This window comes from Ovis canadensis, chromosome 5 (genome assembly GCF_042477335.2).
Source record: "Ovis canadensis isolate MfBH-ARS-UI-01 breed Bighorn chromosome 5, ARS-UI_OviCan_v2, whole genome shotgun sequence".
Classification (NCBI taxonomy): Eukaryota; Metazoa; Chordata; class Mammalia; order Artiodactyla; family Bovidae; genus Ovis; species Ovis canadensis.
Window position 1 is genome coordinate 60,114,225 of NC_091249.1, and position 60,948 is coordinate 60,175,172.

At 50.2% G+C, this 60,948-nt stretch overlaps 1 protein-coding gene and 1 long non-coding RNA gene across 2 annotated transcripts; one reads left to right on the plus strand and one right to left on the minus strand.

The window, feature by feature from the left end:
• Positions 1–15,440: 15,440 nt before the first annotated feature.
• LOC138441319 (uncharacterized) lies at positions 15,441–25,102 on the minus strand. Its single transcript, XR_011257314.1, has 3 exons — positions 24,861–25,102; positions 16,865–16,937; positions 15,441–16,750 (listed from the first exon to the last, which is right to left on the minus strand). It is a non-coding gene; the product is annotated as an uncharacterized lncRNA (long non-coding RNA).
• Positions 25,103–25,108: 6 nt separating this feature from the next.
• TGFBI (transforming growth factor beta induced) lies at positions 25,109–58,295 on the plus strand. The gene is made up of 17 exons (XM_069592108.1): positions 25,109–25,410; positions 30,411–30,509; positions 40,155–40,219; positions 41,449–41,609; positions 41,923–42,087; positions 42,317–42,463; positions 44,507–44,648; positions 47,635–47,847; positions 48,685–48,822; positions 49,418–49,563; positions 50,390–50,526; positions 51,354–51,484; positions 53,875–53,999; positions 55,475–55,577; positions 56,157–56,236; positions 57,178–57,202; positions 57,660–58,295. Exons 1-17 carry the CDS (start codon positions 25,277–25,279, stop codon positions 57,698–57,700), a joined length of 2,052 nt encoding a protein of 683 aa, XP_069448209.1. The 5' UTR covers positions 25,109–25,276; the 3' UTR covers positions 57,701–58,295.
• Positions 58,296–60,948: the final 2,653 nt, after the last annotated feature.

Genomic DNA, 60,948 nt, shown 5'->3' on the forward strand with positions numbered 1-60,948 from the left:
TGAGCTCTGGTCCTCGTTTCTTCTGTTTAGGGTGCTCTTTGACTCCTTCATCTTATATGGGGGACACCACATGCTCTGAGAACATTCGGGACTCCCATCCATGGCATTATCCTGAGGGCACCTGGATGGGCCCCAGCTCTAGGAAATGGTTTGGGGAATAGATCACTGTCTTAGGGGAGCATGGTATTTCTTCCGTAGAATCTCACAGAATCGGGCCCCCAGAATGGTGCCAACATGCTAATTCAGGGTGACTTTTACTCCCATCTTGACATAGAATGAGTTCCGAGCTCTGGGCTATTCTGACCCCTGGGCTCTAGCTGGCTTTGAAGGCCTGAGTGTCAGTCTTTCCTGTTCAGGTTCTGGTTGTAGTCTGTAGTACCTGTGAGCAGCAGGTTGGTGGCAGGGGTCCTTCATCCTCTTTCCTGCTTTTGCACCCAGGTTGGCCACTCCAAACTACATCATGTGTCAGGGCCCTTGCAGTGTGGCCATGCCTGTCACCTCCACAAGTTTCTTTTCTTTTTTTTTTTTTTTTTAATATTTATTGATTTGACTGCATTAGGTCTTAGGGCTTCCAAGGTGGCACAGTAGTAAAGAATCTGCAGGTTCAATCCCTGGGTCGGGGAGAACCCCTGGAGTAGGAAATAGCACCAAGGAAAGATCCCCATGGGACTGTAGGTTGCAAAGAGTTGGACATGGCTGAGCATATCGGATTTTAATTGCGCCACAGTCGATCTTCAGCGCATTGGGGGAGCTTTCATTGTAGCGCACAGACTCTCTATTGTGGTGCGCAGGCTCAGTAGTTGTGGTGTGTGCAGGTTTAATTTGCCCTGAGGCATGTGAGATCTTAGTTCCCCGACCAGGGATCAAACCCAGGTCCCCTGTATTGAAAGGCAAATTCTTAACCACTAGACCATCAGGGAAGTACCTCCTTCAAGGGTTTTGAGCCCATTGCTCCTTAGCACCACTGGGCCACAACAATTGATACCTTCTTTTGCACCTACTTGATGTGTTAACTTCATGCCCTCCTGGGTCCTGGGTTGGTTGTGACCCATACCAGACAAGGGACAGGTATTGCTTGTTCAAACGTAGGTAATATACATATAGCTCGCCTCTGCCCACACCTGCCAGCATCTTTCCACCGTACATTTTCATTTACCTCTCCCCCATCCATGACTGGAGATGTATCCCTGGTAAATCCAGGACCTAGTGGTCCAATTTGAAGAAACACAGTCCATCTACCCACATTAATTTCAAAATAACTCAAATACTCTATTTTTACATTTTGAAGAATTTGAAAGGGATCTCAGTGTACAATCCACAGCTCTTCCCTACATTTCTCTGGCAGTGAACTCCTAAACCCACGGCTGCAGGGCTTTTCTTCCTCATTTCTCCTCCTCTTTCCCAGTCATTTCTTATCTTGATTTGTTCTGTCCAGTATGGTAATCATGAACCATGTGTGGCTAGTAACCACTTAAAATGAAAGCTACAATGAATTGAGATGTGCTTCAAGTGTAATATACATACAAGATTTTGAAGACTTGTTATATAAAAATATAAGTAAAATATCTGATTAGTAATTTTTATAGTGCATACACATTCAAACGATAGTTTTAAAATATTTTATAAAATATTATATTTGAAGAAGATTTTACCCGTTTCTTTTTGCTCTTTTGATATAGCTACTGTGTGTGTGTGTGTGTGCACACACGTATGCATGTGTGTGTTCATGCTCAGTCACATCCAACTCTTTGTGACCCCATGGACTGTAACCCACCAGGCTCCTCTGTGCATGGAATTTTCCAGGCAGGAGTACTGAGGCAGGTTGCCATTTCCTACTCCAGGGGATGTTCCCAACCCAGGGATCGAACCCACATCTCTTGCGTCTCGTGCATTGCAGGCAGATATTTATGTTGAGCCACCAGGAAAATTTAAATTACATGTTTATATACATTTATTACATATTTATAAATATTGTTGTTTAGTCGCTAAGCTGTGTCTGACTCTTTGCAACCCCGTGGACTGCAGCACACAAGGCTCCTCTGTCCTCCACTATCTCCCAGAGTTTGCTCAAATTTATGTCCACTGAGTTGGTGATGCTAACCATCCATCTCATCCTCTGCTGCCTGCTTCTCCATTTGCTTTCAATCTTTCCCAATATCAGGGCCTTTTCCAGTGAGTCGGCTCTTCCCACCAGGTGGCCAAAGTATTGGAGCTTTGGCTTCAGTATCAGCCCTTAATGAACATAGTTCCTGTTATATTTCTTTTGAACAATGCTGATTTAGATCAATGAAACCTTTATAGTTTTCTCCTTTTCCTCCTCTTCTCTGGTTCTTTTTCCCTTGCTCTGATGTTTTGTTTCAAAAGCACAAAACTTAATGGTCTGGCAGAAACGAAACTCTCCTCAGATGGAGATGTCAAAGGGCAGAGGCTCTAAGAAATACAAACACATTAATTATCTTTGTCCCACCACACATAGATTAAATAGTGTTTGGACCAAAATAGACATTTTAGGAAATAACAGACTTCACTGTTTATTGAAATGGCTGTCATAAAACTTTACAACATGGAAAACAAAGTTTGATGGAGGAAAGACACTACATCTTTCCCTCCTAGAACTCTTACCAGTCCACATTTCACTCTAGCGTTTAAATTCTTTCATTTACGAGAGAGCTGCTCTCCAACGTCTTCTCTCCAGGCTCTCCCACCATCCCATACTTCTTAGCTGACGCAACTCACAGAAGACAATTAGCTCTTTTGATTTAAAATCAGCAGGCAACATTTTCCTATGTCTTTTTTTCTTTCCTTGAGTAAATGTCTGGTTCCCAATCCATCATCACCAATAACTTAAGACTGCCGTTGATTCTTCGTTCCAAGGGGACTGTCCCAAACCATGAGCAATGCTGCCATGACTCACCCTTCACAGAAAATATGTCTGGGTGTTTGGGCAAACAGCCAAAAGGATTGTTTAATCTCACCTGGTGATAAGAGATACTAAGTACTTGGGAATACAATAAGAGGATTTGTTTTAAGCTTTGAAATAGTTTTTTGATAATCTTTTAAATCTCTTTTAAAAAATTGAAATGTAGTGCACAGTGACAGCTAATAGGAAACTTTTTCCAATGTCTAAGTGTTCACACATGTGAAAACTTGAATGTGGACTGAATAGATGCATTTGAAACAAAGCATGGCTGAGAAATAACAGAGCATCTTTACTTGATAATTATTCTTTCTAGGTTAAGAAACAATTTACTCTGGGGAGTTCGTTGTAGCCAAAGATATAAAAGCTAACTATTGTTATTAGGCTGTGGTCTTAAAAATCAGAAATAAACTTAGAAAATGGTCTGCTAGGTTCTCCAAGAAACTCGGAGAAAGTAAAGAATCTCTCCATGATCTAGTCTCTTCTTACTATAGGCTTTTCTTTGCCCATAAAGAGCACCTGTATATCATTTTAGGATTTCTTAGTTATTATAGGGTTTGTTATTATAGTTATTATAGGTCAGGAACGGCGGTGGTAAGGAGATACCCCTCATCCAAGGTAAGGAGCAACGGCTGTGCTTTGCTGTAGCAGCCGTGAAGAGATACACCCAAGGTAAGAGAAACCCAAGTAAGATGGTACGTGTTGCAAGAGGTCATCAGAGGGCAGACATACTGAAACCATACTCACAGAAAACTAGTCAATCTAATCACACTAGGACCACAGCCTTGTATAACTCAAGAAACCAAGCCATGCCTGCAGGGCAACCCAAGACGGGCGGGTCATGGTGGAGAGGTCTGACAGAATGTGGTCCACTGGAGAAGGGAATGGCAAGCCACTTCATTATTCTTGCCTTGAGAACCCCATGAACAGTATGAAAAGGCAAAATGATAGGATACCAAAAGAGAAACTCCCCAGGTCAGTAGGTGCCCAATATGCTACTGGAGATCAGTGGAGAAATAACTCCAGAAAGAATAAAAGGATGGAGCCAAAGCAAAAACAATACCCAGCTGTGGATGTAACTGGTGATAGAAGCAAGATTCGATGCTGTAAAGAGCAATATTGCATAGGAACCTGGAATGTCAGGTCGATGAATCAAGGCAAATTGGAAGTGGTCAAACAAGAGATGGCAAGGGTGAACATTGACATTCTAGGAATCAGCGAAATAAAATGGACTGGAATGGGTGAATTTAACTCAAATGACCATTATATCTACTACTGTGGGCAGGAATCCCTCAGAAGAAATGGAGTAGCCATCATGGTCAACAAAAGAGTCCAAAATGCAGTACTTAGATGCAGTCTCAAAAATGACAGAATGATCTCTGTTCGTCTCCAAGGCAAACCATTCAATATCACAGTTATCCAAGTCTATGCCCCAACCAGTAACGCTGAAGAAACTGAAGTTGAACGGTTTTTTGAAGACCTACAAGACCTTTTAGAACTAACACCCAAAAAAGATGTCCTTTTCATTATAGGGGACTGGAATGCAAAAGTAGGAAGTCAAGAAACATCTGGAGTAACAGGCAAATTTGGCCTTGGAATGTGGAATGAAGCAGGGCAAAGACTAATAGAGTTTTGCCAAGAAAATGCACTGGTCATAGCAAACACCGTCTTCCAACAACACAAGAGAAGACTCTACACATGGACATCACCAGATGGTCAACACTGAAATCAGATTGATTATATTCTCTGCAGCAAAAGATGGAGAAGCTCTATACAGTCGACAAAAACAAGACCAGGAGCTGACTGTGGCTCAGATCATGAACTCCTTATTACCAAATTCAGACTCAAATTGAAGAAAGTAGGGAAAACTGCTAGACCATTCAGGTATGACCTAAATCAAATCCCTTATGATTATACAGTGGAAGTGAGAAATAGATTTAACGGCCTAGATCTGATAGATAGAGTGCCTGATGAACTATGGAATGAGGTTCGTGACATTGTACAGGAGACAGGGATCAAGACCATCTCCATGGAAAAGAAATGCAAAAAAGCAAAATGGCTGTCTGGGGAGGCCTTACAAATAGCTATGAAAAGAAGAGAGGCAAAAAGCAAAGGAGAAAAGGAAAGATATAAGCATCTGAATGCAGAGTTCCAAAGGATAGCAAGAAGAGATGAGAAAGCCTTCTTCAGTGATCAATCAAAGAAATAGAGGAAAACAACAGAATGGGAAAGACTAGAGATCTCTTCAAGAAAATTAGAGATACCAAGGGAACATTTCATGCAAAGATGGGTACAATAAAGGACAGAAATGGTATGGACCTAACAGAAGCAGAAGATATTAAGAAGAGGTGGCAAGAATACATGGAAGAACTGTACAAAAAAGATCTTCACGACCCAGATAATCATGATTATGTGATCACTAATCTAGAGCCAGACATCTTGGAACGTGAAGTCAAGTGGGCTTTAGAAAGCATCACTACGAACAAAGCTAGTGGAGGTGATGGAATTCCAGTGGAGCTGTTTCAAATCCTTGAAGATGATGCTGTGAAAGTGCTGCACTCAATATGCCAGCAAATTTGGAAAACTCAGCAGTGGCCACAGGACAGGAAAAGGTCAGTTTTCATTCCAATGCTAAAGAAAGGCAATGCCAAAGAATGCTCAAACTACCACACAATTGTACTCATCTCACATGCTAGTAAAGTAATGCTCAAAATTCTCCAAGCCAGGCTTCAGCAATACATGAACCGTGACCTCCCTGATGTTCAAGCTGGTTTTAGAAAAGGCAGAGGAACCAGAGATCAAATTGCCAACATCCGCTGGATCATGGAAAAAGCAAGAGAGTTCCAGAAAAACATCTATTTCTGCTTTATTCACTATGCCAAAGCCTTTGACTATGTGGATCACAATAAACTGTGGAAAATTCTGAAAGAGATGGAAATACCAGACCACCTGCCCTGCCTCTTGAGAAATCTGTATGCAAGTCAGGAAGTAACAGTTAGAACTGGACATGGAACAACAGACTGGTTCCAAATAGGAAAAGAAGTACGTCAAGGCTGTATATTGTCACCGTGCTTATTTAACTTCTATGCAGAGTACATCATGGGAAACACTGGACTGGAAGAAACACAAGCTGGAATCAAGATTGCTGGGAGAAATGTCAATAACCTCAGATATGCAGATGACACCACCCTTATGGCAGAAAGTGAAGAGGAACTAAAAAGCCTCTTGATGAAAGTGAAAGAGGAGAGTGAAAAAGTTGGCTTAAAGCTCAACATTCAGAAAACAAAGATCATGGCATCTGGTCCCATCACTTCATGGGAAATAGATGGGGAAACAGTAGAAACAGTGTCAGACTTTATATGTTTGGGCTCCAAAATCACTGCAGGTGGTGATTGCAGCCATGAAATTAAAAGATGCTTACCTCTTGGAAGAAAAGTTATGACCAACCTAGATAGTATATTCAAAAGCAGAGACATTACTTTGCCAACAAAGGTCCATCTAGTCAAGGCTATGGTTTTTCCTGTGGTCATGTATGGATGTGAGAGTTGGACTGTGAAGAAAGCTGAGCGCCGAAGAATTGATGCTTTTGAACTGTGGTGTTGGAGAAGACTCTTGACAGTCCCTTGGACTACAAGGAGATCCAACCAGTCCATTCTGAAGGAGATCAATCCTGGGATTTCTTTGGAAGGAATGATGCTAAAGCTGAAGCTCCAGTACTTTGGCCACCTCATGCGAAGAGTTGACTCATTGGAAAAGACTGTGATGGTGGGAGGGGTTGGGGGCAGGAGGAGAAGGGGACAACAGAGGATGAGATGACTGGATGGCATCACTGACTTGGTGGAAGTGAGTCTAAGTGAACTCTGGGAGTTGGTGATGGACAGGGAGGCCTGGCGTGCTGCGATTCATGGGGTCGCAAAGAATCGGACACGACTGAGCGACTGAACTGAACTGATAGGGTTTGCTGTGATTTTGTATATTTAATATTTAGGACAACTGCTTGCTTACATTCGATGAAGAAGAGGAAGTGAAGTATTGAGTAATTAAACAGAATCTCAAGAATTACTCTGATATTTGGTAAGCCATTTCCTCTTCTCACTAGAAGTGTCTAATTCATGCTTATCCTGAAAAATAGCAAACTTGCATTCTCATCAGAAACGTTGAACTCAAACTATAAATTTCTGAGTGCCCAGAGATTTTGAGGTGGCATTTTCTTTTTTTTTAATAATCTTTAAAAAATTTATTAGTTTTGACTGTGGTGGGTCTTTGTTGCTTCAAGGACTTTATCTAGTTGTGGCGAACAGAAGCTACTCTTTAGTGGCGGTGCTGGCCTTATTGTGGCGACTTCTCCTTTTGCAGAGCACAGGCTTAGGGCATGTACGCTTCAGTAACTGGGCTCCTGGGCTCTGGAGCACAGCCTCAACAGTTGTGGCACGAAGGCTTAGTTGTCGCAAGGCATGTGGGATCTTCTTAGACCAGGGGCTGAACCCACGTCTCCTGCATTGGCAAGTGGGTTCTTTACCACTGAGCCGCGGGAACACGAGGTGGCATTTTCTTTAAAAGTTTTTGGAAACAAGGAGCAGTTCAGCATTTAGATCTTTGGTGATTGTGTTGTCCATGAAGAGCTGAATGTATAGGCACATGCAAACAAAGCTTTCTAGGTGTTTGGCCCAGGGGAACAAAGCTCAGTTTCTTTCCCCCTCTGGGCTGAAGTTTCTGTGTGGAGTAGAAATTATACAGCATGCTGGAAACTTTTGTTGAAATACAGGTACTTAAAGTTGGAGGACAGCTGCCTCACCTGGCTCTGAATGAGGCTGGTAGCACAGGTCACAAGTCCCAGGATAGAAGGAGTCTTCAGAGGTCCCTTCCCCAACCCCTCCGCTCTCTGTGCTTGTCCTCAGCCAAGGGTACAAGGTGGCTGTATGCTCCTAAAGACCTCAGGACATCTCCCAGCAGCTTTTGCAAGCTGTTCCAAGCCTAATACTCAAGAGATTCCTTTAAACACATGCTATCAATTTGCCCTGCTGTAACCTGGGGCCCTGCTGGGGTGCCTTATTACCACATGTCTAGGTAAGACTCAGGGAGAGACTGACTCATTTCAATTTTTGTCAAAATTCTTCCTCAGAAACAATACTTTTCTAAAACACCTCTTGAGACCTTTGATTTGGTGCTAAGCAGATAAAAATGCAAAAAAATTGCTAGCTCCTTTGTAAATCCTATCATACAGCCTTGTCAGTTCAAATTTGGATTTCAGAGAAAAGTGAATTTTGAATGTGACCTACACTGATATGTATCAGAACTCTTGTCTGAAAAATGGGCTGTTAGAGCCATAAGGAGAGTGGGGACCAAAGCACTAACTCAAAAATACGTCTGCACCCTCATGTTCACTACAGCATTTTTTACAGTAGCCAAGACATGGAAATAACTTCAATGTCCATGGATGGTTGAATGGACACAGAAAATGTGATATGTACATTTATGTAATGTGATGGATTATCATTCAACCATGGAAAGGAGGGAAATCCTGCTGTTTGGGAAAGCACGCGTGGACCTCAAGGGCCTTATGCTAAGTGAGATAAACACAGACAAATACTGTATGATCTTGTTTATATGTAGAATCTTAAAATAAGACCAAACCAACTTCTAGAAACAGACTAGATCAGTGGTTGCCAAACGTGGGGGCGGAGGTGAAAGGGGTCAAAAGGTACAAACTTCCAGTTATAAATAATAAGTCCTGGGGCTCCAACACCATTATGACCATAGTCAATGATACTATTTTGCATAGGATTACTAGTTCTTTACCAGATATGTGATTGCAAATATCTTCTCACATTCTGTGAGTTTTTTCACTTTCTTGATATATTTGAAAGTTGCTAAGAGAGTAGATCTGAAAAGTCCTTACCACAAGAAAAAAGGATGTAACTATGTGTGGTGATGGATGTTAACTAGACTTTACTGTGGTGATCATTTCACAGTATATATGTGTGTATATATATATGTATGTGTGTATATATATATCTCAAATCATTATGTTGTACACCTAAAGCTTATACATTGTCATATGTCAATTATAGTTAAAAAAAAAGAGTGGGTGCTTGGCAAAGGGTGGGAAATGAGGGGAAGAAGGCCAACAACGCTAAAGGAACAGAAGCTGGAACCCCAGTTCCCTGGGGAGGAAAGGCACGTGGTCAGCCCTGCTCAGAAGCACAGGGATGGCAGTGATGTGAGGTGGGGTCCCCCCGTATCCTGTTTCTAGACACTGAATATCTGGCCCTCTGCCTGAATTTTATAAGAGCAAATCGCTCAGTGATTCCCATAGCATGAAGGGAAAACAGAAGAGCAGTCCAAGCCCAAATGCTAATGCAAGTTTCTGCATTAAAAGAGCGTTTATTCGGGTCTTGAACCGAGGCCAGGCCCAGGCTGCCAGAGTGAGCTGGGCAGAAAGATGGAGGCTGTTTCTTTTGAAGTTTGGTGGTCAGCTTTCCGCTGGCTGTGGTAGTGAACGTATCTTATCCCACCAAAGTAAAGCTGTTATTTAGAAGGAAGGGAGCCCACATTTGAAGTTCTGTATTAACATTGCTACAAATGATAGAAAACTTTTTTGTTTCTAGGCAACTTTTATGTTGCAGAGACCAAAGCAGCTTGCCTAATATGGGTTTTGTCCACTATCTTTACAGTAGTAATTTTAAAGAGCTTGAATTAAATGGAACAAATTGGCTCACCAGATCATCCCCAGCTGTGATGGAGATGCCCCGCAATGCTAGAAAAGCTCTCAGGCCCAGTCTGAATTTTCCATGCTCCGGAGTTCTCCTGGGCTTGCCCTTTGCCTGGGAAAGGAGCAGGGCAGGGGGCGCAGTTGTGGACCAGAGGTTCTCATGCCGAGCCAAGAGCCAGGATAAACAAGTATGCGTGCGACCCCAATCTGCCCTTGAAGCCTTCAGCCTAAGGGGGCAGCTTGGAAAGGGGAAAGAAGATAGCTCAATGTGAATCCAAAGTAGAGAATAGTTCAGGCCATGTGAAAGCCATATAGAACATATTGGGGAGATGACCACCACACAGAGGGAGGCAAGTGGAGGAGGTCTATTTCAGATGTGCCTCAAAAGATGGGCAGGATTTGGGCGAGCAATAGTACAAAGGATAGATCAAAGTGGGTGAGCATGTGGGAAACTTTGAGGTATGCCTGGGAAAGAGCAAGTCCCCAGTTTTGTTGGTAGACGGGGGATCCTTTGGCGCAAAGGCTAGGTGGAAGAGCCAAGGCCAGGTTGGGAGAGTCTGGCTTAGGGAAAGGGCTGTGGCCACCACGGTAGCCCTGGGGAGAGGAGGTGAGTGTGCGGAAGTGAGGCCCACCAGTGCATCCACGACAGTGACTCAGCATCGGCTGTACCTGGGGTTACCCAGGGAGCTTCGAAGCTGTGCTGGGACCGCAGGACCAGAGCTCTGGCTTAACTGGCCCCAGGCAGTAGGATTTGTGAAAAGCACCCCCTGAGCAGTGATTCAGAGATGCTGCCAAGGTGAAGAACCCCTGGCTTGTGACAGATGGTGATTCAGTGAGGTGGGGCTGAATCCGAATCTTTGTGTAGCAAGGGTCTGTAGAACTTGGCCACACCACATCAGCAGAGCACCTGCCTGCAACTTACTCCTCCTGTGAGGAAAAAATGAGGAAACCTTTTGCCTCTTTCACCATTTTGCTCTGGGATGCTGGGTCCCTGCCGAGGAAGAATAGTTATGCTCACTGATTGATTGGTCATTGACCTTCAAGGGCAAATGAGGACTTTAAGCTGAAACATGTAGACCCGTGGGTCCCCAGGAAGCCCTTCAGGGGGTGTGTGGGCACATAGTGTGAGCACAATCAATTTACTCAGCTTCCATGTGTACACTATCTGCCTGAGCACCCTCCTACACAATACTGATTCTCCCATCTGCCTCCCCGCTCCCACTGCCTTGCACATACTCCAAATACAGTATTCTGCATCTTTGGCAGTTACTTAAATGTATGATAGAAAGAAACCTTTAAATATCAACTTTAAACTTTGGCTCTGTGACTCTGCGGTCTTGGCCCTGTCCCACCCTTTCTGAGGTTCCCTGCCTCCTCTGTAAAAATGGGGCCAACCAGCTCTGCTCTGCAGGGTGATTGAGAGATCAAATGAGGGAGCCCCAGAAGTGGCCTGGCCTGCAGCCAGCTCTGGGTGAATAGTGGATGTTATTTGCATGGTTGGCATCTGGAAAACCATCTTGGCATGTGGTCAGGGCTCCTTGACTGTGAGCGCCCTTCCCTCTTATTAATGGCTCCCAGATTTTATCCCCATGGAGCCCAGCTGTCTCATGGAGGTTGGGAGTGTGAGGCAGGAAGGTTCCAACCTCTCTGGTCTCCCCTTTTCCAACTTTCTCCAAGAAGACCTCACAGTGCATCTCTCCCAACAGGCCTCCCCTCTAGTAAGGAAGCCTCATGATGGACCTTTCTCCTCTTTGATCATCTGACAGGCTCACTCTAGGTACACCATAAATAAGTCAATGCATCAGTGAGTGAGTACTGGAAACAGGGGTGTGAATGAGGCAGGCATTTCCCCCGCCCTCACCAAACTCATGGTCTAAATGTCACCAGACAATTACAACGCCAATAGATGCCACAGTAGTAAAAAAAAAAATAATAATAATAATAGAGGCCATGCAAGCCCACAGAAAAGGCATGAAGGAAGGGAGGGCTTCTTGGAGGAAGTGTGGTGTAAACCAAAATCTAATGGCAAAGTGGAAGCCAGACAGCAGGCTTGTTTCTGAGCAGTGGGTTCATGGGCCCGGAGGCAAGAAAGAGCACGCCAAACTCAGAACAGAAAAGACTTCGTAAACTTGGCTGTGGAGACGAAGGCTGACCAGTGTTTTCTTCCCTTTTTTTGGTCCCCCCCATATGATGGAATGCTCTGGAAAACACAAAGAGTCTTCTACAACTTTTGTGTGTATCCCGTATTTGCTCCGCTCTGCAACACCACTGCTGACACTTGAATAAATGCTCACTGGGCGCAGACATGACTAGAACAGGAGGTTTCCTGGAGCTTCTTTGGAGGTCTCCTCATACCTCCTTGAGCCTGGGTAGCAGTGCATGGAACCCAATCTAACCAGGAAATGGGCTAAAAGAGCCCCATGCACTGGCCTCTAAGACTTGAACCCCTAGGAAGCCATGCTGTGAAATATCTTCTCATGCATTATTCCAAGATAGGGATGATATAGGTACATTTCATCTTCAGGGAGTATGCACCCCCAGTGGTCCTGGGACTCAGGCCAGCAGCCTGGGCGGTGGATGAAAAGTGTGGCTTGAGTCAACTTGCCATTCATGTCAGAGACAGGGAAGGGCAGAGAGACAGCAGCAGAGACGGGGGAGCAGGATCATCCATGTAGCCTCTGGCTCCTTCCCTGGCAGGTCCGAACCCATTACCAGCAGACAGTCGCAGCCTCTCCTGCTTCCTCACACTGGCCCTGGACACACACTTTCCCCCTGCTCCCTCACACGCTTCAGGGCTTTCTCTTCAAGTCCTCACAATTTACTTCTGCTGATGACTTAGGGAAACAAGTTCTAGGTCACTGACAAATCAAAGCCAACTGAGAACAGATTATCTTTTGAGGCATGGAAGCAAGGATTTTCTATGATCTTTCGGAGGATTCCCAGTCATGGCATTTTCCTGGAAATCCACAAATAAGTGCTACTTGCAGTTTAGAAAGCAACAAACTTCATTCTTACGGTTGTCTCCCAAGGTGGTCAACGACCACACAGTCCAGCTTACTCCCTATCTGCCTGTGGGAGAAGGCCAATGGGATGTCAAACCAATTTATATGCTTCCAGCTTAAAATATTCAGAGTTGACTTTCCCTGTGGTTGGATGAGCAAGGTTGGCAAGTAAAAATCAACAGAAGAAGGAGGCTTTCCCCCAAAAGTCGAAGAGGACAGATGGAAACAAGATGCGAGAAGCCTGGGCTCCACTGGCCTGGCCTCACTGCCTTGGGTCTCTTAGAGCCTGGCTGGTACCTTGACCATTATCTGAAGGTCCAAGGCGAAGTTCCCCATGTGTGGAGATTGGCCACGTGGACTACGCCAGAACCTGCCATTTCCTCAGAACACCTCTTTTTGCTGCTGAAAGAGGCCCAGCTGTCCAATATGAGTCCTTCCGTGAGCATGCTCTTTAGGATGTCCTCCCTGTTAAGTCTCAACTGGCCTAGTCACTTCTGACTTCATTTCATGGTGTATGCACGCTGCATGCTTTAGTCGTGTCCGAATCTTTGTGACCCCATAGACTGTAGCCCGTCAGGCTGCTCTGCCCGTGGGATTCTCCAGGCAAGAACACTGGAGTGGCTGGCCATGCCCTCCTCCAGGGGATCTTCCCAACCCAGAGATCAAACCTGCATCTCTTTACATTTCCTGCGCTGGCAGGTGGGTTCTTTGCCACTAGTGCCACCTGGGAAGCCCTCGCCTTAGACTGTAAGCACACTGAAATCAGAAGCAAGCCTGCTTCCTTCCCTCTCCTCTCAGTAGCCACCGAGGAAACATCTCAGCGATGGTGGGGAACGGTCCTGAGCTAACAGCTACACGTATGCCATTTCCCTAGTGATGAGACGTTAGTCCCAAATCCAGCTCCCATCGTTCTCCATCATTTAGGGTACTCTGATAAGGATGCAGTTCTTTCGAGAGATGCTTTGCCCTGAGGTTCTTGTGCCTGACAGGAATAAACTCCATGGTCTGTGCCCACTACACACCCTGCAAGGGCCATACTTCCAGCCCAGCAAGTCCTCTGAAAGGAATACACTAATAGGCCATTTTGCTGGGACCAGTAGCTGCCTGCTGAGAGCTGGGGAGGAAGGGCTTTCATTAGTTACTGTCACCGAGCTGACACTATGCCAGCCCCCACATCTGGAAACAGTTACAGGAAAGAAGAAGCACGAAAGCCCAGGCCTCATGACCCTGCAGGCTTCCTTTCTGCTGCTCTATTTATTAATTTACTGGTTTGGAATGATTAGCTTGGGTCCCCAGTATAAATTATAGGATCTGAAGTTAAAAAGAGGCCACGATTGTCTCCATACTCTATGAAAACAGGCCAAGGTCTTTTTATGGGGTCTTGGATGAACTTTGTATCTAAATAAAAATGTTTTGAAGTTGTGTGTTTTGTTGGACTTCAGTCATCAAGCCAAGCCTTTATAAACTCTGTCTTAAGCCTGGTGTCCCTCTCCCCAACTTGGCACAACTCGGCCACATCCGTCTCAAGGACTCCATAGGATTCATACCTCATGGGTCTGAACACACACAGCCCGCTGTTTGCACATCACAAAAACACACTTAGAGATTCACACTTCTTGCCCTGCCCTCCATTCCACCCCACTTCCTTTAAAATGTAAGCAAGTAGAAGGTTTGGAAGGAGCCTGAACATGTTTGCACATCACCAGTGCCATTCGCTGCTGATGGTGCCTTGGAGGCCCCAAAGGCCTAGGGGCCCACTCCTGTGTGTATCGGTTTTGAAATGTGAAAAGGCTCACAAAGAAGACCTGGTCTGTTTTTGAGAGGGACCAAACATTAAGTCTTAGGATAGTTAGTTGATTTCTCAGTAACGGAGGAAAAAAACCTCAGGATGAGCTTAAATGGAATAATCAAGATGGCATTTTTCTTGGCCACTAAGAATGGGCCCACAGGAAAGCAGTTCTTTCAGGCTCTTCTGTCTCGGGACCTGGAAAGCCCTAACGAGAACCAGAAACTCAGACCAGCAAGTATGTCTCTGGTACTAACACAGTCTCCGGTTTCTGGTTTGATGAGTTGCAGTCCACCTTGGTGACTTGGCCTCTGTTTCAACCAGATGATGAATCACCTCTTCTGGGAAGAATCTCCGATCCCCTGCCACCCCTCCCGCCCTCCGCTCCCCCCGCCCCTTCTGCTGTCTGCACCCCCTCCCCCCGCCGTGTGGTTGGGTACTTCCCTTTGAAGTTCCTTCCATATAGAGCCATGTATTAAGCACTTATTTCATTGTATATGCGCCTGGCTCCCCGACCAGACTGAGTGCCTCGTGTTTAGAGAATGAACGCCTGACTCATCCATGCCGAGCTCATAGCATGAGTTTAGGGAGTGTTCGTAGACTATGTCCAGAACTACTGTCTTAGAGCAATTTGGTTGTCCATACATTGTCAGAGGTATTTTTCTATATGATGTAAACCAGTAGGACTAACTCACACTGTAGTTCAACTGTGACTTTAGAAATGTGCTAATTAATGTAGGCAAATCTTTTCTACAGAGCCTGGGGGTCATTTTAATTCTTTTGTCATCCTGGGATTTTGTTGTATTAAATGTTATAATAATTAAAGCGATCATAGGGCTTCCCTGGTGGTGCAGAGGTTAAAGCATCTGCCTGCAATGTGGGAGACCTGGGTTCAATTCCTGGGTCAGGAAGATCCCCTGGAGAAGGAAATGGCAACCCACTCCAGTATTCTTGCCTGGAGAATCCCATGGATGGAGGAGCTTGGTGGGCTACAGTCCACGGGTCGCAAAGAGTCGGACACGACTGAGCAACTTCACTTCCACCATTTGTTTAAAGAATTCTTGGGTACAGATAATTAATATTTTATCAGTAATTTAAAAGGGAATAAAAGGAATATTTTTTTTTTTAATGTGCCCTGCCAAAGTGTTGTCACATGGAGTTGTGCCAAATTACCGGAAGAAAATTACCTTTCACTTCTTACTTTACACAATTTCAGGGTGTTTTAAGAGAAACAGTAACACCTTAGTCCACATTAGTCCACCACCAAAGTGAAATACATTAGGAAAGAAATTGACCCGTGGGCGCTTCCCTGGTTGTCCATTGCTTAAGAATCCACCTTCCATATGTATAGTTGAATCACTTCACTGTTCACCTGAAACTATCACAACATTGTTAATTGGCTGTACTCAATACAAAAGAAAAACAAAAAATGAATCTGCCTTCCAGTGCAAGGGACTTGGGTTCAATCCCTGGTCAGAGAACTAAGATCCCACGTGACTCAGGGCAACTAAGCCAGAGACAGAGCTACTGAGCCGATGTGCTCTGGAGTCTGCATGCTGCAACAAAAAGATCTAATAGTCAAAAAATGAAAAAATGAAGAAAATGACTCATCTTTCCCACCAGAGTCAGACAGGGGTCTCTGTGGAAGCATAGAAGGCTGTAAGAGAGGTCTGGATAGTTAAGGCAGAAGGGTGGGAACTTGCCAGCTCCTGCTGCAGTAGGTTTAAGACTCCCATGTGAGCTGAGAGCATAAATGAGCCCTTGGAGCCCAGAGGAGACCTGAATGGGGTGTGGCTGGGGGGACCAGGGTCAGTGCTGCAGGCTCCCTTGGGTATCTCTGGGATAAGACAGGGCTGCACTTCCCATACATTCAAGGAAAATTTTCCCCTGTTGCTGAGGCTAGCTGAGGAGCGTTTGTTATCTGTTTAACTCGAATCCTAGAGACTTCATCACAGGGAGACCCTGCAACTGGATGATTTGTAGGAGCTGAAAGTCAAGGCTGCCAGAACATCAGTAGCTGGGCTCCTCACCCCCTCCCTCCTCTGTGCCTGAGAAGCATTGGCCCCTCAGATACACTGAGCAGTAGATACAGGGTACTGTTTTTGCAGGCTGGGAGTGGCCGTGGCAAGATTGTTAAGGATTATTATAATAACTCTAGCTGATCTGTTCCAAGGAATACTGACTTGGTGAAAATAAGTCGCGGTTCCAGCAGCTCGGCTCCCCTGCCAGTCTCGGAGAGTGGGCAGTGTCTGTGCCCACTGCTTCCCTCACCAAGGCTGCCTCCTCCTCCAGAGTGGCTTCTGGGGACTTGCAGGGATTTGCTCAATGAACATCTGTGCAAGAGAGAGAAGGTTCCAGGGTTTTCCAAAAATGTGCATCTACCTGGAGAGGGGCATGATGCAGTGATGATCGGGGCAGGTGCTGGGAGCTAGGCGGTTCCCACTCACTCTGTCTTCTGCTTACTGTCTTCCTCACTGCTCTGGCAAGTTGCTTCACCTCTCCTGGCCTTGCCTTCCTCACCTGTAACAGGAAAAATAATGATACCCAACCCACAGGATTATTTTCAGGATGGAATGATTTAATGTACGAAAAGTACTTAGAAGAACACCTACCATTGGTAAGCTCTAGGCTCAGATTCTTTGTGCACCTGTAGGCACATGTCCACTCTCCTCTCTGATTGCTTCTCTGCATTACTGTCAAGCTCACAGACATTCCTAGACACAGTCTTACCTGGGGGGAGCTCAGAGCCAGAGATCTCTGCTTTCGCTGTCCTTAAAAACAGCCATCCAAACCCCTTAATGTGTCTCCTTTTAGCACACACCCCATTCATATTGGTGAAATATCAGGAGCCCTCTGAATATAAGAAGAAGGAGGAAAATGCTGAAAGAGGCTGGGGAAGAAGTGCTGGCACTTGCTAATGCTGAAAGGTGTGCCCTTGGGCCTGTCCTGTTAGAGGGCCTAGACCCTGCCTGCTGGGTGAGGGTGTACAGAGGGTGCAAAGGAGTTGAGGTCTGTATCATGGGACATATGTATGGGGTGTAATTTTGTCCTTTCATTCCAGGGTAAAGGAGAGTGAGTTTGTTCCAAAATGTTAAAACCAGCAGTCTCAATTGTGTGGCTGTCACCTCACAAGCTGCCCAGCCTGCACAGATTGCTTTCTGTACGGTGGATTCGAATGTCTGGGCCTTTTGGTGGGGGCCGGGTGGTGTCAGGTTAAGAGAAGTTTCTTAGGTACTTTCAGTGTGACTCTCAGAATGGCTGCTACAGAGCCAGCAGCTTCCTCTTTCTGCTCTCTGATGCTGGCGCAACTCTGCAGCTGAGGAAGCGGAGGCTTTCTTGTCAACTGACATGGGGGAATGTTCTGTGAACTGGGGTACACCAGCCCCAGAGACGCTGATGCCTTACTGCTAGGGAACTGAACACCTGGCTAGGAAGGTGGGGAGATGACTCGGGACCAATGTTCTTTAAGGCCCATCAGAGTCTCTGCCCGACCTAGAGGGCCACGCAAGTCAGTCTAGCCCAGGGTGTGGGGTGGAGAATGCACCTAAGGCAATACTAGTTTCTGTCTAGAATCCACTAGAAGAGGTGTGAACTGTACAAGCAGGGATTAGGCTAGACCTTTCAAAACACAAATTTAATGAATCTGTAAATGTTAACTGGGCTCCTTGCTGACTTATACTGAGGTTATAAAAGAAGCACAGATGTAAATACATGGGCCAGCTTTTGATGGCAGACCCAAAGGCTAAAAGCTAGAGGTATTGGACATGGCAAAGGAGAGTCTCTGGGAAGTGGGAAGGTCATGGAAAGGCAACCAGCTGAAAGAACAGTAGCACAGAAAGGTTAAGGAGTTTGCCTAAGGACACACAGCTTCACAGTAACAAAGCTGGTCTCGAAGAGGGAGAATTATATGGGTAAGGAGAGTAAAAGAGGAGTCCAGGGCTTTGCACAGAGGATGTAGAAAGGGGCTGTGTGAGCTGTGTGTGGGGAGGCTGGAGGAATCATGCGCTCTGCAGGAGCCAGAGCTGACCCTGGGACGCAGGAGAGAGCAGGCGAGATGGATGACAAAGAGGGATTCTACCGAGGACTTAGAGGCCAGGCACAACAGGGGGAGGGCACCACATGGGAAATGTTTTGGTGGAGGGATTATGGGTAGATCAAGATTATGCTCTCATGTAGCCTTTTCAGCATATTCTAAGCTTTGTTTAATATGTGTGTATTTCTGTTTAAATCAGAAGAAAGATGTTCATTTAGGAAAAAAAAAAGAAAATGGAGATGTCTGGATTTTCTCTCATAAACAACAGAAACCTTTGGGAGTGTCCATGGAAAGCAGTGTTTTTGTGGAAGTGGTGTTTGGGGAAGATGAGACAGCAGTGTTGGGATAGAAGGATGGCTGGGGGTCAGAGGAGGGTGGGGGCTGATGTCATGGAGACTGGTTGAGGGCTTCTGGTGGTGAGAGGCGAGGCCTTGGGGAGCTGGGGATTTGAGTGCTATGGGGGGACAGAAACATCTAGGAGCAATTTGGAAAGGGTTTTGCTGACCAGTTGCACGTGGGGGTCAAAGGGCAGGGGGTCGGGGAGAGGCAAAGCTGGAGCCAAGCTTTCCAACCTCTGGCACTGCCACTAGCAAGAAGAAAGAAATGAAAGGGGCTGGACAGAGGAGGCATGAGGATTGTTGACCTTGGGAAGGTGATGCTTCTCTGAGGCCTTTGCCCTCCATGCTGGAAAACTTGAGGGGAGCAGAGGAAAGGCGCGGGTAAGCTTTGCTTCTCAAGTCAACAAGCATCTGGTCAGTTCCCTACAGTGGGCATCACTTCATGAAAGTATCTGCGGTCAGGCGATTGAAGCAACCTCAAAAGTGCCTCTGAATTCTCTCTTAAGATATGTTATATGAGCCAAATCAATGCAACTCTCTTGTGAAAAAGCAATTTCCCCGGAAAATAAAGTTGGGTTCTGGCCAGCTAATAGCACTTGGCAAGCCCTGATTAAGTAAACCAGTGTTTAGGGAAGTTGTGAAAAATAGCAAGTCAATGAGGAAAGTAAACACTGGGGCACCTGATGCCAGTTTCAGGCCATAACAGTGGTTCTGTCTCCATCGATTGTGGAGCCTGAAACTGCAGCTTTAAGTTCTTACTGGTATAAACCTGTAGATCACACATGCCCTTTTTGAGGACTTTGAAAGGGGAGATGAATTGAAGGTGACCTGGACTGAACACAGTTTCCTTTCCCAGGTCAGTGTGTGGAAGCCACAAAGCACCCAGCAGCCGGACCTAGAGAAACAGCCACTTGCCAGCCACCCAGGCGCCTTGACTGCCATTCACAGGGTGAGCCGGGCTTCTGTGGGAACAGAGATTTCCAGCGTGGTCGCTGGTACAAATTTTCATACTTTTTAAAAATTTGGTCAACGGCTATATTTCTTAAAAAGTTTTACATAAATTGAATCCTATTTTAACTCATCTGAGCTTTAGCTATTTAACCGAAACCTGTAGGCCTGTGCTTCTCAAACTTGGAAGTGCACACAGATGACTTAGCAACTCTTTGTGACCCCATGGACTATATAGCCCATTGGACTGCTCTGTCCATGAGGATTCTCCATGTAAGAGTACTGGAGTGGGTAGCCGTTCCCTTCTCCAGGGGATCTTCCCAACCCAGGGATCGAACCCAGGTCTTCTGCATTGCAGGCGAATTCTTTACTGTCTGATCCACCAGGGAAGCCCATTTAAAATGCAGAGTCTGATTTAGTGGGGGGGGGGGGGGGGGGGGGGGGCGGGGACAGGAGGCAACGTCTAAGATTCCACATTACTAATAAGTTCCAGGTTGCCACTGATGCTCCTGTTTGCAAATCACACTGAGTGGCAAGGTTATGGAAAATCCTTGAAAAGCCAAATCTGAATCCCCTATAATCATTCCTTAATTTTAGTAAGCAGGGATATTTCTTGTATTTGTTTGTTAGCTGGATAGAATAATTGCAGTGTGTAAAGTAACGTTCTTCATGCTCTATGTTGTGCAAGGAATGGAAAATTTCCCCTCAATTTTAATCTAAGTACTCTTAAAAATTGGATATCTTGTGCCAAAACTCACCCTTCTTTCTCCCTGGCAAGTAGTAGAGAACTGAATTTTAAGAGCTCTCTGATTTACTACGTGGTGGCAGGTTAGAAAGGCTGAGTGTCCTCTGGAAATTATTTCAACCATGTCATATATCTTCACTGATGCCCAACATCACCCACAACTTTGGGGAGGATGGCACAAGGGAGGCCTGGAGTTGGTCAGGCTGCAAATGCCAGCTGTCCTGCCCTCAGACCCAGAAGCAATTTCTTTCCGCATTTCCTTTGTGGAGAACTTGCTGGAACTACTCACTCATCTTGAGGTTGAAGCCCTGTTGTCAAGCACAACAGGGTTATTTTCAAAAACTAAACTGTTCGTGGTGATCTCGTATGAGCCACAAGACGAGAAAGGAGTCATATTTATAAAGTGTCTGAAAAAGTCTAGTAATTATTCTTCCAGACAAGACTCTCTTTCTCTTTAGTTGGTCTAACATGGAAAGAGAAGGGAAACCTTTCCTAAATGAAAGTGAGCAAGGCTAGCCCTGGTTGGTGGCAAGCCATCTGAGATGGGGGACCCCTGTTCCTTCCCCCAGCAGCCATTTTTCTTTTGGAAAAACAACCCCCAGAAGCAGTCTTCTCTGGTGGAAGAACGTGTTTATGTTCACAGTGCTCTGCATTTTCTGCTTTTGGAGAGGGGTGAGTGGTGGGATGCAGAGGTGGAATTTTTTTTTTTTTCAATCTAAACAGTAAACGAAGTATGACTATAATCTCCTGAGCTCGTGGAAAAACTCAAGTCATTGAATGTTAGTTTTACAGATGAGGGAGGTTTTACAAGATTACCTGACGTGCCCTGAAGCCTGTAAGTCTTGCTAGAGGGAGAGCTGGGCTGGGGAAGGCTGGGCTCCCAGGCTTTTACACACAGGGGCATCTTTCCTAAAACAGTGCCGCCGCCAGTGCTCCATCCTCAGGGGAGACATCAAGCCTGAGCTTGAACCTCTTTGAGCTCTTCCCCATGTCCTATGCCAAACAGTCGTGTTGAAACGGAGAAATGTTTTGCTTTCATTTAAATGATTATTTTCAGACAATCACACTTCTGTAGCTGCTAACCTGTCATATCATCTCAGTGATCTTTATTAAATAGTACAGGTACTGGAAGAGGTAAGCGACTCATATCTGTTGGCCACTTTACTTGAATTATATCATGTAATCTACCCTAGAGTTCTGTGGGGTAGGTTTTAATATCAATTCTATGAGAAAACTAGCAGCTGAGGCTCAGAGGGGTGGAACAACTTTCCAGAGGCCTCACAGCTTGTAAGTAGCAGGACTAGGATTTGGTCCTTTGCCTCCAGAGCCTATACTTGGCAACTTTGTTTTACCAATGCCATCACTCAGGCAAGGCTGGCAGTTTACTTGATGGATCCAAGCTGAAACAAAACCATCAAGCAAAGTTGCCAAAGGCTGCTTCCTCAATTCTCAGCATGTATCCTTCCCAAAAGCTTCCTTTCTTTCCTTACCCTGGTCACAATCACCTCGATTTTATAAAGTAGTTCTTTCACAGCAGCTTTGACTAGACTATTCGTGGGGGCTGCTGCATTCTTAGACCTCAGCCCGACTTCCCAGCTTATGATCTTAACAGCCACCCACCTTGACTCACTGAGGAGTCATTGTAAAGGCACCTCTTTCTTTGCACGATCAGATCACTGTCTAAGAACAAAGTCAGCAGATAGGATTTTTGATGTGGAAATCATCAAACCAGCTTTTCCTATCCCTGGCTTTGCTTTGTGAGGCTCCAGAAAAACAGAAAATGATGATAAACCCCATAGCGAAGAAAAGGACTCATAGATAAAGTGGCGCTAAATCCTGGGCGCCTGGATGCTGCACTGAAAGCCGCAAGAGAGACATCCTGCTCCCTCAGAAAGCTGTTTCCAGGGAAGTCCCCTCACTGCAGACTGAAGGATGTGTTCGACAGTCCTCATCAGCTAGCAGAATGAGCCTATCTGAACACAGACAAGCAAAGGGAATGTCTGCCCCAAAGTGGTGGAAGTCCCAGCCAGGGGGCAGCCTCCATAGGTGGCCAGGGGAGGGACTATCCCAGTGCTCCCTCCAGGGGAGAGAGGGGAGGGGAGGAAAGAGGGTGAATGTCAGGAAAGGACCTGGTTCTCTCCAAGGTCAAATCCACCCCAGAACATCTCCTAGTCCTCAAGGAGGAAGATGCATGCCGGAATTAGAATGTTCCAGAAGACATTCCATAGTCTCATGGTTTTTAGTTTCCTGAGCACCAACTGTAGCCTGGGAACCGCTCAGTGACAGGGCCCAGCTTGGACTCTGCCCCACCCAGTGGTGCTGGTGGCTCTCTGAAAGCCTCCTGTCCAGTGGCCTCTTGGGGTCTCCCTGGGCCTCCATCCTGTCAGGGTCTCTGTTTCCCCTCAGTCTCTCCAGATGGGTGCTTCCCATGCCCTGCCGTCTCATTCTTCTCTTCTCCCACACACGTGCTCAAGGGAACCTGCCCAAGTCCAGGACTTCAGCCACTGCCTGCTAGGGTGCTGACTCCAACCTGCATCCCCAGTGCTCACCCCGCTTCTGAGCTCAAGACCTGTGAAGACAGCTCGCTCCTGCACATCTCCCCTGGGATGGCCTGTCGAGGACATGTGAACACACCTAGACCCAGCTTGCTCCCCCAGGCAGCTAGTCTAGTGCGCACTTTCCCTTGGGTGCCTGTCCTGCCTCTGATCATCCCAGCTAAAGACCCTCCCCCTTTCCCCTCCTTGCCCTCGGGTTTCCCAGTCCTGCTACCCACTGTAACTGCCCTGAAACCTCACCTATCCTCTACCATCCCCCCAAGTGAGGTCCCCCATAGCTTTTACTCTCTGTACTCTGCCCCTCCTCCAGCCCCAAGCTGCTCTGCTCCAGCCCGCTCCTTGCTTCCCCTCTCCCCACTCTGATGATCTCTCTTTATTTTTCCATTGCTTTGACCCCCTTTATCCCTCCTTTCCATCAATGTCCTAACATGTCCAAGCCTCTGTGGACAGTGTCCCTTGTCTTCCACCCTGACTCTCCCCTTCCTTTCTCACACAATCTTCTTGGAAGAGTCGTCCACACTCTGCACAACCCCATCACTCCATCAAACCACCATCATCTGGCTTTGCTCCTCCTGCTTCCCACAGCCAAGTCTCCAGGGCCTGTGTGCCTCACAGCATCCGCCTTCAGATCTCTCTGGTATTCAGCGGCACTCACCCCCTCTTTCTGGGGGCTCTCTGTCAGCACTCCTTCCCCTCCTTGCTGGCTGCTCTCTGCCTTGCCTCCCCTCCGTCATCTGTCATCACCCACCTCTTGCTCCCACATGCCTACCCAGAGGATCCACCCACTCCCACGGCTTCAGCTGCCTGTAGCTGAGGAAGACTCCCATGTCTGGATCTCCACCCCAGAACCCTCACTCTAGCGCCAGATCTTTATATCTGGCTGCCCACAGGACACCTGGATGAAACATAAGCACTTAAACTCAGTGTGTCCAGAACCACTTACCTTCTCCTGGTGAATCTATGCCCCCCTCCATGTTTCTCATTTTAAGAACGATACCACCAGCCACCGAGATGCCCCTGCCAACAGCACCTTAGTCATCCATGAGTCCTCCTCCTCCACACTCCCTGGGTATAGCCTCCAAGTTCTGCCAAGGCTGGAACCTCCTAGACACACCTCAGTGTGCTACCCCTCTTCATGCCCACCTCCACCTCCTGCCTTGTTTTATGTCTTCCTCTCCTGGCCTGCTCCTGACACTGACCTGCTCCTCTGTCACCCCTGCAGGACTCTGAGCTCAGGCCTGCGTCCTGTGACATGCCTTCCCTTCTCTGTTTCTCTGACTCCCCATGCTTCAGCCAATAGGATACCTTGAGAACCCAGAATGTCCCCATTTTGTCTGGTTCCTTCTCACCACTCCAGCGGAGAGAGGGAACAGGTGTCACTTCCTGCCCCTCCACCCAAGGCCGCAGATGCCCCTCTCCAGAGGACTTTGTAGACTGGCCCGCAGGTCTCCCAACTATGAACTTTTTAAGAAAGAACCTGGATCTCATTCACTCATCCATCTTTGTCTCCTGGGGCTAGCAGTGCGAGATAATTGGTGGGTGATTAATAGGCGCTTGAGTGAATTACCTCCCTCCCAGGTGACTATTTGTTTACTTGCTCTGAGCTCCTCCAGGACAAAAATCTTTGCTATCTCTTTGTAGCATCTTTCTCGCATATAGTGCTATACAGATGTTTAATAAAACAGACAATGAGTGTGTACTAAGGCGGCATTCCAGCTCCCCGCCGCCCGCCCCCCCCCCCCCCCCCCCGCAGTTTCCAGTTGAAGTTTAACAAAACCTGTCTTGTTTTGTTTTGTTTTGGCTTCTGTCAGTCATAAGACTTACTCCTTATCCATCTTGAAGTTAGCAGGCCCGGGGGAGAATCGGGGTGCCTGTGGAATGTAGAAGCAGGTGTGATGGATAGACTGTTGTGGAAATCAGCAAAGCCTGAGACCGGTGAGGCATCTTTGAGCTCAGGACCTTATAGACCTCGAGGAGGGAGTGAAGTAGTGAGGCCCTGTAGTCCTGGGTGCCGGGGAACAAGGGAAAGAGGGGCTAGTTGGAACGGTCGTCGCCCGGGGAGGGGCGGGGCGGCAGGAGGCGGGGGCGTGGGGCGCCCGAAGCCCGCCCTCCTCCGGCTCCCCGCCCCTCCCCGCGGGCGGCTCCCCGCGCTCCGCTTACTTAACCTGCCCGCGGCCGCAGCGGCACTCGCACTCCCCCGCCGCTCGCCTGCCCGTCGGTTCGGCGCGTCCTCTCTCTCCATGGCGCTCCTCGGGCGGCTGTTGCCCCTCGCTCTGGCGCTGGCTCTGGGCCCCGCTGCCACCCCAGCGGGCCCCGCCAGGTCGCCCTACCAGCTAGTGCTGCAGCACAGCCGCCTCCGGGGCCGGCAGCATGGGTAAGCGGGCGCCCAGACGGGATCGGAAGGACCGGGCGTCGGGGGGACCGTCGGAGCGGGCTGGGGGCGTAGGGGACAAAGCCCGAATCAAAAGCAGGCCGCTGTGTGGGACGCTTGGAGGGAGCAGCCCTGCAGGAGATGGAGAGAGGGAGAAGGAGAGGTGGAGAAAAGTCAGCAGGAGGCCCTGTGTGGAGGAAACGGGTGGAAGAGTTGACCCGGGACCTCCACTCAGGCCGAGATCGTGAGCGGGATCCCGGGCTTTGAGCTTCTCCAGGCAGATAGGAGTTGGCGGCTGTCTGTGCAGAATCACCGTGGGAAGGTGGCCAGCGCAGGCAGGGAGCCACCCAGCAGGGCACGGGTTCCAGCCCAGCCAGGTCCTTGTTCAGCACCTTCATATGTGACACTGGGACCACACAAGCTGGCAGCATCCGAGGCCCCCAGGCCCCTGGTCAGCCAGCCAGGCCCTAAACCCACCACCTGGCACCAGATGGGGGCCTCCAGGCACATCAAGGGCAGCGTCTGCTCCCCTGCTGGATGAAGAGAGAAGAATGTGCTGGGAGTCACGCACACTGTACAGATGGGGAAACTGAGTCTGGAGCAGCCACATCACTTCCTCAGGGTCCTGCAGTGTGTATGGGAGCTGGGATTGGAACCGCTCTTAAAACACTGGCTGAGTTTGTAAATTTGGGACATTATCATTGCATATATTCCTTTGAGACACTGAAGATGTGTTGGTTTTCTGGGGGCAAACCCAGGCAGCAGGTCTGACCTGATAAAGACCCTGGCCCAGACCCAGGCAGAGGTGGGCTTGTTTCTATATCCCAAACTCAACCATCCTGCTTGACATATAGCCAGGGTTTGCTGCCTTCCTGGGTGCACCAACTCCTCTGTGACAGTTAGGTAGAACTATATGTGGATAGGAAGGAAATGGCAACCCACTCCAATATCCTTGCCTAGAAAATCCTATGGACAGAGGAACCTGGTGGGCTACAGTTCATGGGGTCATACAACTGAAGTGACTTAGCGCATATGTGGATAGAGTTGTGTCGCAGCCCAAATGCCTTTGGGTCTGGCATTTGCTCCCAGTTGGTGCCCAGACCACCCTTTGACTGGGCAGATCTGAACTTAGATCAGAACTCAGTGTTGGAAGTGATTGGAGTTGACTTCATAGGGTTCTACAAAGCCTTGACTCCCTGCCCTTAGAAGTGGCCCCTTGTTGGGAGTAGCATCCTTGTTCCTCTGCCTGTGGGTGCCTGTGGCCGTGCTTGGCCTTTCAGATGCCCAGGGCTATGGGGAGGGACTGTGTTGGCAGTGAGTCTGGCCCCTCTGCAGAGTGAAAGCCATCCAGGCCATGCTGCAGTCTCATACCCTGCAGGAAAGAGGAGAGCACGGGGGTTGTCCCAGGGTCTTTCAGGAAGTGAGAGACTCACCTTTGACTTCTGCTGGGTACAGAAAGGTAAGGGGGGCAGGGCAGAAAGACAAGGAAGGAATGAAGCATCAGGTCAAAATATGAGCCACTGGCATGTCCATGGTCTCTGCCCAGCTCACTGTTGGCCTTCTGCCTTTCCTGCCAATGGAGTATGTCCTGTTTGGGTGCCACAGTCCCTCCTGGGAGGTTTCTGTCCCTCTGTATCTTCTTAGGCACTCAGTCAGGAAAAGGCAACCGTAGCATTCTCTGTCACCTAGAATGGTGGCTCCCGGCACTCCACAGTGAAGCTTCCCAAAAGTGCTGATGGGTCTCCAGCAGGAACCACCTCTGTAACAAACCTCCTTCCCTTTGAAGCCCAGAAAAGTCACAGACCAGCTGGAAAATAGTTTGTTTTTTAATGCAAATGCTCTTTATTATAAGCTTCAGCTATTAGGTCAACTTTCTCCCTCCCCTCCCTTCCCCCACCCTGCAGGCTAATCATCTTGCAGGGCAACTGGAAAAGCCTATAGTGGTCTGTGATGGGCAGGACAGGCTAAGCAGTCCCAGGTGTGTCCCTCCCCACCCCCAGTAAAGTCTGGACACACGGGCAGGGGGGCTGCGGTGAACAGTTACAGATGCAGCCACGTCTACTCTGATCTAATGGCCCCTGAAAACCCACAGGCTGCCTGGCTCAGCCATGGGGGTGGCACCCTGTGCAAAATGGATAACCTGATCAAACTCCAGCCCTCTTTCAAAGTGAGAACTGGTGGGAAGGGAAAGGGAAGCTCTTTTGTTAAGGAAATGTAGTGTGTGTGCTTCACAAGATGTGAAGAAAGAAATAACAAGTGGATCCTGCTCACCATTTGGCTTCCCAGGTGGCACTAGTGGTAAAGAACCCACCTGCCAATGCAGGAGACATAAGAAATATGGGTTTGATTCCTGGGTTGGGAAGATCCCCTGGAGAAGGGCATGGCAACCCACTCCTATTCTTGCCTGGAGAATCCCATGGTGAGAGGAGCCTGGCGGGCTATAGTCCATGGGGTCACAAAGAGTCAGACAGGACTGAAATGACTTAGCCAGCGTGCTCACCCTTTATCCATCACCACTTTTACTTTCATCTTCACCACAACACAGTGAGCTCTGTGGCAGCTGTTCCCATTTTACAGATAGAGAAACTGTGGCTTAGTGACGTGGAGTGACTTAGTCCAGAGACAGAAAGCTGTTGGGAGAGTAGAGACTGTGATGCTGTCTTTCGACTCCCGGCTGTTATCTGTGTTGCTATAGAGAAGGAAAGCAACAATACCGAAAGAGAAGTAAAAATGCAGTCACACTTCCAAATGTCAGCAACCAGGACTGGACTGCATTTTCTGAAGCGCTTGGTTTTCAAATCCAAGTTGAATAGCAGAGCTGTTGTGCTTGAGGCAGAAGGCCCAGAAACGGGGTGCTCATGTCAATTAAATTTCAGTATAAATTTCCTATGTACACAGCCCACCCCTCCCACCCTGATGTGAGAGGGAGTGGGTCACAGAGATCCCCAGCCTCTGCTCCTGTCTCAGAGGGCAGCAGCAGTGGAAACTCAGTCCGCGGAGGAATGTTGGAACCACATCCACCAGAGACTCTGAAGGTTCGCCAAACGCCTACGGAGAGTTGCGGAGAATTCATCGACAGTAATTATTTCCTGCTTGGTCAGATAGAACTTCTGAAATTGTACAGAAATAAACAGCACCTCCAGCTGGAGTGTGGCCAGCAGGAACTCTCTCAGGGTTATTTGGGGACTGCTGTAACCTATGAATGCCAGGCAGCATACTGAGAAACAAGATGGCTTCTGTAAAAGTCCTCTGGAGGCTTGGTCAGATCCAGCAGGGAGTAAGGGGTCAGAGTTGTCCTCCCCCTTGGCTTGAGGCTTCCTCTCCAGCCTCCGCTGCTTTTCCCCTCAGGTCCCTACAGTAACTCACAAATATTTGCCATGCCTCCTTGGCCCACTCAGCTTTGCCTCGGGTGAACCACAGACTGGACAAGAGGTCACATCCACATGGTGGAAGAGACGGCAGAGAATTAAAGGGTCCGTGTGCCCTCCCTCCCACCCAGTAAGCTGACTCTGAGTATTTGAGAGTTGACCAAGTTCCTGGAAAAGACCATGCATCTCAAATGATGGCTCTTGATTGCATTTGTAAAGTATCAGAGGAACTGATATTTAGAATTGATATACCTGAAGTTCTCTGGTCTCCGTTGCTGCGCGCAGGCTTTCTGTGGCTGCAAACAGCGGGGGACGGTGCCTCGTTGCGGTGCATGGGCTTCTCACTGTGGGGCTTTCCCTTGTTGTGGAGCTCAGGTTCTAGGCGCACAGGCTTCAGGAGTTGCAGCAGGCAGACTTGGCTGCGAGTTCCTGGCTCTAGGGCACATGGGCTTCAGAAGTTGCGACACAGGGACTCATTAGCTGTGATTCACGCGCCCTGGAGCTCGATACTTCAGTAGTTGCAGCATGCGGGCTCAGCTGTGGCTCGAGGACTCTGAAGCCGGGCTCAGTAGTTGTGGCACGTGGACCCAGCTGCTCCTCCGAGTCATGCTGGAATCTTCCTGTACCAGGGAATGAACCCATGTTCCTTGCACTGGCAGGTAGACTGTTACCCACTGAGCCACTAGGGAGTCCTGGGAGCAGTATTTTTGACAAGGCTATTCCAGCCTCCTCTACATCCAGCCTGGCGCTTAGCCCCACCTAGAAAATAAAAGAAACAAATCAGAACACCTGCCCCCAGGGTTCTTGGGAGGGTAGCTGAAGAGAGGTCACACATACCCTGATTAGTTTGGGGTTGTCTTCTATACCCAGCATCAAACAAGGGCTGTATCACACACAGGACAGAAGAGTATCACCTGGGACACCGAAAGAGGGCTTTCTGGGGGGAGTGGGGCACAAACTGGGGCCCAAGTAATAAACGACTTAGTTCAGTGAGTGACCGTCTCCTTCCGAGGTCCTGACAGCAGCTAGCTTGGCCATGCCTGCTAGTTTCCAGGGTGGGCACCCCAGATAGGCTGTGTTTGGGAGCTAGGCAGCTGCCTAGGGATGCAGAGGATGTCTGTGTGTGGAGCTGCTTGGAGGGTGCTGGGGCCCGGACCATAGGACCAGCGATGCCTGCTGGGAGGCCAGGTTCAATCCTGTGGATGTTTGGGCTCAGTGCGGAGTGGGGGTACAAAGAAAGTCTGGGGGCTTCTCTCAAAGCTGCTGCTGTTCTTAGCAAACACCACTTTCTTTTTAAGCTGGTGTTTTCCATCTATATAACATGTAGCCTAAAAATTTTAAGATGTTTTTATTTATACTTAATAAATGTCAGTGTCAAAGAAGAATGTTTAAATGAAATGATGTCACTGTATGATATATACGTTAACAGTTTTTTAATTTGGGAGGATATTTTTAGGAAGGATGATGGAAGTCTGGATCACGAGGACCAGAATGTACCCCCAAACTGACCGAAATGACTGTATCTTCTCCATATCTAAAATGTTCTGGTGACCCAGGAGGGCCCACGTGGTGGGAAGGATGAGGAGGCAGGTGACATGCTGACTGTTTTGCTAACACTGCAGCTTTTGTTTTTAGCCCCAACGTGTGCGCTGTGCAGAAGCTCATTGGTACCAACAAGAAGTACTTCACCAACTGCAAGCAGTGGTACCAGAGGAAGATCTGTGGCAAATCAACGTGAGTATCTGTAACCACTGATGACCAGCAGCCACCCAGGAGGCTACCCTTGGTGTGCATGGGTTGCAGGTGCCCCCAGGCATGGGCCAGCCTTTTGGAAGGTGGCACCGTGTGCAAAGCCATGAAGATGCATGTGTACACATGTCAGAGAACTTTGTGCTTGGGAGTGGCATTTCCAGTAAGCTGGCCGATTTTGTTTTACACTTTTAAGGCTCCTAACAAGACTTGGAAATGTTTTTTAGGGCCAACTTGGGATTGTAAGAAACTGTGTGCGTGCACTTCTTAATCCTCATTAAATGATACAAATACAATGATTCAGTGTAGAAGCCACCAGCCTCTGACTCTGGGAAAGAAAACCCGTTGGTGAACTTATACAGAGTTCCTGCTCTGCGTTTCGAAGTGCGTGCATGCTGAGTCACTTCAATCATGTCCGACTCTATGCAACCCTGTGGACTGAAGCCCTCCAGGCTTCTCTGTCCTAGGGATTCTCCAGGCAAGAATACTGGAGTGGGTTACCATGCCCTCCTCCAAGGGGTCTAACCGACCCAGGGATCAAACCCATATCTCTTAGGTCTCCTGCATTGGCAGGTGGGTTATTTACCACTAGCATTTCAAAGTAAATACTCCCAGAAAGACTGAGAGTGCCTAGAGATATGCACATAATGAGGCAGCATAGCATATTAAGAACACAGGCTCAGACTCTGATTCAAAGGTTGGCTCTGCCACCTACCTGGGCAGTTGGCTTCACCTTTGGAACCCTCAGTTGCCTCATCCATAAAGTGAGTGTAACAGTAGGACTACGTTATGGGATTGTTCTGAGGACTGAATGAAATAATGCACAGAAGAGGCTAAATTTGGAGCCCGGCACATAGTAAGTGCTCAGTAAATGCTACTTGCTGTTGTTTGCAAATCTCAGCTGCATAAACAGAAGTGAGATGCCAGGGGTTGTGGCCCCCTGTGGTTACAGTAGAGCTTTCTGGTGCCTCTAGCATCATGAACAGCACGGAGGGAGGTGGCGTTCACCATGACTGCCCTGCAGCCTGCGTGTTCTGACAGAATTCCAGGGAAGCCTAATCTGTTTTGGCGCCAACCATCAAAAGATCGCAAAGCTGGCTCTCTCCTACAGATGGAAAAATGTGCTGTGCAGAGCTCCCTGAGACACTTGTGAGGACCTGGCCTTCCTCTTGTCTGTATAATAAGAGGATTAAGAGATGCTGAGCCACTATCTTGAACCCTTTCCCATATTAGGGGTTTTAAAACGTATTGCTTGTGACTTGCTTTGGAGCAGATGTCTCCTCTAACTGAAGGAAGGGAAAACACTCTCTCCGTGAAATGCACGTGGAAATAAATATCCCAACTTGTGACACTGATTGTGTCCTAACACAATTGTCAGTCCTCATATGGATCAGGGAAATTGTGGATCAGGCAGAGGTGGGGCAAGACCAGTAGCATCCCATGAGCCTGTCAAGGGCAGGGCAATGACAGTTGGTTCCCTGCTTGACCAAGCCCAGCCCCAAAGCCAAGAGTTAAGTGAGCTAAGAGGATCCACCTCCCAGATTTAAGGAGGGAACAAACCCCCAGCCAGAATTCTTGCTGTTGTGGACAAGAAGAGATTATGCAAATTATATGCCACGTGTCCTTCTCTGGTACCCAAGTTAAAAAAAAAAAATTTCAGTGCTTTTTTACTTTTCCCATGTGGGTATTTATCAACTAAAATAGACACTTAATTAAACACAGAGCCAGGCCCCACATAATTGCATCTTGGAAGATGACCAGAGCCCTGGGTTTTAAGACGCTACCATTTTGTTTGTTCTGGTTTCCCTAAAAATGGGAGCCACTTGTAAGGTGAAGCTTACAGTGGGCTGGCATTGGCCAAGGTATTTCAGTGTGGCCCTGTGTTGAAGCATTTGCCTGACCAGTTAACAGTAGCTTGGGGACATTTTCATCATTCCCCGGCTGACGCTGCTGAGTCGCCTTGGCTGATTGGCTGTTGGTACCTACCTCCTTCTCCACTGATGTGTCAGGATGGGCACAGGCAGCACGGCTGTGTGTTAGCCAAATGTTCTTGATGACGTGATGAGGCAGCACATGAGGAGCCCAGGCTCTGCAGGGGAAGAATAGACAGGAGGTGTGGGTGGGGAAACCAGAGTGCAGAGTGGGGCCCAGGGCCGAGTGCCAGCCATAGAGCGGATCTTACCCACAGGGGATAATCTGAACCTACAACGTGCTGTTGCTTTGGGCAGCTTTAAAAAGAGGAAATGGGGATAGAAAATCATGAGTTGATTAAAAAAACCTTATGATCCAGGATAAGAAGGTCCCTCCCTGGAACATCACGTGCAGCAGCAGGAAGGTGAAGCTGACTGGGGGGACGGCCAGAGAACTTGGGGAGGGAAAGGGGAAGTGGATGGACTCATCTCTGTCATCCCCGAGAGAGCTGAGAAGAAGCAACCTCACCATTTGCTTGTGCCCCAGGGCTGAAAGCCGTGAAGGAGCTGCCATCCTGGGAATTCAGTGCCCATAGATGGTCAGCAGGGGAGGAGAGAGGGCTGTGCGGGCTGCCGATGATGTCATCCTGGTGAGAATGGGCCCTATGGTACATTTACCTGGCTGAGGACCAAACTGTGAAATGGGAAGCACGATGGTGGTTGGAGCAAAGAGGGCCATCTCAGCATGGGGCCAGCCTAGGCAGTGGGAATTTCTCAGGGGCAAGGCTGGAGCCAGGGGTGTGTGTTGGCGTGAAAGGGAGCCAAGTGTCACAGGAAATGGGTTGCACAGGTCCCCAGGGGACCCCAGACCCACAGGAGAATGTAAACTTGGAAGCAGATAAGTAGCACTAAGTACAGGATCAAGGCGTGAAGACTTTGGCATTTCAGGTCACACAGGGACCCAGGAGCCTGGAGCCGAGTGTCTGCCGCTGGGAGGCCCTGACTTCACCTCTGACAGAGGAGGGAGGGGCATAGTCACAGTGTGCGCTCAGCACGCCTGTCAGGCCACTGCATCCGTCGTCTGCAGACAATAGCTTGTCTGCATTCTCCCAAAAGAGTGCTGGTGCTACTTGTCAAGCCTGATGCATGGGTTTTATTATAGGAAGTAGTTACCAGTGGGCCCCTCTTCAGTGATGCAAGTGAATTTTATTACTTAGAAACTCATTTTATGTCAGATCCTAAAGAGCACCAGTGTGATACAGCAGCTCATCAAGCAAAGAGGGTGATTTCAGGTCTCCATCTGATCAGTAACCGTAACATTTTTATGTCCAGCAGCTGAAGCAATGGTGCAGGAAATGGTGCTCAGGAAGCCCAACAGGCCACCTTTGTATAAACCCCCCTGAAAGGGAGGCCCATTTAACAGCCAAGTCAGAGCTGACATCATGGAGATGTAATAATCACAGCAGGAGCCCAGGCATCCTCGACGTGGCACAGGGAGGGCCAGCCCAGGAGCCAGCAGGTGGGGGTGGCCATTCTCCACTCCAGAGGCTTGCTGCTGTGTCACAGGCAACATCGTTTACAGGCAACCGTAGCCATTCTCTATAGCCAAGATGAGCTGGCAGGACACTCCCGTTTCCCCAGTAGCAAGCATGGCTGTGCCCAAAGGCTGAAATATTAACACTTCTTCAATACTGTATTCAGGCTTAGGCATTTCACTTCTACTGAACCCAGACAGCGTATGGTCTAACTTTTCCATCAGTTCTGTAGAAAACAGCAGAACTATTTCCTATAGATCTCGTTTGGGCAGGGCACCCAGGAACATCTGTGATGAAGCTGAGCAAGACTCTTCCTTTCCTTGCCCTCCTGTATCCCACAACCTTGGTCCCAGAAGGAAAAACAAGAGGATGGTGAGAAGCCATCTAGGGATGGCAAGCTGTCCCCCAGACCCACAGCACCACCTCCTCCCTGCTTCCTGTCCCCTGTGCAATCCCCTGGATCCCCATGGCCAGCCTGCTCTGAAATAACTGAGATTTGACATACACCAAACACCAGGGTTTTACTAAACGCCTCTACTGTGCAGGGTTTCCTGATGGTTCTATCCCATTCTAGCAGCAGCTTTGTTGTTCTTGTTCAGTCGTGTCTGACTCTTTGTGACTCCATGGACTGCAGCACACCAGGCTTTTCTGTCCTTCACCATCTCCCAGAGTTTGCTCAAACTCATGTTCATTGAGTCAGTGATGCCATCCAACCATCTCATCCTCTGTCATCCCCTTCTCCTCCTGCCTTCAGTCTTTCCCAGCATCAGGGTCTTTAAACCTTGTTCTCTTGAGTATGTACGTGAGTCCGTGTACCATTTGGGTAAGGCCCCATGGTGGGCGGAATGATGTCACACTAATACTGACTGCATCCTCACCCTGAATGTGTGAAGACGTTACCTTACAAGGGAAAGAGAACAGATCTGATCAAGTGAAGGCACTGGGTTGGGGTGTGGCGGGAGGCAGATCATCCTGAATTATCTGGTGAGACTAATATAAATAATAAGGGTCCTTATGCAATGAAAGCAGGCGAGTGAAAGTCAGAGAAGGCGACATGACAATGAAAATTGAAGTTGGAGTGGCGTGACCACAAGTCAAGAACTGTAGGCATCCTCTCAGATGTGGAGAGGACAAAAATAGATTCTTGCCTAGAATCCTGGGAAGGAATACAGCCTTTGATTTTAGCCTCATAAGGCCAGCTTTTGACACTATTATCCAGAATTATAGGATAATACATTTTTGTGATTTTAAGTCATGTCACTAAACTTGTGATAATTTGTTAGAACTGCAATGTGCTTAGTCACTCAGTTGTGTCTGATTCTTTGCAACCCCATGGACGGTATGTAGCCCACCAGGCTCCTCTGTCCATGGGATTCTCCAGATGGGCCCTATCTATTAACTTAGATAGCTGTGTTATGGGGAACTTATTTATTACATGTGATTTGATCAGTGGTTTCATGCTGAGCGTGGCTGTCAATGAAGTTATTAACCTAATTTTAATTTAAAGTTTATACCTGGGATTTTTTAAGAAGGAGATCAGCGACTGAGAGCCTAGTAAGCAGCAAGCATCTGATAGGTGCTTTTCATAGGTTAGCTTGCTTGATTCTCACAGTCACCCTTTAAGGTCAGTGTGATCATTAGCCCATTTACAGAGGGGAAGACTGAGGCTCAGAAAGCCTGAGTCATCTGCTGGCAGGTGGAGGTGGCCCAGTTATTCTACTGATATGTGCTGCCCCCAAGGAGAGGTCAGCACAGCGGCTAATGCTGGTGACATGGGGAGAAGTCAGGTGAGCAGCCCTAGAGGACCTGGGCCATCTGCCCCAGGGCTCTCTCTTCAGCAGAGAAGAGGAGGCCTCCTTGGGGTTCGCAGAGGTCCTCTGGCCCAGAGCCACCAACCTTCTCCTGGTTGCTCGCTCCCAGCCTGGCAGTCATTCTGAACCCCTGTTGCAAGGGTGCTCCCTCTCTAATCAGATGGGGAGCATGGGAGCTGAAGAGACACAGCCAGCATCCAGGATCCCCCCAGAGACCCTCACATGCCACATACAAACAGATTGTCTCCAAATATGTAAGTGTATTTTCCAGCGGCTCCATCTCATCACTCACCATCTGGACCCTGGTAAATAGGGTGATAGTAGAGTCTTTGTTGCTGGACAGCAGGTTAAAACAAACCCTTTCTTACCAGGAGTTCAAGAGTTTGATTTTCTCCTGGGAGGCTTAAGAGAGCTCAATCGAGTGCAGAAAATGAACCCCCGTGCAGGCAGGCGCACGTCTAGACGACCTCAGTCTGCATTTGCTCTGTGATTCCCTCTGAAATCATGACGTGCTGGACGGTTTACCTTCAGTCACAGGAAGCTGGCTCTCAGGCCTCATTCCTATTCCGCTGTTGCAGAGTTTCGTCAGTCCCTGGGCGTTTACAGCCGTCCCAGCCGCCAAATCTGTGCAGCATGCTTGGGGGAGAGTGATTGTTTTAACTTATTATGTTAACTCCTTGGACAGTTATTCTGAGGACAGGAAAAAAAAAATAATAATGCTTCTATCTTTATCCAGTTGTGAGTAAAACTTTGGAGGGGAATGGAGGAGAGCTCTCAAACTCTAGTTCAACTCTTAGACCTTGGATTGGCACTACTTTTTGTCCCCCCACCCCCTACCTCCCTCAAATTCCCTTCTAAGTCGTGCACCTTCTCTGATTTTATTCCTCAAATTGGTCTGACGTGAGAAGCTAGAACAAGAAAATCCGTGTTTTACTGCTCTAGTGGATGTTCTTTTTCTCAAGTTTCTGCTTATTGGACTGTGTCAGGCCAAGCAGAAGCCAGGAGTCTTTAGTCAGAGCAGCTTTTGCTGATAAGATTCAAGTCAGAGACCAGCAGATTGGTCCCCTCTATGCAGGAAAGCCAGGGAACTGGGGAGACGCGGATGGGGGCTCCCTGCGGTTCTCACACTTTCCTGCACTCACCCTCAGGCCCGCAGCTGTGTGACTACTCCAGCCCCGCCTTCCGCAGCACAGCACGTGTGTCCACAGCGTGTGTGTCCCCAGGGCCAGAGCCCCAGGAAGGTGACACACAGGGCTGAAAAGAAGGTGTGCCAGTCCTGAAAGATTTGGTCAGGATCGTCTCAATGGGCTGTCTTCTTGGGCTGCAGTTTCCAGCTGCCCTCTTCCTCTCCGCGGCCAGGCGGGCGGGTTCTCAGAGCTTGTGTTGTTGGGATGATCAAGCAGGGAACCAGCCAGCTCTGGAGGTGTTTCAACCCAGAAGGCCACTAGGCTGAGGTGAGAGGCTTGCTCACCTTGTGCACCCAGAAAGTGCTGGGGATGCCAGGCTATGGGTAGCACTCAGGAAGAGGAGGGAGAAGCCAGCAGCATGAGAGGGTTAGGAGACGGTCAGAAGGTGTCCTGGCAGGAGCCACCCACACTGGGCTAACCAGGAGACAGCCTTTGGCTGTGGGGGCGGGGGGTTGGGGGGCTGTGCCCCCACAAGGGTTGGTGTGTCCCCCATGTCCAGAAAGCCCACCTGGAGAGGAGAGGCAGTGAGTGCTGCCAGGGGTTAGCTTTCATCACATCGGAGAGACCCCCAGTGTCCTTTTAATGTTAGACTTTTCCAGTTAGTCCATTTCCCCCCAAATATGTGCACTGTCAGAGAAGGGTCTCGACTTGGTGAAATGCGAGGAGAGTCCTAGATCTGACCCGCCCCAGCCAGAAGCCTTGGAAGTGCCTTCACCCCCAAAACATTTGCAGCCTTCTGACTCCATCCCTCACTTCCTCCTCATGCTGAGATGTCCCTGCTCCCCCGCCTGTCTGGCCGCCTCCATTCCTCCTGTCATTGTCAGCCCTCCTTCCCCTCCGCATGTATGTAGCCACTGGTGAGTTTGCTCTTGGGGAGCTGGTTTTCTGTTGTGAAATCCCGGTGAGCCACTGAGCTCTCCGGTGGAGTTTTAGGATGGAACTCCGATGCTGACACGGTAGAGAGAGAGTCTTTGACCAGCACAACTGAAGGTGCGAGGCATGCAGTGTCAGCCCCATGCACTCAGGGGATCCCAGAGATGAGGAGTACTTTGAGAAGAAGACTCCTCCTCCAACTCCAAGGAGCATCACCCAGGCACTTTTAGAAAGAAACTAAGCTTTCTGAGACTTGACCCCATCCCACTTCCTCAACCCCCACTACAGAGCCCCGGTATTTATCAGACAAAGCCTGAGAGTCCACGCATGCATGTCCCCAGTCCTATGGGCTTGAGGCTTGTGGCTCTCCCTACGTTTAATTGAGACGCTGGCAGACACTCTCCTTCCTTGAAAGAGTGCTTTTCTGCTCCCTAGAAACTATCCCATTGGTTGGAATTGTGAGTGTGAGATTTAAGGAGCCTTGGAGATCATCTAGTTTAGCTTTACCTTCTTTTGTAAGTCAGGAAACTGAGACCCAGAGAGAGAAATGACCTTTCAAGGCCACCCTGCGAGTTGCTGATAGATGACAAGCCCAGTCTCCTAATCCTAGTTGCCTTTGAAAGGCGGTCAGATCTCACTTTTGTTGCAGATGACGACTGGTTTCCAAAAATAAAACTGTGAGTCAGTCGAGATCAGTCCTGAGACCACCAGCCTGTTTCACCCTTTTAAGCAGGGCTGGAAGGTTCAAGAGGAATGGGATGGGAGGAGGGCTGAGAGAAAAGTGGGGAAGGAGGAGTCAGGAGGATGGAGAAAGAAGGGCAGAGAAGAGTGCGTGTGATGTCACTCCTCAGAAATGTCCTAAGGGCTTGTTTCTGGCACAGTGACACTTGTAGCTCCCTGGCAGCCTGAGTATCCTAATCTGTCTCTGAGACAGCCCCCTGGATGACAGATGAACCAGGCTTCATCTTCACACGACTCCCAGGGCTTCCCTGAGACAACTCCAATGGAATTAGTGAGAGTAGAATTTCCCTGCTCATTGAGAGCAGCACCTGTTCCCTCCTACCCCCAAAGCCCAAACTTCTCCCCATCTGCCTGCTTCTCTTCTATCTATAATGCCTTCAAACAGCCTGTGAGAGGCTGTGGTGAGCAGTTCTGTAGTAAACCTGCTGTGATTCAAGGCTGTGTTCTTTCCTGTCCTGAAGGACAAATGGGCAAGAAAGGAAGTGGCTGGACATGGCCGTTGGCTTCAGGTCCCAGGGTTGCCAAGGAAGAGGCTGTGCTCACAGCGTTGGTGCAGGAGTGGCCTTCGATGGGACAGGGGGTTTTGCTGCGAAGCTAGTCTTTCTTGGAACACTTCCTTGTGTTGCTCTTTGAAATCCTCAGTCTTTTGAGTTTCCCTGGGATGTTGGGTTGACTGAAGCTTTACGTTTCAGACCTCCAGAAGGTGGTGAGTAAGCCATGATGGGCTGGTCTAAGATTTAGTGTCAGGTGATGTCAAAGTTTAAAACTATAAACTGCCAGTCTTGTTCATCCAAATACAAAGAATCTCACAAACTGGCAATATCACTTGCCTCCTGGAAGGAAGACTGAGGGATGAGGGGGAATGGGGAACACTTTACTATTGAATCCTTTGTAGATTTTGGAACCATATAAAGGTTTTCATTGATTAAAATTTTGTTTTTATTTAAGGAAACAGTGAGCATCTTAAAGAGCTTTGTTTTTGTTATAAAGTTTGGTCGTGAAGATGGAATAAAACTTGATCATAAATATGCTACCCTTCTTGGTTACTAAGTCAGAGAGCTAGAAGTTCATGGGCTAATTTAGTTCAATGACCATCACACAGTACATGTCTACATCTTACAGATGAGGAAACTGAGGCCCAGAGAGGAGACAGGACTGGCTGGCGAGGCCTGGGTTGGCTAGTTAGTGGCAGACTCAGAACCAGAAAGCTCCAGAGCTCCTCCTACACCTTCCTGCTGCCTCTCAGCAGTTCTTCCCACTGGGTTCCTCATGAATTATGCTGGAGATAAGTTCCAGGTGAGGATGTGTACTAATACCACTGTGAATATGCTGCCACAGTCCCTTGGCTGTATCCCAGGTGCATGACCGTGAGTAGCATCACTGGTACCATATACAAAGCCGAGGAGGTGTGACAAGCTCCTTGCCAACGAGAGGTGCAGAGATGACCGAGCGTGTGATCTCCTCCAGGAGCAGGCTGTGTGCTCACCCTATCATGTCCCTTCCCAGAGCGAGGACCAATGACATGAGAGGGGAGGGAAGCCCTGCCTAATACATGTACGTGTCTTCATTGCAGAGTCATCAGCTACGAGTGCTGTCCCGGATATGAGAAGGTCCCAGGAGAGAAGGGCTGTCCTGCAGGTGAGTAAGCCTTGCCTGTTGGCGCAGATGGAGGGGAGGAGGGAGGGAGAGAGGAGCACCCACGTGAGGGGCAGCAGAGTCTGAATGGGGGTCCAGAGGATGAAGGCTGGAAACAGCAAGTTTCCCACGCTGTCCTTCTTTGCAAGCCAACCTTCTTAACACGCTGGGGGAACAGACTCTGGTCCTGACCTGCCTGTGCCCTCCACACCAGGCACAGGCTCCTGCCTTTGTTGTTTCTGGCTGCAAGAGATTCTAAATACATCTAGCATTGCTGAGCAGCCCTGCTGGAGAGGAGACAGGGCAGGAGAGGCCTCCGGCTGGGCTGGGCACATCAGGCCACCCCACCTAAATGTCGGAACCTGGCCCATTGGAGCTTGTAGGGATGGGAGTAGCAGGCTGGCTTTCCCAGAGTCAGCCAAGGGTACCACGAATGGCCATCTGGGCCCACAAACAGTGTGGTACCTGTGAATTCACCTGTGTGAGATCAGATCCTTTTGTTTAGTCCTGCACACCTTTGGGGACTGTGCAAGGAAGATTTTTTCTTTAACTTGGAAATCTTTGCTAGTTCATTAGTTGAGAGTGTGAGATTGAGGTTTAAGAGATAGGGGGTGATTTTGCTGGTGCCAAGGTCACAAAGAGGGTGGCATGGACAGGGGCCATGGCCTTCCTACTGAGTAGCAGGATAGGCAGGAGGTGTGGGATGGGGAAGAGAGGGAGCTGGAGGGGGCGGGGTGCCTCAGGGCCTTAGTTTCAGCTCCTTTAAAAGGAACAGGAGAAACTCCGGGTGTGAGAGGAAGGTCCTCCAGAGCTTCAGGCTATTTCAGGAAATAGCATTTTATTACTTGCAAATACCCAAAGCACTTCCGAGATCTCTTTCATTCCAGTGGAAGCCATTAGGGAACCAGTTTCAAAAACAACTAGATAAGTCCCTAAGACTAGCTTGTAATTGGGCTATCTGTTTCTGGTGTATGTTCCTACCTGTGTTATCTGATTGCCTATGAACAAAAGCTTTGCTCTGCTGTAGTTAAAAATGACTGATCCCTTGAGCTCACATAGGGAAGCCCTTGGCTGTGGAGCTGTTCTAAGAAGCAGGTGCCTGGCCTCTCCGGTTCCCCATAGCAGGCTGTGTCTGGCCTCCTCCAGTGGGTGTGCTCAGAGGAGGAAGGGTGTGGTCTGGCCGGGGAAGTCCCGCAGGCCATACCTGCTCTACCATCTGCCTGCCTCTGCAGCCCTTCCGCTCTCTAACCTGTACGAGACCCTGGGAGTCGTCGGTGCAACCACCACTCAGCTGTACACAGACCGCACGGAGAAGCTGAGGCCCGAGATGGAAGGACCCGGCAGCTTCACCATCTTCGCCCCCAGCAACGAGGCCTGGTCCTCTTTGCCAGCTGTGAGATGACCTCCTTATGCCCAGGGCTCTCATCCCGGGGACCGTCTTACTGAGACTGTGGTGGCTTCTAGTCTCAGGACACACCTTCCTTAAGCCCTCAGATAAAGCCATGGCACTTGAGCTTTAGCTATGCCTCCCTAGGCGGCTCCCAGTGCTCCAGCCACTCAAGTGCCCAGACAGGTCTCAGTGCTCACAGAGGAGAGGGCTCTGGAGAAATGGGAGTCCCCGGGGCACCTTTCCCAGGGTGGCAGGGACCCATCTGCTGAGTGTGGGGCCTGCAGCCCCCTCATGGCAATCCTGACCCTCCTCCTAGGAAGTGCTGGACTCCCTGGTGAGCAACGTCAACATCGAGCTGCTCAACGCCCTCCGCTATCACATGGTGGACAGACGGGTGCTCACAGACGAGCTGAAACACGGCATGGCCCTCACCTCCATGTACCAGAATTCCAACATCCAGATCCACCACTATCCCAACGGGGTAGGGAGTCCTGCTTCCACGGCTCTGCCCCGTGCCCACCCTGAGCCCTCATTTGGTGCATGTGTGGGCGGATTTCTGGGGTCATGTCCTGCAGGCGGGGTCACCTGTGGATAGTCCTCTGCCTCCTGCACTTGCTTCTCCACATTCTGCCCTGTGGTTTCCCTTCTTGGGGCTCACAGGCTATGCCTCCAGGGTGTTAACCGCTCACGCTCACTCCTCTCCTGGGCAGATCGTGACCGTCAACTGTGCCCGCCTGCTGAAAGCGGACCACCACGCAACCAATGGTGTGGTGCACCTTATTGATAAGGTCATCTCCACCGTCACCAACAACATCCAGCAGATCATTGAAATCGAGGACACCTTCGAGACCCTGCGGGTAGGGGATCACCGTGGGGCCCGGGGAGGCCTGGGGATACACCGCCTCCCGTGAGGGCCCCTTCTGTGGGAGGGGTGGAGGGTGTCTCTATGCTCAGGGGCATTTAGGTGGCCGTGGAGCAAGTTCCTCTGGTGCCCATACACGTGGTGAAGTCACTAATTCGGCGGTCAGGTTGACCATAGGAAGACATCATAATCTTGTGCTGGGAATGTTCCCCTGCCGGACTTCTCCCTTGTGAAGTTTCTTTTCCTTGACTCCCCTGGAAAGTTCCAAGGTCGTAGCTGCAGCAGTTCTGCAGCCTGGGCATGCATTGTGTGTTCCGGAGTGGGAAGGCTCCTCCTGCCAGATGCTGGTGCTTACCTGTGGGACTAGAGAAATGGCCTTTCAAGCTGCATGGTCTTCTGGATCACATGTCCCCACCATGGGATCCTTGTTTCATTCATACTCCCTGTTTCCTTGGAGCCTAGATCAGCAGAGAGGCCACGAATATAGACATGGGAGCCTGGGAACTGACATCTGGCTTGGCTGCTGCCTGCTCTGAGTCCCAGAACTCTCCTCCGTGCCCCCTGCCCAGCAGGCATTTATCTAACAACTGTGGTGGCAGGCGGGCGTTCCTCTTAGCCACAGCTGCCCAGAGGAAGTTAGCACAGGCTGCCCCGTCAGGGTTTTTTCCCTGATTCAAGAACTTCCTGACCACAAAGGATGCCAAGTGGAAGTGGGGTGGTTCCTCCCCCTGGAGATCTCCAACACACAGAGACAAACACCCCCAGGCTGGGCTGGTGCTTGAGCAGACTCAGGAGGAGGCTCTGGGGGTTCCTGGGGGACCCCACTGTCCACCCTCTTCCCCTGCCTTCCTTCTGGGTCACTCAAAGTTTGGGGGTCTGCTGTTCCCACAAACTTGGTGGCACAGCTTTTGATTAGTGGCAGCTGATCCCAACTGAGTAACCTCCTCTTAGTGTTCAGGTTTTGCAAATATTCCTTGCTTTCTTCTTCCCTTTGGCTCTCCTTAATACTCATCTTTCCTTCTGCTGACATGTACTCATTAAGCCCCTGCTACTTCCCTAGTGTGTTCAGAGGAATAGAGGAGAATAAGTCAAAGTTCTGTCTTCACTGGCACTCATGTCCTTGGAGGACACAGACAAGAAACAGACAAGGCCGTCACAGATGGTGCTAAGTGCTGTGAAGTCAGGCAGTGAGTGGTGAGCAGGGGAGACCCATAGGGTCTAGTTGGTCCAGGAAGGTCTGTCTGGAAGAGGTGACTTTTGAGCTGAGGCCTGAACATTGGGAATGGCCAGTTATACGAGACATGCGGGCAAGAGCTAAGTTAGTAGAAGGGAGAGGGGGAGTAAGGCTCAGAAGCAGGGCGAGCAAGGAGGCCTGCAGGACTGAGTGAAGAGCACTAGGGAGCCAACAGGTGAGGTAGAAGCAGCCAGGCTGGGGAGGCCAAACCCTGTGGGGCCTTGGAGACTGAGCGAGGACTGTGGCTTATCCTGATAGCAGTAGAATGCTTTTAGAAGAGCCATCTGGTTGCTCTGTAGAGAAGGGGCTATGTCATCCTTACGCTCACAGAGCTCACACAAATAATCATCACCCAATGACCGAATTGCAACATGAGGACAGCAAGCTGTGCAAGTGTGTCTAATAGAAAGGTACTTGTTTTCATCAGGGGGTAGTAGGCGTGGCAGGCTGGGGTAGGGATGGAGGGCAATGCCAAGTTGACTATCTAGAGAAATGACATTTCAGTCAAAGCCCGAAGAAAGAATAGGAGTCAGAAAAGCACGGGAAGGGCAGAGGGAACGCTGCAGGGCCAAGGCCCAGGGTTGGAAAGGAGGAAAAGAGGGCGGCAGCCAAGGATGACCAGAGTGGGCAGAGCTCACTGGCGGGATGGGAAGAAGTGAGCCTCGGTTCGGCTTGTCTTTACATCTGGGGCTTCTGCAAAAGTCAGGAGCCCTCCAGAGGTGCACTGGTGAGACCTCGTGTGCCTCGAGTGTGTGGAGATTCCCAGAGCCCTCAGGGAACGCACCATCTGCTCCCTGCCCACAGGCTGCTGTGGCTGCATCAGGGCTCAACACCCTGCTCGAAGGTGATGGCCAGTACACGCTCTTGGCCCCGACCAATGAGGCCTTCGAGAAGATCCCCGCTGAGACCCTGAACCGGATCCTGGGGGACCCAGAGGCCCTGAGAGGTGAGCACCCCTGGGCTGCTGCTGTGCCTGCCTCATTAGAGTAGCCAGACTGAGCCCCAGGCTGGTTCTTGTCCAAGTAGACATGCTGCCTGCCCTCCTGTCCCATTGCTCCCGGCTGGCCCTGTCTGTGCAGAGGTTACAGCAGGACCCTGGTCAGAGGGGCCAATAAGAAGTCCAGCAGCCTTGTCTAGGGGGACAGCTGGGGTGAGGTAGGATGCATTGCTGGAGGTCCAAAGTAAGGTCTGGCCAGAGTCAGGAAGAGTTAAAGGCCCAGATGATCAAAGCCAGGGCGAGGCTGCCAGCATGGGCAGCAGCTTGGAGGTGTGGGGAGGGGTGGCCTGTCTTGGCATCCTTGAAATGGAATCATCATACTGACTGACCCTTGAACTCTTCCTGTGTCTGGCCAAGCGCCTCAGGGATAGTCCAAAATTAGAATTAAAAACCAGTTACAGTCAGCTCTTGATTCTTCTTTGCTTCCTCTTCATCCTTCATCCTTCCTCACCTTCTCAGGCTGGTGAGTTAGGTGGAACATTGGTTACTCCTAGAGGAGAGTGAAGGAGCAAGCTTGTGTGGGAGGTTAGAAGGGGAGGCCAGGCTCTGCCACCCTCCCCCAACTCCAGGACTCCTGAGACGCTGCCTGTGGGTCCCCGAGTTCCCTGCAAAGGGAAGTAGGCCCCCAGTCCCCTATGTCCCCTCCAACCACACTTGCTCCTCCCAAATATGATCCAGGGATGACTTCGCTTCTTTTGAGTATATTTAAACCCACCTTTGAAATGTGCTATATAAAATGCCTAATGCATTTCAGACACCCCATAAATGTAAAACGTTCTCCTTACAGCTCTATAGGGATGGAAAAGGGCACATTTCTGAAAGCTCAGGTGGGGAGCTGTTGTGTCCAGACTTTGTGGGGCCAGGAATCCAGGCTGCCAAAGTGAATGCGGTCCAGGTCAGGGAAGGTTAAGCCTAGTTGGTGTGACGGCTTAAAAGCAGGTCACTGGGATCTGATGTGCTGAGTACAATGATGGAGATGCTCCCAAGGTCACAGGGATGAGGATGGCGGGGGGTGGGGGTGGGGGTGGGGTGGCTTCCGCAACCTGAGGGTCTTGAAGGCTTCCGAGGAGATGGGGCTTGGGTGCAGCGCAGCATTTTAGCTTTTTATTTAGAACTGTTTTCCCCCTAAAACATGTTTTGTACCAAGCACCTTTTTATTTTTGTAAGTATCAGAACATCTTTTTATAAAGTGAGAAAACACCCCAGGTTTATCCCTATTGCACTCCTGCCTTTTCCCACTCAGGAAACTGTTTGCTCAAAGCCAGGGCCCATGTAAGGGGCTGTGGTGGCAAGCGGGGAGGCAGGCAGTCCTGGTCCACCTTACAGAAGGCTGGTTATTAGCGGGTTAGCAGACAGGTGAGAAGTGGCCCTGGGTCGGTGTGCCCATTGGCAGACTGGCTCCCAGCCTTGGCCTGGCTCGCCCTCTCGTCATTTCCCCCCACCCCCACCCTAGTCTCCCCCTCCTTTCTGGAGAAGCTCAGTCCCCAAGGCCTCATTCCCATGGCGGTCTTACAGCCCTTTGTCTTCCCCACTGGCTGAAGTGGGTCCGTGCTGGCCTTAATGGCCTTTGACACTTGTGCTGGGTCTCAGAGCTTCCTCCTGTGTGGTTTTGGTTCCCACACTCAGGACACATTGAAACTTGCCTCTGTGTTGGGAACACAAGACAGAGGGCCCCCGTGACCCTCAGTCCCGGAACGAGCTCTGCCTGGCGGGCTGGGCACATCTCCCTCCACTGCTCCTTGTAGCCTCAGCACGCCTAGCCCCTGCCCTAATGCTAAAGCGGCACTTGAACAAGCACGATTCTATTTTTGATTTATGGGTGGGGTGAGTGGGGCAGCAGAGACCAGCTTACTGATCACCATCCCCAGCCTCTCACAGATTACAGCAACTAAGCAGACCCTGGTGTTCGTGTTTGTCGTTCAGTCGTGTCTGACTCTTTGCAACTCCATGGACTATAGCCTGCTAGGCTCCTCTGTCCATGAGATTTTCCAGGCAGAAATACTGTGGTGGGTTGCCATGCCCTTCTCCTGGGGATCTTTGTGACCCAGGGATCAAACCCAGGGCTTCCACATTGCAGGCAGACTCTTTACTGTCTGAGCTACCAGGGAATTGGGTTCAAACAAACAAAAACAAGATCTTCAGATGATTCAGAACTTTCATATACTACAGTTTTTCGTCTTTTCCTACCACAGTTCATTTTTATGAAAGATCAGTAAATAAAAAAATCCCAAGGTAAACACATTTGAGGTTTTCCATCTGGGTGGTTCAGATACACATAAGAGAATTCACCCTGAAGTTCAGGTGTGTGCTGTGTGCTAAGTTGCTTCCATCACGTCCGACCCTGTGGACTGCAGCCCGTCAGGCTCCTCTGTCCATAGGATTCTCCAGGCAAGAATACTGGAGTGGGTTGCCATGCCCTCCTCCAGCAGATCTTCCTGACCCAGGGATCAAACCCACGTCTCTTACATCTCCTGCCTTTGAAGGTGGGTTCTTTACCACTGGCGCCACCTAAGAAGATAATCACTAGCGTTTGTTGAGCATATACTCCGTCGTCAGGCACTGTGCTGGGTGCTTCGATTCAGCTTCATGTTATCCTTACACCAGCCCTAAGAGATGACTGCTATGCATGCTTCCTCTTGACCAGTGAGGAAGCTGAGACTCAGAGAGACTCAGTGACTCGCCCCGGGTCCCACAGCTGCTAAGTGGCTGAGGTGAGATTTGAACTCAGGCAGTCTGACCACAGAGCCCTGGCTAGTTTTAGAGGCGAGGCTAGGAAGTGAGGAGGAGAAGGATCCAGCCTGTGTGGTGCCCCAGACTCATCTGATTGTTAGCCTCAGAGATGATGGAATCCTCCCAGCTGTGGGCAGGCGGCGAGGTGACGCCTGAGGTCAGCCTGGGCGGCACTGACTTGACCTGTGTCCTGTGCGGCCCCCAGACCTGCTCAACAACCACATCCTGAAGTCGGCCATGTGTGCCGAAGCCATTGTGGCAGGGTTGTCCTTGGAGACCCTGGAGGGCACCACACTGGAGGTGGGCTGCAGCGGGGACATGCTCACAATCAACGGGAAACCCATCATCTCCAACAAAGACGTCCTGGCCACCAACGGGGTGATCCACTTCATCGACGAGCTGCTCATCCCCGACTCAGGTGAGCCAGGCCTCGGGGGCCCTGGGCCTGTCCGGTCTGCTGTGCCCTGTGGCACCCCTGGTGGTGTGCTAGGGGAATTCAGGGATCTCGGGAGCTGGTTCCCTGCCTGCACCTGGCTCACAGCATCCCAGGAGCGATGGCCTGGGCACCTGGCAGGCTTTGCCAGATTGTGAAGGATCTAGAGCTGCAGGCTTGGGAGTCCAGGCTTTATCTTGTGGGCAGGGGAGAGCCATGGAAGGTGTCTAGGGAGGCTCAGCCACAGGAGCCCTTCAGAAGCTCTGCCTGTTCTGGTTGGGCACAGAGGGCCATTTGCTGACCTCAGAGCATTTGCTTTCTCAGTTGTGCTTAAGCATCCTAGGGTCACTGGCCCAGGGAGAAAAGAGCGAATGGACTTTGGCTTGGGTTCCATTCAGCATCTTTGTGCCATCTTGGATTTCCAGGGAGTTCTGCTCCTAAGAAGTGAGAGGATTTCACAGGGGAAAAACCAACCCAGAAGAAAGCTTTCCATGGGTGTGGTCACTGGCATTGTCAACTCTTCAGAAGCCATGGCACAGACCATGTGCTTTCTTCCTCCCCAGCAGCAGACAGGACCCTGACCAAGGGCTGGGACAGAGGCCCCCTGCCCACCTGAGCCTCATTGCACTTCCCCATCAAGCAAGGTTTTCTGGGGGACCATTCCCCTGATGTCACAAACCTTCTGTGCCCCAGCAGTGTTTTAGAGGGGTTGTTGACTCAAGAGATGACATTCCTGCTGATGTATGTCATACTCTGGGGTGGATGAATGGTAAATGAAAACAGCACTTTTAACTTTTGAACCCACTTTCTCCTTCCTTGTAGCCAAGACGCTATTTGAGTTGGCTGCAGACTCCGATGTCTCCACAGCCATTGACCTTTTCCGACAAGCTGGCCTCAGCTCTCATCTCTCTGGAAATGAGCAGTTGACCCTCCTGGCCCCCATGAATTCCGTCTTCAAAGGTATCGTGGGGAAGGCAGCCTGGCACATGTCTCCCTGGGGGCAGCTGCCCATCTGCTGTCACCTCCGCGGCACCCTGCCCGATTTATAGCTCCCCGTGGACCGTTCGTGCTTCCACCCAGCTCAGCCGAAAGCAGATGTGACTTCACCAGAAAGTGAAGAGGCACTGCTGTTTCGTTTGGCAGAGCAGAGGATGCATGTGGGGATCTGGTCCTCAGAATTGAAGTGTGTGTCTGTCGGGAGAGCAGAGTGCTCCCTTGTCATTCTCTTTGAGAGGTGGATTGCCAGTGTGACAGTCGGGAGGTCATAGTGAGGATACAGCTGAACCACGGCCGTGGGGAAGGCAAAGAAGGGCCAAGTTGTGTCCAGGCCTTCCCTTCCCTCTTAGGGCAAAATTCCAAACACATTTGATGATCTCGAACTTTTTTTTTCTTTTTTTAATTCTCAGAAGATGCCAGATGTTAAGGAATATTGGCAGCCTTGCTGGATTTCTCAATCTCCACTTCCAAAAGGGGGATCAGGCTTTCTGCCGCATGGTCTCTGAGTCTCTTCATTTCCAGAGTCAGTTTCTGGACCTGACCACGCCTTCTCTTGCAGATGGAACCCCTCCGATTAATGCCCAGACGAAGAATTTGCTTCTGAACCACATGATTAAAGATCAGCTGGCCTCCAAGTATCTGTATCACGGACAGACCCTGGACACTCTGGGCGGCAAGAAACTGAGAGTTTTCGTTTATCGTAATGTAAATTCTGGGTCCTAAATCATGCTCTCTCTTTATCTCAGCTCCAAGCAATGGAAGTTATATTAGTGTTAAAAAAAAAAAAGTGCTTAATAAGTAGGAGCTTGCCTGAGAACTTGTTTCTAATAAGGAAGGAAGGACTTTTAGAAAGACTATCTGATATCAAAGTATCAAAATGGGGTTTTGCCGAAAGTGTCTAAGCCCCTTTTGTGGAGGCCTTTGGGAATGAACTGCACATCTGACTGGCCTGGCTGGGTAAGCAGCTGTCCACCCTGACCCCAGAGTGATGAACAAAGGGAGGAGGTATCGAGGGTTTGGATCCTTCTTAGCTTTTGTGAAGAGAAGTCACTTGAACTAACCATACAACCCTCCTTGATCCAAAAGCTTCTCTTCTCTCTTCAACTGTTTCTTCTCTCTCTTCAAACCCACCTATTACCCTGGCAGAGCAAACAGGAAGTACAATGCATCAGCCCTTGCTCAGGACCAGCCTGCACCATTTGGCTAAAGATGGTTATCATTTGCTAAGATCAGTAGACTCTGTCACTTCATTTGATCACTGTCCATGGCCCTCTCCTGTCACACAGTAGTCTCATTATGAGCCCTGTCTGTAAATTTCTTGGGGCCTCAATGGCTCTTCTTACCTTAAGGAACACCATTTTTATTTTTTTCTTTCTTGGAGAAAGCACATCCTTTTATCCTAGTCTTAAGGCTGTACCCCATGTATATTCACTGATCTCTGTGGATAAAGCCACCAGCATATACCCTGAACAATCAGGAGGCCTCTGCTTTGGGTAGGGGGTAACTTGGCCTTTCTTTGCCCCTTTTACAGAGCCTGTGCATTGAGAACAGCTGCATCGCAGCCCACGACAAGAGGGGGAGATACGGGACCCTGTTCTCCATGGACCGGGTGCTGACCCCCCCAGTGGGGACTGTCATGGACGTCCTGAAGGGGGACAATCGCTTCAGGTAACTGGCCCTATCCCCAGGGGATTTCTGCCGGGTGGTCATGCTAGGGCAGGATGCTGGGTGCCAATTGTCTGTCGAGCTTCCCACCCTTGGAGGTTTAATGAACACTGGCCATGCACCGATGTGACCTCCCTGGCCAGGGATTCAGAAAGGATGAGGGTCACCTTGAAAGCTTAGGTTGAGAAGGGTTGCTTCTAGAGGGTAATCTTCAAGTCCATGGGAACAGGGAGGGGCTGCACTTTTATTCCCAAGTTCAGGGAAAGCTTCCCACTCTGCTTTGAAAGTCCCAGGGAAGCCGAGCATGCCTGGCCCTGCGCCTGTAATGAGTTGCCCTGTGAAGCGTCAGCTTCCAGGCCCTGGCAGTTTCCTGGCCTCTCCTTCCTGGACTCCCCGCGACGCTCTGATTCCTTGCCCTGCTCCCTCCATTTCTGACCTGTTCACTCACCGCTGGGTGCCCTGGCATCCAGTGGTTCCTGCCACCAAGTTCAGCCGCCTCCATAAGAACCTGGGAGACCACCCACCCTTTGCCACACCCCCCAGCCCCAGAATCACATCCCCCAGGGCCCTTGTGGCTTGATCAGTCTGTAGGTCAGCCCTGCTCTGACCTCTCCCTTCCTCCCTCTGGCTAATGACTTTTGGCTTTTCACTGAGCTCTGCATTTATGGAGAGGAGATGCGGACTGGGATTGCTCCTGTTTGTACAAAACCCAGCAAGGGTGTGAATGCCAGTGCTCTGGGCTCCACCTGCCCACAGTGGTGTGGGATTTGGGCACATGACGACCCCCTGCACCCACTGGCAGGTGACATGTTCCATGTGCATATCCACAGCATGCTGGTGGCCGCCATCCAGTCGGCAGGGTTGACCGAGACCCTCAACCGGGAAGGAGTCTACACGGTCTTCGCTCCTACCAATGAAGCCTTCCAAGCCTTGCCCCGTGGAGAACTGAACAAACTCATGGGTAAAGACCCACCTAAGTACATTTGTCAACTTTTCTAAAGTAATCATGTCGGTCAGGATTCCAGCAGGAGACCATCGGCAAAGAGTTTGACCAAAAGGAATTTAAGATTATTTGCAGAGGTGTGGGCAGGGTTAAGGGACCAGGAAAGGGTGATGATACAAAGGGGTGATGAGACCTTTTGATGTTTACCACCGCAGACCTGGGGGTGCTTGAGGAAGAGGGTGACTAGGGGAGGGCATGAGCCGGGAGACCCTAGGATGAGGGGTGCAGGACAGCGACTGGAGCCACATGCTGTTGGGGTCAGAGCCTGGCAAGGGGGCTTCAGGGTGCCACAGCCTCCCTCAGCAACCCCCTGGCAGCTGGTTGCATGAAGACAAGGGAGCCTGAATGCTGCATTTCACGGCGGTCAGCCTGTCTGGGCAGCAAACAAGACGGAGAAGAGCAGAAAGGAGCTCAGGGTAGGTGACAGCCAGCCCAGTCAGCAGGGCACGATCCTTCCCCTGAGGATCTGTGAGAACCTGCTCATGAAGCCATCGCCCTACACCACGTACCCCTCCTCGAGATGAGAGCTTTACCAAGAAGCTAGTCGGCCCTGAGCAGTTGAGTTGGGATGTCTAAGAGACAACCTAGCAGTTAAGAGCTTGGGCTCCCGAATTATCAAAAAGCAGGTCAAACCCTGGCTCTGGCATTTATTAGCTAAGTGACCTCTAACAAGTTGCCTAGCCTCTCTCAGCCTCAGTTTTCCCATTAGAAAATTAAGAGTAGTAAGAATACCTTGCTTAGAGTGTTGTGAGGATTAAATAAACATTGCCTGTGGTGTTGAGTACCCATCCCCCATCAGTAATGGCATCACGGCCATGATGATGGGAGGTGGGGTAGGCTTGCGGTGTATACGCTGATGCACGCCTGGGAATGAGACTTCCCCTCCACCATAGAAAGGTGAGCCTGAGGAGGAGGTAGAAGGACCTTGGCCAAACTTTGGGGCCCACATCATCTATAACTACCCCCCACCCCACTCCTGAGTGGAGAATAGAAAGCTCTGGCAGCTGTGAACTGAGTTTGTGTCCTGTTCAATTTTCTTTACTGCTAAATGAATGCTTATGTCTACAGTGCTGACATGTGTTCTAGAGGAGAGAGGAGTTCATTCTGAACGTAAACTTTCCATTCTCTCTCTGTTCGGCAGGAATGGAATATTCCCCAGGTGGCCCAGCCTGCTCGGCTTGCCTTTCATTTTCAGTTGTGCAGGAGCGGAGGGAGGGCTTGGGCAAGGCTCTCCAAATATGCCCTGCCCCAGGCTTGGAGGCAGGATTAGACCCCAGCGTGCCGAGGGGTGATGGCACCCATCCAGGTGTCTGAGGTTGACCCAGATGTTAAAGATCTCGAAAGAAGGAGACCCTTGCCACCCCAGGAGCCAACTCAGCTTGGCACCTCCAGGCTGTATTTTTGTGGAAGAGTAACTTGTCAGCTCCAAGTTGTGGGTGTTTGGAAATCACTTGGTACCTGATGGCTCCATCCTATGGCACTCATGTGAATTTGTCAATAACCAAGTGAACTCCCCACAGTGCTTTCAAGCTTCCTCTGTTCTCAATTTCGAGATGCTGGAAATAGCCATCCATGAGCCCTGGGGGTATCCAGCCACTTGGCTGGTAATATGAGTATTGGGGAGGCCATGACGAAGCTGCAAGGGCAGCTGGCAGTTTTAAGAATTGCCTCCCACACTTAATTGGGGAAATGCCTGTGCACCTTTATGAGCAATTGGCTGCTTTCCCCAGTTGGTGGAGAAGCTGATGTGGACTGGAAAGAATGCTGGGACGTGATGAGGAGGGACGCCGTGGAGGGATACCCCCCTCGGCCCTGACCTCATCGGCTCCATAGCTCCTCCAGACTGCAGCTGTCGACTCTTTTTAAGTTCTCCCTTCAGGAAACAGCCGTCTCAGAATATGCATTTGAGGGCAGAATGTGTAAACATTTCACTACTGTGTTATAACTGTTGGGAGCCATGCTGATGATGAAATGTCTCAGATGCCGGTGCTGGAAAGACCCCTGGCTTTCCAAGCAACTATTTAGTCATGGAAACATGAGTCACACTCATAGAGGAGTATGGATTAACTCCTTCTCAGCATCGCAGAAGCGTGTACTTAACCTAGCAGCCCATCAAATGCACGGGTAGCTTCATGGACACCGTCATATGACTTGTTCCCCTGATCATTATGGAAATGATGGGGTAGAGGGCTGAGCAAACAGTAGGTGCTCAATAAGTGCTTATTACCTGGGCAGGGGGTTCTCTGTTACAGGGGTGACCACCTGCATCTTCTCCTTTGGGCCCTCCTTGACCACACCAGTTACGAGCCTTAGGATTAACTCTGCTTTCTTTTCCCACACACCTACAGGCAATGCCAAGGAGCTTGCCAACATCCTGAAATACCACGTTGGCGATGAAATCCTGGTCAGCGGAGGCATTGGGGCCCTGGTGCGGCTGAAGTCTCTCCAAGGCGACAAGCTGGAAGTCAGCTCAGTGAGTGTTTGTAACATTTAAAAGGCTGGCAGTGTCCTGCCACTGGGGCTCCAGGACACAGCTCATCCCTAGGATGGCATTAGACACACACTGTGTTTAAGGTGCATCTTGAATCTCTGAGTGCATTTTATCAGAAAAGAAAAGAAAAAAGAGTCTTCCGAAGAAATTAAGGGAGACTGTGCTTAGACATGAACAAGCACTTCCAGATTTGCAGGGGAATAAAGCATCTGATTGGCATCTGAGAGAAGCTATTAGATATAATCCCCCCTTAAGGAAGTGATAAGCAATACTTACATGTCTTGAAAGATCGATTCCCACTCCATCACCTCCAAGTCCAGGGCCTCACTGAGCTGAACCAAACCAGCCCAGAAGAAAAAAAAACAAAACAAGAGTCTTTTCTTCTGATACTTGATCTGTGCCCCTTCCCTCCCTCTGCATGTTGGTGACACCCATTCCCCTTTGGAGCCGCCTCAGAGGGTCCCTACCTCCAAGTGAAGCTGCTGGGGCCTCCCTGCCTATACCGGGCAAGGCCACTGACCGCCCCGCCCTGCCCCAGCCTGTGGACGGAGCACCTTGCAGCATGCAGCCAGCTTAGCCTCTGCGCCTCGTGCCTCTCGCCTCGCCTCCAGCCGTGCCTGTGCTCATTAGCTTTTCTCGGGAGCGTGGGAAGGCAGGCAGGGGCAGGGATGGCCTGACCTGTGACTTCTGCAGGCTGTCTGAGAGTCTCTCAGCACCTGGATTGGGGCTTCGGGGTCCTGTCGGTCTCTGGCTTCACTTCCCCTGTCCCCCTTGGGTCTGATCTGTGGGTCTTTCAGAAAAGCCTGAGACAGATTTACCCTGTGAGAAAATCTGGAGTCAGACATGGAGGGAAAGTGGAAAGAGCCCTGCCCCCAGAGCTGGACACCTGGCTTCTGTCCCCAGCTGTCCTCCTCCTCAGCTTAAAGGTGGCACTTGGCCTCTCTCGAGCTCCCATTCCGTCAGGTGGGGCCTTAATGTCTCCCTCTTCACTTTGCACTGCTGTGAGGGCTAAATGAGTCATACAAAAGAGCATTTGTGGACTGCAACGTGCTGAGTCCACAGAAGGGATTAGACTGAAACCACCGCCACAAGGACCTACGGTATGGCACAGGGAGCTCTGCTCAGTGTTGCGTGGCAGCCTAGGTGAGTGGGGAGTTAGGAGGAGAGTAGATACGTATGTGTGCGGGTGAGTCCCTTTGCTGTTCACTTGAAACTATGGCGGCTTTGTTAATTGGCTATACTCAGGCACCAAATTAAAAGTTTAAAATAAATAACTACATTGAACCCACTAGACCAGTGGTCTATCACTGGCAGGGTCTGTTCCGGTTACCAGAGTGTTCTCAGCAGTTCACATAGGATCTGGCATCCAGAAATACTCAGTAAAGGTTTGCTCGGTTGAAGAATGGATGGGATAAACAGGCTCCACGTTGAACAATCATTGTCTCTATTTCTCCCAGAAAAACAACATGGTGAGTGTCAATAAGGAACCTGTTGCTGAGGTGGACATTATGGCCACCAATGGCGTGGTCCACGCCATCTCCAGCGTCCTGCAGCCTCCAGGTAAGGCCCTAAAGGACCACACCCCTACTCAAGCCTACCACTGGTCTGTGTCTGCGCATGGCTGTTAGCGCTCAGTAGAAACACCGCTGTCGGCAAAGATGAGAATGAATGTGGAACGTGCGGACTGAGCATCCCTGAGCAGCAGGGCTGGGGCTGGTTGAAAAGCGCCTTAGAAGCTCTTGGCTCAGATGCACTGCACCAGTAACTGAAGGAGAGACGTCTCTCTGCTGAATTGCCTCGCTGTCCCAGCCCCACGCAAACAGAGCCCAGTTGTTTTTCACAGGCCGGTGCTGTGAATGTGGGGCAGAGTACACGCCTCCTACAGCATCCTGCCCCGGCTGAGCTCTCTTAACCGCCAACCAAGTAGAGCCCGGCCTCTTCCCTCACTCATGCATTCTCCTTTCTTTGAGCCCTCTCCCCATGGGCTAAATTCCTCCATGAGTTAAGGAACGTTATGAAGGCAGACTTCATCTGAGGATGTAAGCCAGAAAACCCAACAGTGCCCCTCAGTCCTGGCAGTTATGAAGGACATGCTAATCATATCTCTCTCATCCAAGCTGCCTTTTCTTTTATCTGCAGCCAACAGACCTCAGGAACGAGGCGATGAACTTGCAGACTCTGCACTTGAAATCTTCAAACAGGCATCTGCATTCTCCAGGGTATGATGCCAGCTACGTGGGCCCCTAGCCTGAATAGCTGTGGGTCCTGCGCTCGGGCCCGTGGAGGGGACGTTCCTGTCTCCTTTGGCTGTCCGCCTAGGGCTCTCCTGTCATTTCTCCCCACTCCCATTGGAGTATCCTTAGCTCTGGCCTGTGGGGAGTTTGAAATAAAAACCCAGGCCTCCTGTTTCCTTTGTGGGTGACAGCCCAGGCCTTCAAGCCTCTGCCTGTGGGGAAGCTGCAACTGGTGAGAATCCATCTGACCAAGAAGGACAGCCCATCCTGAATTTTCCTGATAGTGGGCTGGCCTGCTCTGAGCCTGGGCCTCCAGGTCACTCTTCCATCTTCCGTGACACAGCCCAACATGCTCTGCTGGGCAGTGGTGTGGGTTCTGGCTTCTGGGCCAGCTCGAAGAACCTGCCTTCTTTCCCTCAGCGCCACCTCCCTCTCAGAGCCTCTCTGACTTTCTGTGCTGCTTCTCCTGCTCCCCAGCTTGTCCAGGGATCCCATGCAGGCTCCCTTGCTGCTCTGGGTCAGGTGGAGTCCCTTGGGAATATGGGGTGTGTTGAGGAAGTTTGCATTTTAACACACAAGGCTGCAGAAGGTGGTCCTTAACCCAAAGGTCTGGAGCATGTCACTTGATGTTTGGACAGGGGCGCTCTCCTTAGTGCTCCCTGAGGAGGGCTCTGGGCCCAGAGTTCCTGTTCGCGATTGCCACCCCTGTGTGGGCCTAGCTCCCCAAGGCCCAGATGATGGTCTGGGGGGAAGCCTGGCTCTGGGGCCCCACAGGGCCCAGCAGTTCCACAATTCCCCTTCCTCTTCCTCACCCCCCCACCCCCCGTTTTTTTCTGAGTAAGGATGGCCATAGGCAAAGCCACTGCCACGAGCAAGCGTAGGTCTAACTGCTGCTAGAAACCTTGACATCTTGTGTTTTCTTTCAGGCTACGCAGAGCTCTGTGAAACTAGGTAAGTCTGGTCTGGGTTTGACGTTCTCGTAGACTTATGTAAGTCTTACCCTGAAACAGGCCTAAACCTGCCATCTGCTGTCTGTAGAAAGAATATCACGGTGCCATAAAACGCGGCCTTTGGGGTCAGCCACAGAACCCCTGGTTTCCTTCTCCATAAGATGGAGATGATAAGAGTACCAGCCTTTTAAGGTTGACATGAGTTTTTGGCTTTGGGAACCTGGGAATGTTGCACAGAGGCTTGGCAGGAGCAATGGTGAGGATATGGTCCCAAGCTGGGAAATGGAGAATACCTCAGTTCCGATCATCACTGAGTAAGACTGGAAGTTTTACAAACCAGAAAGCATCTGCTCTGTGCAGGAGAGGGTGGCAGAGGAAGGCTGTTGGTCCTCTGACAGTGTCCTGGGCAGACGTGGGGAGTCTGCACCCTTCTCACCTGTGCCATGTCTCTCTTTCAGCCCCTGTCTATCAGCGGTTACTAGAGAGGATGAGGCACTAGTGCGAAGGACCACAGGAGGAATGCGTTTCAGCAGCTCCCTGCCGCTTTCTCTCGTTTTGCCAAAGAGACTGAATGTTTTTGAAACCAAATTATCACACTTTGATGCCCATGGGTCACACCGAAATGAGATCTGAGCCTTGGGAGGGTGGGGGCGGGGGGAGGAGGGAGAGAGAGAGACTTCTCATTTTTGCCCCCTAAACATGGCGGTTAGCCCACTGCAATGCAGTCCTGGATGTCACTGCCTGACGTTGACTTCCAGCAAGGACCTGTTGGAATTTCCTGTCTGTGCCACGTACACTGGAAAAGGGAGCCAAAGTTTCTGAAGCTCACAAAACATGAATCAGGCCATCCAGCGTCACGAGGGCGACGTGGCACGGTGTTTGTAACGCTCTTTCACAGTTGGAGAAATGGCATCCTTATAAGCTATGAGTTGAATGGCTCTGTCAAATGTTTTTCGCGCCTCCGTGTGGCTTGGACCCTTCTGTGTGACCCTGTCCAGTTAGAAAAGAGAGGGTCGCTGAGCACGCGGAGCTCAGGAGTCCCCAGGTGTGGCAGAGCCATGGTGTGTTTGTAATAATAAAACCACAGAAACATACACGTACGTGGATGGGAACGGTGTGCCGGCCTGGGTATTCACAGGGTGGGGATTCTGCCTCTTGGGGCTGTGACGTTCCTCCCACTGAAATTCCACCAGGAGCAGCGAGGTGAGAAGCCCTGAGGGATGGTCCATGGGGGTGACCACGGCATGGACTTCACAGGTGCACCGTGAGAATGAAAGGACATAGTTCTTATAAAATACTCAGCATAGCGTTAAGTGTCCTTATTCTTACTGGGCTGTCTGGAACTGCTCAGGATTGGGGCAGCGGGAGCCTTTTTGTAGTGTCTTTCCCAAAGGCATCCTGCTTTCCTGGAGACTGGGGCAGTCCTGCCCTCCCCTGTTGCACTCGGCCAAGGCTGACTTAAGGGACCCAACAACCCAGAGATGGCGCTGCCAGGGATAGGGCCGTGGAGGAGCAGACACAGCCCCTCCCCAGTGGCTCCACGTCTGGGGAAACACAGCCGTTACACGTCATCCAATACAGTCATCCATGCCTTCATTCCTTAGATATGAGTGTTAGGCTTGGTCAGCAGACAAGGCCCTGTTCTCAGGGGGAAGAGGCTCGTTGATCTGCTAATGGCACTGCCTGTCGCCTGCCCATCCACGTGGACTCGGAAGGACTCCATGACAGGCAGGAAGGAATCTGAGCAAGTGGGGGCTCCAGGAAGTGGGAGGAAGTAGGAGGAATTGAAGGGGCTGACCTGGGGGTGGTGGGGAGATGTCCCAAGAGATGAGGGCCAGCCTTCTGCACATGCTTGGTCCGGCCACCCTCCCCCAGGGGTTCCTGCAGGCTCGCTGCCTCGGATGCCCTGCTCGTGCTGGGGTGCTGCAGCTGTGCTGCTCTGGGACTCCACGTCCACACACCTGCATGTCACAAGATGCCATCAGAACCCAAAGAGGCTATTAGCGTAACTTCGAAAGATCCTTTCGTGGAAAACAAAAATCACCACACAATTCCTTAAAAATGCCCAAACCCCACCATCTGTCCCTGTGACCCCAGCCCTGTCCCTATCCCAGCCTCCTCCATAAGGGGGGGCTCTGTCCATTCTACCAGCTGGATAGTCGTCCTTGTGACAGAACCATGCACAGCCGTGCCCCACTGCCCCCCTCCCAGCCAAAGAGGATGGACTTCCCTTTTGGGTCCTAAACATCCCCACCCCTGCATTTCCCAGAGACTCAGGCTAAGCTTAGGTGCTGCCATCTGAGGATGGACACCCAGGGCCAAGGGGTCAGCCACTGGATGTTCCCAGGGAAGGGTGAGCCCCTCATCTCTTGTCAGAAGGTAAGAGCAGCCAGGAGGTGGCTCAGGCCACTCTGAGCCCTGCCCGCCGAGCCCCAACCAGGCAAAGAAGGCAGAAGAGAAGGGAAAGGGGCTCCGCTTGGTTCCCTTCACTCCCCACTGTCACTCTGAGGCTCCCAGGCCTCTGAGCTGGAGAGGACCACAAAGACCCTCAGCATCGAAGCCCCAGGGCTTTCCAGGCTTTTCCCACAGGAAGCCAGCTCAGTGATGGGGCAAAGAAGGTAGGCTGTGTGGCTATGCCCCTGAATGCGTGATCTTTTCTGTTTCTTGCATCAGCCCTGTGAAATGGTGAGGACCCGTGTGTGTGCTAAGTTGCTTCAGTCGTGTCCGACTCTTGTGACCTTATGGACTGTAGCCCACCAGGCTCCTGTGTCCATGGGATTCTCTAGGCAAGGATCCTGGAGTGGGTTCCCGTTTGCTCCTCCGGGGGATCTTCTGGGCCCAGGGAGATCGAACCTGCATCTCTGCTTCTCCTGCGTTGGCAGGCAGGTTCTTTACCACTAGCACCACCTGAGAATGCCAAGGACTCATAGAATCTCTATTTTACCGCTGTGGAAAAGGAAGCCCAAAGAGGTGAGGCAGTTTGCCAGACCACAGTGTAGGTAGGGGCTGAAACATAAACCAGACCCCACACAATTAACCCCTTGTGCCCCACCCACCCTAGGGCGCACTGAGGAGGAGTCCTGGCAGCTATGCTCAAGAGGGACACAGGTGCTGGGGGGCCTCCTGAGAAGCCCTGGGGCCTGGGAGCTCCTTGCACAGCCTAGACTACCGCTTGCTTACCTGCTGCTGGGGGGCCAGGAGGGAGTCAGTGCCTGCTGTGGACACCCTGGCCACGTGGACGTCAGCACAGAAGGGAGACAAGAGGGAGTTCCCCTGTGGAGGAGAGCACCTCTGCTTGAAACCATAACTCAGTGTCACGGTCTGAGCGGAGCTGCCCAGAATCTTGTGCTCGGAAAGCTTTCTAAAGCCAGGAAAGAAGGCCTCGGAATGAGGGTTGGGCCTGATGCCCTGCCCCGAAAAGTCAAATGGGGCCGCCTCCCTGGCTGTCCCTGCTTGGGAAGGAAAGGATCACATCCGCTTGACAGGGTCCTCTGTTCACATCCCAGACTGAGACAGTTCAGAGAATAAGTGTAGGGGTGGGGGGAGTCTGGAATAACCCCCTACACACGCACCCACACACACCCAGTGGACGGAGAGCCCCAAAACGGAGCCTCAGGCACAGATAACTTGCTCTTCACATCTACTCCTGGGTGGTCAGAGGACTGGGTGAGGAGGAAGGGAGCAACTGAGGTATGGCTGCCCCATGGGAGACTTCCAGCTCTGGCCTATTGGAGGCAGGCTCCATAG

What these genes read in the sequence shown, in the direction of transcription:
- TGFBI (XM_069592108.1), top strand. Translation starts at nt 25,277, where the DNA reads ATGGCGCTCCTCGGGCGGCTGTTGCCCCTCGCTCTGGCGCTGGCTCTG. An exon ending in CATGAATTCCGTCTTCAAAG is followed by an intron (nt 48,823 to 49,417) that starts GTATCGTGGGGA and finishes CTTCTCTTGCAG; the next exon opens with ATGGAACCCCTCCGATTAAT. An exon ending in AGAACTGAACAAACTCATGG is followed by an intron (nt 51,485 to 53,874) that starts GTAAAGACCCAC and finishes ACACACCTACAG; the next exon opens with GCAATGCCAAGGAGCTTGCC.